The 65,128-nt window shown below is 44.3% G+C and overlaps 1 protein-coding gene and 1 pseudogene across 6 annotated transcripts; both read right to left on the reverse strand.

Moving 5' to 3' along the window:
- Positions 1 to 1,396: 1,396 nt before the first annotated feature.
- Positions 1,397 to 48,053, reverse strand: MAP7D3 (MAP7 domain containing 3). Of its 6 annotated transcripts, none has more exons than XM_066640058.1 (20): positions 47,829 to 48,053; positions 34,230 to 34,331; positions 33,365 to 33,445; positions 32,852 to 33,015; positions 31,143 to 31,254; positions 30,192 to 30,212; positions 25,926 to 26,024; positions 22,734 to 22,832; positions 20,988 to 21,113; positions 19,371 to 19,516; positions 16,659 to 16,789; positions 16,032 to 16,279; positions 8,901 to 9,036; positions 8,214 to 8,394; positions 7,130 to 7,234; positions 5,907 to 5,960; positions 5,358 to 5,430; positions 4,912 to 5,095; positions 3,453 to 3,748; positions 1,397 to 2,687 (listed from the first exon to the last, which is right to left on the reverse strand). In XM_066640058.1, exons 1-20 carry the CDS (start codon positions 47,893 to 47,895, stop codon positions 2,680 to 2,682), a joined length of 2,433 nt encoding a protein of 810 aa, XP_066496155.1. In that variant the 5' UTR covers positions 47,896 to 48,053; the 3' UTR covers positions 1,397 to 2,679. The 6 variants fall into 6 exon arrangements, with proteins under 6 accessions (XP_066496155.1, XP_066496156.1, XP_066496153.1 ...); XM_066640056.1 differs by lacking the exon at positions 1,397 to 2,687 and adding an exon at positions 2,703 to 3,342 and having other exon boundaries at positions 19,371 to 19,492; XM_066640055.1 differs by lacking the exon at positions 1,397 to 2,687 and adding an exon at positions 2,703 to 3,342.
- On the reverse strand, positions 19,129 to 19,248 carry LOC136663460 (5S ribosomal RNA; annotated as a pseudogene).
- Positions 48,054 to 65,128: the final 17,075 nt, after the last annotated feature.

A 65,128-nucleotide genomic window follows, 5' to 3' on the forward strand; every position in this document is an offset into this window, starting at 1 on the left:
ACTCTCAGCTGCATCAACATTCCAGGGGACACTCAGAACCAGGGGACATCCACTCAAATTGAGTGTTGGGAGAGTTAGACAAAAGAAAATATTTCTTTACTCAGCGTGTGGTTGGTCTGTGGAACTCCTTGCCACAGGATGTGGTGATGGCATCTAGCCTGGATGCCTTTAAAAGGGGATTGGACAAGTTTCTGGAGGAAAAATCCATTACGGGTTACAAGCCATGATGTGTATGCGCAACCTCCTGATTTTAGAAATGGGTTATGTCAGAATGCCAGATGCAGGGGAGGGCACCAGGATGCAGGTCTCTTGTTATCTGGTGTGCTCCCTGGGGCATTTGGTGGGCCGCTGTGAGATACAGGGAGCTGGACTAGATGGGCCTATGGTCTGATCCAGTGGGGCTGTTCTTATGTTCATGCGAAGGAGGAATACAGTCACGTACACATTGCTAAACCATTTCAGACTCACAATACATCTTCAGCAACAACCAGAAAGACTTGCACATCATTTACTATGTATTCTTTGTCTTTTCCTTAAACAGACACCTGAATATAAAAACAGTGGTACTATTTAGCTCCAGCTGAACACCAGAAAGTAGGGTACATGACTATCATGGGCTTCCTCATCTACCTGCATTTCTCTCAGGAAGTGGCATCAATTTCCTTACTAGCTACTTTCTTTTTTTAAGTGGGCAAACAGTTGTGGGATCTCTCAATAACCCACCACAACCAGGTACCTTTCAATTGCAAAATTTATTTAACAGTGCATATATATTTACATACAGCTGTAACAAAGCATCCAACAGGCCAAAGTTTGCACAGAAAAAAAATATCAGCATCATCCTGCTTGTTAGAATGATTGTCTCTGCCAGAATGAGAGCGATCATACAAAAATACATTTTGTTTGTTTGGTGAACCTAAGGCACTGCTCTAAATCTCTAACAGTTCTACAATATTTGGAAACAGCAAGGGGGTCGGGAGAAGGAGAACAAGGGAAGGAGCTTCTTACTAATTCATCCAGGGTATAAAAATAATGGTTCTGGCAAGAACATTTGCACGGGGGGAGGGGGGGAGGAGAGCACAATGGGGAGGAGTTGCCAGGTGTGGACCAGAAGTGGTTGGAAAGGGTAAAAGCAGTCATTGGGAGAATGCAGTTTTCTTTTTTAAGGGACACCTAGCTATTTAGCCAGAGTCATGGGCATATGACAGCTCTCTCCCTCTTAAGTACTTGCAAAAGCAGCCACTGAGTTCATTCCTTCATGCTGGAGAGTCAGGGGGGTAAATAAGTAGCTTAAACACAGACAGCAGCCTTGAGGGCCAAGGCAAGCAGCAAGAGAAAGCTAGCAGACAAACATCATGTAGAATAATTAACATGGACAAGAAAACAAACACACAACTTCAAGGGTCTAATACTGGTTTTATATGTACACACACAAAAAATACTTACATGTGTGAAGATCAACTTAAATACATGTAATTAAAAGATGGTTTTAAACACAACTGATGACAACTGCACAATGGGAGGATCTGCGAGGTGCTGCTCCTGGTTTCACTGGGGTTTGCACAGCAGCCCACACAGGCCCAGGCAAAATGAACAAAGCTGCACAGCAGCAAGGCCTGGTGGACCACGTGCAAGATCAACCCAGCAGGCTTCTCATTTTCTGAACACGTGCACTGGCTTAAAAACAGCAAAGACGTATCACCTAATAAAACATTATCACGGATGACACGCAACTAAAGGCCACCCTCGGAAAGGCTTATAGGACTTGAGGAATGGTTAAGGGAAATAAGGGAGGGAGACCCACTCATCCAGACAGCATCCTGGGCACCCTCCAGAACTTGTGGTGGCTGTTTTCACAAACTTTGCTCCATTTCTTTACACTGTGCAATGTTCGTGCATATTGTGTATGTCAAAACAGCATTTTCACTCCTTACGACACGGGCCACGGGCTGCAACAGAGTCACAGGATAAGTGCTGGAGGGGGGCTTGTGCAAGTCTGGCCCCCAGCTAGAGCTGTGCAGGGCAGCTGGCCTTTATGGCTTAATGGGTTCTTCAGCTCACTGCCTGCAAGGAGTGAGCACTTGTTTTCAAGTGCTGGGCGTGAGACTATCTTGAACCTATCCAGTTTTCTAGATGAGAAACAGACAAAGCTGTTCTTTGACACAGAGGGAGATCTGCCTCAGCCTGGCCCAATAAATTCAGCGCCCTTTCAACACTGCCTCCTGTTAACTAGCGTGCAAGGCTAATGCTAGTAACACATGGCAAAAATGGGTTTGGATTTAATACACATTAGATATATTGGTTTTATTTTGCTTACTCTGCTATGTGTGCAACAATAAGTTCATAAGTCTCCAGTACAAGCCACCTGAGGCCAACAGGAAAATTAAGGGCCCGAAAGCCAATTAGTGGAAATTTCATCAAAAGGAGAACAAAGTGACGTTTTAAAAGGAAACCTTGTTAGACAGATCCACTCAAGGAACCTGGGAAAGCAACAATGGCAAGAGTCTCTCCTTGAAAGGGTTTCAAGGTGCAAAGTTAGGCGGGGTAGACTTTTCTTTTTTGCACATAACTTGGAGGCGGACAACAGTTCACAAGCAGCTTTTTCAAACAAGGCCTTCATAACTTGACAAAACCTGGAATTCCTGAAGTGCGGGCAGGAGCTTTCCAGAGTCCTAGTGTTCACAGTTCTGTTTCAAAAGAGAGAGAGGTGTTTTTAGTGTCCACGCGCCAAGCAGTGTAAAAACTCTACATTAAGCTGTCAGGGATCAGCACCAGTTGGGCAGGTACTTTTGGGGTATAATTATCCCCCCCCACTGCCCCCATGCTGGAAAGTCACTTGCAAGCCTCCGCATGTCACAACTGCACACAAGTCTATTTCACTTTATGTACCAAGAGGAATGTGTATCAGAGACACACCATGTTTGAAGCAGCCTTTAGTATACTCTTGCATACACACCAAAACTGTGGACAGGGAAGACTCTCAGCAGGTGCTCTCCTAGAAAAGGGGTTATTTGCTGAAAAGAGTTGGAGTGTGCAGGAAAGAAGGAGAATGCACAGACAAACCACATCTTGCTTCTGGGCTGTAGCAGGAACAAGCACGGCTACCTTTAACTACATCAATTTCCTTCCTACCTTGGGCTGCAGGTGTCACTCTTCTCACTCTCCCAAATTTCAAATTCTCTGAAGACACAACTTGACTTTATGACATTTCTGTGCCATCTTTCTGTGATGGAACTCAAGATGCGACACATGAAGGTCCCTGGAAGTTTCCTGGCCAGATTCAGTCCTGCTGAGCTTTAGCAAAGCTGCTGCATAGTGTGCCCTCTGCCCATGATCTGGGAGCTGTTATTCAATGCCAAGTTTAAACTGAGAGAAGATATGGTTTGCTTGGCACAGCAGTGCCGCCAAAATAAAACTGACACGACAGAGACATAAAGATCAACATGCATTACCTGATGCCGTCTCGATCGGCTGGATCAAGTTGTTCACAGTGCTCTCCTCCTCAAAAGTCAGCTTGGGACTCATGGGTACTGCAGCAACATCTTTCAAGTTCTGGGTGGATCTCTCAGCAGCGAGGCTTTCTGAACTGAGCCTGGTTGTCTTGGGATGTACACCAAGATCAATGATTTCCTCAAAACTCCATGCGGTGGATTTTCCGTTCAGACTAGATATAAACCCAATCGGGCGATCGGCTTCATTGACATGCAAGATTTCAGAGTTCTCGATAACAGTTTCTTTTGCCACAGGGCTGGAAAGAGAGTGGGGCAGAAAAACAGGTTTTGAACCTATTTATAAAACTTTCTGAACTGAGGTGGTCAGAGAGACAGATCTGCTTACTCTAGTTATCTTGGTTTTGAAAAATTCTGTTTAGGGGGAAAAGACAGCACTGAGGGCAGGGACTCAATTATCGCCAGTTCTATCAGCCAACACACCATATAGAGTTGCTCCCTTGCAAGACTGTAGACTTCTGTCTTTGTAAGTAGAAGACTTCTGTGAAGTTCCTACATCCAAGTTACATTCTCGGGGGGGGGGGAGGGGGAAGGCAGGATTGAAATGTGTTAAGTAAATTAACTACTTCAGAATAATTACAGAGCTTCTGAACACTTGCAAATCAGTGATGTCAGTCACCCACTTGGACCAGTTCAGTACAAGACAAAATAACTACATCCCAGAAGAAATGCTGTTTTCTAGTCAAGAGCTGTTCAGCTAAGCTTCTGTAACGGAAAAGCCAAGAGCAGCAGTATGGGGCATAAGGTCCAAATCGCAACACCTCACTTTGAGCAGAGCTTGGTCCACGATGGGGTAGCGCTGGCTACATCCAAGGCAGACACTGGTCTGACGCTTCTTCCTATACGGAGGCCCTCCTTATCTATGGATTTGAATATCTGCAGGTGCCAGACTTGTGGCTGGAGGGCTTCAGAGGACCTTCTCGAGGAAGTGGCTTATGCACCTCAAAACTTCTCCCGGGCTTGACTGCAAGGCACTTCTGATTTGCTGGGGGCCTCCCTCCAGTGGGGAGGAGGGAATAGAATTTGGAATCCGTAGGGGGTCTTGGAATGGATCCCCACAGATACCAAGGGTCCACTGCAGTTCAGGGAACTTGGCACAGAAATGTACCAGCTTAACATATAGAATTCAATGTGACAAGAGGCAATGTGGGAGATTAGATAAATTAATGGGGGATTAGTCTATCAACAGCTACCAGCTACGACAGCCGATTTGAACCTACAGGGTCAGTGACTGTATCTCCGGACATCAAGTGGGAGCAACAAGAGGCGAGTGTCATTACGACCATAACCTCTTCCTTTTGGTCTTCCTGGACACATCTGGCTGACCACTGCGGAAGCAGGAGGCTAGACTGGTCTGATCCAGTGCAGCTTTCCTTATGCATCTGATGGACCCCAAGCTTACCTGGCATCTATTGTCTGAGTAAAACATACAGATTTCCCCTCGTTTCTTTGGTCAACCTCCTCTTGCTTGCCACCATTTATGAAGATGTCACTGGGATCCATTTTTGACTCTTCCTGATACAAAGCCAAGCTGTGGACCACCTCCGTACCGCCTTCCAGGGAGGAATCAATGTAGCTTGTCTTTTCTGAAAAATCAAGCATTAGTTAGGAGCTGAAATCTGGGGCACTGAATATGGCCAAAGGAGGCACTGCCAGTTATATTCAAAATGCCACCCATCATCTGAGACCTTGTGGGCAGCTTGTACAAGCTATTTCAGCAGATGGCACAGAGGCAACAGGCTTACTTCTGCTCATTTGGTATTTGACTGATAATGATCGTTTTTGACCTTCCTAATCCCAATGCCACCTGTGAATCTCTAGATAAAGACTGCACGGACTTCCTCTTACCAGGTTCATCTTGCTTTTCAAGGCCCAGCAGTTCATCCTCATCTTCATCCTCCTCATCTGGCTTGTCCTCATTCTATATGGAAAGAAAGCTGGAGTGACTTGCAAGGGGTCAGTAAACTTTAAGTGAGTCAAGGACACTAGCAGAGTCTTATGTCTAGTTTGCACCTGCTGAGCCCTGGGAGAGGTCAGAAGTGCCCCAGCTCAGAAGCAGGCCAAGAGTATCAAAGCCTGAGCATCTCTCTTGGTAAAAAGAGCGCATGAGGGTAGGTGCCACGTCACATCTGAAGCACCCCAACTTTTCTTGTTTATTACCCATTTATTAGCGCAGGTGACACAAAAGCACCCTGAAAAGTACACCTCTCCTTACAGAAGTTGTAACATCAGTTGTACAAAATGGCCTCCTGTCTCAGACCACGGCAAAAGCCTTTGGCCTCCCAGAGGAAGACATCCCCCCGACTGCATTTATTTATGTAAAAGGTCAGATGCCCACAAAAGCCCTTTCAGCAGCAATGGAAAGTAGATGCAGCCAATGCTGCCTCGGATCCTTACCTTAGCCTCGTTCTGTTCAGCCTTCCGAGTTCTCTTCATAATTTCTTCAATTCTCTGTTTGAATGACAGCAGTGACTTAGATTAGTGACTTAGTTCTGGTCCTTTCCCCACTTCCTTGTTTGCAGACGCCTGAGAACCAGTGTGGTGTAACAGTTGTTATGACGAGGCTGAATAAGCTGACTCAACATTTGAAAAGGAACGTGGGATAAAAATATAATAAAAGAAGCAAAAATGCCAAAAAGTTTTCATTAGATGTAAAATGTCACCCCCCTGCCTTCCTTGTTGTCCCAAATTTTGGATTGTACTGGGTAATTCCAGGGAACCCGGTGGGACCTTCCTGGGGTATTTAGATTAGTTTGAATCTGTGTGCTCATTCTATCACTTGCTTATGGTGGCCAGGTTGCCGACTGTTCACAACTGGAAGAAAAGCAGAAGTCCCACCTAGAGTACAGCAGAAAGGAAACTGCTGGACCAAAGTTATAAAACATGTCTATGCTGAAGGTAGGGAAAAGAGATGCTGGGGTAAAACAAATACAAAGGATATAGGCGTACCCCGGTAGCCATGGATTCAGCATTCCCAGTTCTGCAGATAACAGGGATGCCCTTTAAAAAGGTAGGGAAAGTAACACTCTGGAGTTACACTCTGGAGTGACACTGGAGTGAAGGGAGTGACACTGGAGTGAAGGGAGGAGCCTCACACAACCAGGAAGAGGTTGCAGGCAGCTTGGCAGGCTGCCTGCAAGCCCTCCAAATACAGTGGTTTCACTGTGCAAAGTTAGGCCAAGCTATTTTTGGTTTTCCTTTACTTTCTCTGCCTTTTTAAAGGGTGTCACAGAACCCAAAGGGGTGGGGCAGGGGTCCCTGCGGATATGGGGATGTGCCTGTAAGCATTTCAAAAGTGTAACAGGTACCAAGGGACCAAGCTGAACAGAGATGCTACTTTTGTAGAGGCCACGGACATGTTGATCTTCTTGTGACTCAGTTGCATCTCGGACGGCTGTGTGCATATTGCTTATGAATGCGATAATACAAAGCTGTCAGAGCTTTGGCAAATGTAGAAACAATTAAGAGCCCTTTTTGTATTTCTGAATTTTAAAAAAACTGTATGTTTTAAAGAAGACCTCAAGCTCCTGCCCTATTACTTCGCTGCATTAATATCCCCTCGGTTCACCAAGCTGCTTTTCTGGAAAGGTTAAGACCATGCTGGGATGGAAAGTGGATACCTTTCTTCTCTCCAGTCTCTCTTGCATATTCTGCTGCATAATTCGCTCTCGTTCCTGCCGTTGCCTTTCAGCTTCTTCTTGGGCTCTGGCCTCAGCTTCTTCTCGCTAACATTGGAGAAAAGAGAACAAGAAAATGCTATCGGGGAAATCATTTGCTAAAGCCTCTAGGACTGCAAACCTATACATGCTTACCAGAGAGTAGTTCCCATAGAACTCAATGGGACTTACTGCTAAGTAGACAGGAATAGGATTGGGCTGTAAATCCCATTGTTGAGCAGCAATAAAATTCAGCCCTCTACCCACCAGGCATCAAATTACCACTGTGACAGAAGCTGAAGGAAAGGACATGGAGAAATCAAGCCTTCATGTGAAAAACCTGCTTAGAGCAGTGATTTTCAACTGGTGTGCTGCAGAAGGTCTGCAGGTGTACTGCAGGAGTTTGGGGGAGGTTAATTTATTAGTAGGGCTTTTGGGGATGTGAGCTCCCTACCAGCAGCAGTGCATGCCTTGTCAATTGTCAAAAAAATGATGGTGCACCTTGAAAATTTTAGCACCTTGTCAGTGTGCAGGAAGAGAAAAAGGTTGAAAATTGCAGGCTTAGGGCACAATCCTAACCAACTTTCCAGCACTGAAATAGCTGTGCCAATGTGGCGTGTACTGCATTCTGTAGTGGGGAGGCAGTCAAGGAGCCCTCCTCAAGGTAATTACCTTACCTTGGGGCTGTATTGCAGCTAGGTCAGTGCTGGAAAGTTGGTCAGGACTGCGCCCTTAGAGTGTTACTGTGCTGTCGTGCCCAGAAAATTCAAGACACAGAAGTCCCTCAACGAACACTGCAGCAATAAGTACTATCACCGAATATAGCCACTGTAACAGGTTTGCTGAGTTTTGTATTAAAATGGAGTTTCATATTTGAAACTCATTGAAGGGTCAAACCCAGTTTAATATTAAGATGTTTTGAAGCAATAATCCAAGAGAAAATTGGCGGCTGAACCAGACCTCAAGAGAGCCTTCACTGGGACCTCAAGGGAGCCAATCACTAACCCCCCCCCCGTAGTTAGGCTACTACTACAACTAGAGATCAAACCTGCTGCAGCAGCTCCGCCAGCTTCTCCTGTTCTTCCTGCTCTCTTCGGACTCTCTCCTTCTCAGCCAGTCTCTGCTGTTCCTCCTCTTCCACCCTCCTCTCTTCTTCCAACTGCCGGAGCTTCTCTTCCATCAGGGTCTGCTCCTCCACTGCTTTCTTGGCCATTTCCTCTTTTCTAACCCTAAGAATAAAAAACTGACAGATCGAATCTTGTTCATCATACAGTAGCCCCTCAGTATTGGAGGGGATTTGATTCCCCCCCCCCATAGATACCAATATCTGTGGAAACTGGAGTCCCTTTAAAAAAGGTTTTTAAAAAGCAAAACTCAGTAACAAAAATAGGCTTTCCTACTTCATGTCACAACTATGTGCCGCTTGCACGGCTGCAGAGCACTCTTCCGCGTTCCTGTAATCCACTTCTGGGTCACGTGACCCCCAGCCCTGGCTCGCCCCAGAATGCATTGCACAACCCAGAAGTGGCCTACAGGTGCACAGAAGACTACCCTGCAAATGGCACAGTTTTGCAGTGCAAAGGTAGGAAAGGCTATTTTCTTACTGATTTTTACTTTAGTGTTTTTAAAAGGGGACCCCCACATCCACAGATAGTGAAATCTGCGGGTGCTGGACCTGCAGATGAGTTCACTGCATTAAAAATAATGGTGAAACATATATCCCTTAGTGATTTACCTTTCCTCCTCTTCTCTTTGAGCTCTTTCCTGGTCTTCGCGCTCCCTTTGCTCACGAGCAAGACGGCGCTTCTCTGCTAAGATTCTTGCTGCCTCTTCCGCTGTTGTGGTCCCTGGAACTGTTTTACTACTAGCATCTGCAAAGATGACAGCAGAAGGAGCATATGAATACATTCATGATGAAAACCATGAGTTACGTTGAGTGTCTTTCTTTTTACACCAAGAAAAAAAACGCCATGCTGTGACTGGGCCCAGTTGTACAGGATGTGGAACATGAAGAAAGCCCTGATCTGTGTAAACTTTCAGCCAACACAGTGTCACATTTAATGCACTGACCATGTGTAATGCAAACATACTGGCGGCATCCACCTGGTCATCTAACACTAAGTGAATGTGCAAAATGGGCCAATGTGTATAGAAAGTGCATTTAAATGTGACTAGGTGAGCAAAGCAAGCTTACACCACAGCCTGTTTTGTACACATTCTGTACAAAAATCAGGGTGCTCAATAACAAGAAGGACCTCCTGGCGAGCTTGATGATGCAATGGCAAGCAAAGGAACCAAGCAGCAAATTAATAATGCGTTTCAATTCTCTGTTCATTGCAGTACATTTGGCACATTCTTAACTCCATCCATCCACATTTGAGGAAGTGGATTTCAAAGCAAAACTGGAAAAATGCTGTTGACACCCAACATTTAGCCTCCACCATTTGAGAAAGTGATGCAAGTCAAGTTAGCTGCAACCTCTAGATTGTGGCTGAATTTTAAAGTGACAGCACAAGCTGTCCAGCTCTTGGCTAGGACTAGCTAAAAAAATGGCTTTAATGGTGCATTTGAAGTCTTAAACATTCACCACTAAAATGAAGAACATGTTTATAAGCAGGTTGCCTCAGAAATATGTCTTGTGGACCCCCTTCCCCATTGGAGGCTTTCAAGCAGAGCCTGGATGCCCACCTGCTAGGAATGCGGCAACGGAAGTTGGACTACATGATCTCCAAGCTCCCTTCCATTCTGCAAACACGTTTATTAGAAATGTAAGCCAGCAAGAAACAAAATATTTGGTGTGCAGATCTAAAACTATTGAAAATGTGATACCTGAATCACAAGCAAACATGTTTGTTACCATCCTTGCTGCCTGGGAGTGATACAGCTATCAGGGCTTTGCTTCTTTGCCAGGGTCACCACTGCCACCAGAGACAACAGCCATAACCAGAAGCATTGCCCCACGGCTAGGGCCTTGCTCTGCGCTCTCCTTCCCTAAAGATGCCAGACTTCTGAAGGGCCAGCCTGCTGCCCGGTTACATCTTACCCACTGGTGCACTATGGTAGTGGGGCCAAGTATCCCCCCCCGACATGTTATGAAGTATCAAAAAAGTGGTATTTGTACCATGCACTGATGTGCATACTCCAGTCTATGGTCTGGTACTTCATTTAAATTAAATTGTTGCATACCATCAGACTCTAAACAAAAGCAGAATTTGAAACATACAACACTTTGCCTAAACATCTAACATGTCATTCTTGAACACAAAAAACCCATGAAACTGACATGCATACACACACACAAGAACAAATAAAATAAGGTAGAATCTCAGAAGGAGGAATGCAGTCTGGGTGCAAATATCTCATTCCAGCAGTCGTGCCAATCTTCACAACCTTGGCAGAAGAGGATATTCTCTTGTCCCATAGAGCTCTAAATGCAACATGTCTCTTGAGAACACTCAGCAAAATCAGAAATATCTTAACTGTGTGCATCTTCCTCAATTCTTTTACATCTTAAATATTTTCTTCCATAGATCCTTCTGACATTTGAGAATTTTAATAACTCCCTCAACTACCTCCCCTATTTTTTACCCATTGGAGGTAAGAATGTTGGAGAATGTTCACTTGACTCTAACATTTTTTTCCTGGAATGTGTTTAAACAAGTACAGAGCCCGCAAAGACAAGAGAGACAAATTATAGTTGTCCTAGAGCAGTAGTATGCTCTTATGTCAGTATCCAAACCACTGGAATATCATTCCCGGTGCAGCGTGGTGGCAGCGAAGCCTTGCAAGGCCTCCCCACAGCCACTATCCATCATGCTTGATTTTTGCAGAGCCTCAAGCTGGGCAGCGGCTTCCACTGCATGTCGTCCCAGAAGGGTCTGAACCCCAATTTCCTGGGTAAAGCAGCTGCCCAGCGCAAGGTGCAATGAACACTGGGCTGTGCGGCAGAACGGCAAGATTTAACCACCGCCACACTGTGCCCATAATGAATATTTCAGAGAACTGAAGGCCCCTGTCCTAAAGCAGTGGTGGGCAAAGTGCTGACCACTGTGCACCAGGAAAGCATTCCCCGGCATGGCCTGTACTTTTTGTTCCAGAGTGCTGTGCGACTGCCTGTCCCAAGATCGAGATGATGGGATGCTCTAGCCCAGGGGTCTCCAAACCCCGGCCTGGGGGCCAGATGTGGCCTGCAGCAAGCCTCTTTCTGGCCCACGGCCAACCTCTTGTCCCCTGAGTCTCTGGCCCACTCAACTGAATATGACCAGAACTGCGCTCCGATTGTGTCTATAGGGTGTTCCAAGGGCTTAGAGAGGTTAAATGAATGAGCCCATTCATTCACTTATTCACTGATCTAAGTTCCATCTCTAATTTATTTAAATTTTATATTTAAATTTTTTTTTCGGCCCTCAACACCACACCAGATATCTGGCCAAAAAGTTTGGAGACCCCTGCTCTAGCCCATCGCATCTATGGTGACATCCGACTGCAATGCCCGCTGGGGCACTGAATCATAGATGCAACGGGCCAGAGCGTCACATCCTCCCGATCTCGAGACAGCCATTTGCACAGTGTCCCAGTCACTGGAGGGATGGATTCGACTGAATGCCAGATCCAGCCCTTGGACCAGGGTTTGCCCAAGCCTGTTCTAGAGAAAAGGCAAAGTACATAAGGTGGCTGGTTCTCATGCACAGACTTACAACTGCAAGTTTGTGGAATCTCGTATGAAATAAGGTACAAGAAAGTTCATGGAAAGGGGAGCTATAATGCCAGATATTGTCATTCTTATGGCACATGCCCACAGGCTGGTACGAAAATTAAAAAAAGACACCTTCATATATTTGTAAGGATGTTTTTATTGCCAAGCATTTTACAGACATTAAATAAAAAGGTGATGCGCACACATTCTCTGGTCTTCAAATGGTCTGGCGAGGTGAAGATTCAAGTGTATTTTTCCACATATTAACGTAACAGACCAGGCATTTTCCCTGCACATGGAATCTAAGTTGTGCTTCCAGAAGTTGGCAACGGCCGTGCCCTCCTCCTCCTCAACAGCTGGTTGTCTGCAGTGTTGATATACAAGTGTGCGTAGAGTACCTGTTCAACAGGTCAAGCAATTCTGCCTCCAGAGCAAACCTGTTGCTATGCCATGTACCAATGGAGTAAATCCAGCATTATCCGGTGGAACCGAGGTCATGAATCTGAGATCCTAAAGGGTTGTGCATCTTTTCAAGGGTAACTATACTGTCCACCAGGTTGTGGGAAAGTTACAGGATGTGCCAGGGTGCTGAAGTGGTGCGAGAGATCGGCTAGATGGGTATTTAGCACTCTGAGTTCCTGGCTTATGTTGTCAACGCTGCATCTCATGGTCTGGAAGGTATGAAGCAATTTATCCAGAACAAAAGGGTCAGCCATGACATTTGGAGACAGGGGATGTGACAACCTCCCACCTTGAGGGAAGTGGGAGGCAAAGACATAGCCAGAGCCAGTCCTCTGGTGGCCATACGGCAAGCCAAAGCACCTCAATGGACTCACATCCACCACATCTCCCTGCTTTGAAGCCTCCACTGCAATGTTAGGTGGAAAGCTGATCTTCCTCCTCTTCACAGACTGGCTGTTTCCAATATTCTGAGTGCTTGCAGTTGCGCGGTGCATGGAACTAGTGTGAGCCCCCAAGTCAAGGTGAGAAGGGACAGAAGAGCCAGCACCAGCAACAGATGGTGGATTGAATCCTAAAAGTATCTTTCTTACTGTAGAAGAGACTGGCTGGAAGTCTGGAGACCAGAACGGTGGAGAAGGATGATATGAGGGGCTCATCATGGTAGAAGGCAAGTTGGGTAGGACCGTGAAGGGCACCGGTGATCCTGCAAAGGAAAATATGTACTACTGAAGCCAATGGCACATAAACACAAGAACATGCTGCCAAACTAGAGCTAGCGGACGTTTAAACATTTAGCATGCATTACTTGAGATCAAGACGTACTAAGGGTGGGGATGGGGTCAGACGAACGATTAACCAAACACCGCGGGGACGACTCACACAACTTCCACTAAAGCACTGATGCAGAGGGGAGCCCTCAAGCTTTTGCCATGCTTCTTCATATGCATTTTACACACAGCGGACTAGCCAAAAAACCCACTTACCTATGGCTCTTTGCAGAATGGGATTCTTCCACCAGGTGTCTGGTCAAACGCCTTTTTCTGCTAATGCCTCCCCTAAGTCCTTCTCCAGAGAGAGGAGCGCCCAGGACATCTCCTCCGAAATTTCTCTTTTCAGGAGATGACAGAGGGTGTTCATCCTGCTTGGAGGGGTGGAGGACATGCCCACTTGTGCACAGCAGCAAGGAGGGGAGACGGCTGACGCATTTGTTCTGAATTAACTTATTGACCATGGTAACAAAAAGTGACTATTCAGTCCCTGCGCAATTGCAAGTGCAACAATCTTTTCAGGGGAACTCGTGTAATTCCGTTACCAAGCCTATGATAATCTGAAAAGTTGATTTTTTCTCTCCATGTAAAGAAAACCACAACCCTTTATTTCTACAGAAATATCAAATGGCACACAGTTCCACAGATATTAGGTATGGAAAACAAGCTTCCCGCAGTGCAGATTTGTTGGTTGATTGTTCTGAAAATCTATACCAACTACATAATGCAAAGTTAGAAAATTAGTTTTAGAAGTTAACAATCTGAAGATTAAAACTGACCAGTCATTCTTCATAGTTACTGGAAACATTGATAATATTTTTTATTGCCCAAAGGACTTTAGGACCACACCGTAACTTCTTCATCTTTCACACCAACCCTGCAATACATATTGTTATTCTGTTCTTTAGCAATGTCAATTTGCCCCAGTCAGGCAAGGCCCAGTTCCCCCCTGCTCTTGACCAAGAGTCTAGTCATAACAGCACAACAACTCACATACACCTGTGACTCACAACACCGTGAACTCACTCTCTTCCTGGTTAAGCTACACCTTTGAATACCTTTATCCAGTACAAGATATACTATGCTACATTTTTGTAAGCTACCATGCAGGCCTGACGAAGTCCAAAGTTCACTATTTGATTCCATCATTTTTCCTTCTATCAAAGTTCAAAACGGAGTAGTGTGTTAAGGATTCTACCTAATTAACACTTTTATCACTGTGGGAAAAGCAGATTTCTCAGAATAAGAACTTCATGACAGCAAATGTCCTGGATACGGCGTAACTGAAAAGTTATTGTGATGAAAGAGTTAACAGGTGTGATTTCTGTTAAAGATTTTCCTTCCCATTTCCCTCCAGTGTCTGAGGGGCTTGAGACTCAAAGGGGGAGCCAGACAACTGGAGGGCTGAGGAGCTGGGGTCAGAAGAAGGTATCTGGGCCTGAGGAAGACACTCTCTCTCTCTCTCTCTCTCTCTCTCTCTCTCTGCTGCTACATGCTTGAGAATCGGCAAGTCAGGGAGAGCTTAAAGTTGCTGGGGAGAGCCCTAGGGAAGTAGAGAAGGGAACAAAAAGAAACTAGATGCATTAGGTTTTGTTTTAGGTTTGTTTGTCCTTCCCATTCAGAAGTTGAGAGCTCTTGTCCCTCAGTTCAGGCTAGGCTGAGTAGGATCCAGTCTCTTGGCCTAGACCGGCAGGGCCTACACTACTCAGGAGACATTTATTTGTAAGAACTCAAGCCTGTTTAAATTGCGTTTTTCCTCACCTGTAAATAAAGCCTTTTTGCTTAAAACCTGGCATCAGTGGATTTGACAGCCTCCCTGCTCTGCAGCTATTCCTGGCAGAGTATGAGCATCTTAACAACCCTGCACAGCATTCCTAGGGAGAGGTTTTACCCAAGGAACCCCTGTGGGAACCAGATCTCTTGGGCTGGTAGCAGTGGACTAGATCTACCAAGTCTTGTCCCACCAAGCTGCAGGTTAAACTGATTGGAAGAGTGGAGGACAGGAAAAGAGCGAGTGCTTGGCACTAGGCATCACTGCCCTGATTAGCAGGTGATCGCTGGAAGTCACCCTCCTCTTTCATGACGGTCATGAAGCCATCAACCACTAGCACAATACATGCTAAGGCAAGCCATTATGGTCAGAATAGATTTGTGCTTTGATCATTCATTTTGTTGGAAGCAGAGCAACAATATGCATCATTTGTTACTCTTCTTACACAAAAGCGATTAAGAAATTGCATCAATTTTTGGCAATAGACTGGAGCTGACATTTACTAATAAGACACACGCAAGCTTAACAGTATTTTTAATACTGGATGTTTAAGCACTTTGACTCTACAACATCTCCCAAAGCCTAAATGCCACTAGCAGGGATAGTCTCCAGAGCCTCTAAAATTCAATAGCCACTTGGGTGGAATTCACCATCCATTGGATGGCAGGAGGTCTGGTCTAGAGGGTAGAGCCTCCATTTGCCTGAAGATAACATCTGAAAGTCGCCAGTTCGAGGCCATTGGCACTGTGTGACCTTGAAGCAGCTGACAAGCTGAGCCAAGTTATTCCATCTGCTCTGCACGTGGGAGGATGGAGGCCAGAATGTGAAACCAGATCCAAAAGAAACATCTGAAGGTTGTGGTTCTTGAAAGATAGAACCTTCTTTCAATTGTAAAAATCCCTACGGGGATTTAAATAGCCTGCCTATGTAAACCGCCTTGAATAAAGTCTTGAATAAAGACCAAGAAAGGCGGTATATAAATACCTGTATTATTATTATTGTTGTTGTTGTTGTTGTTGTTGTTTAAACTACTCTGGACAAGAGGAAAGCTTTGGGGGCTGCCTATCACATGCTCTCCATTCAGAAACAGGTTTCAGCTCAAAACAAGACAGAGAAAGGCAAGTGGTGCAACAAACAAACTGGTCACCATAGCTGTGAGTTCTCTCTTACCTTCTTTGGTCTTGGAAGCAGCTGCAGTGTTCTCTCTCTCTGAGGTTTGTGAGACAAGCCCAGGATCTTGTCCTCCGGTTTCATCTGCCTTCTCCTTTGGTTTGCACTCCACATCCATTTTTCTTTTGGTGATGCCGATGACACTTGGAGTGAGAGACGGGCGCTGGATCGGTGCTGGTTTGGAGGCTGTTACAGGGGATGGTGGCCGTTGCCTTAAGACATTTGGTGAAGGTGGAGGAGGCCTTTGTCTGCCGAGAAAGGGGTGTTCTGTCAGGACCACGCTATAGGGCTGAAGCATGGATCGGCCAACTAATGTGGACCGTTTGTTTTACACACTCTTGCTCTGGGCAAGTGTTTGCTACTTTCAAACAGGGAAGAGCCCACCTCCCAGAACTAGACAGCGTTTTGATTTCATAGTCTACTCTGGTCCAGAACTCAGGGATGTTTAACACTGTATCATGTTTATATTTGGGTAATATGAGAAAGTATATCTATGCATCCTCGTATTACTCAAAGATCCTTCAAAGGCCTTCAACATCATTCAACTGCAGTTGCCCTATGCAAAAGAATATTGATTTCCTTCTGATTTAAGATTTGAAGGAGAGAAGGGGTCAACTAGATAGAAACCTTGTTGCAGCTGGAGATGGAGGGCGTTTACCCGCATTTGCAGGTGAGAGAGATCGTCTGGGACCACAAAATGATGGCGATGGAGCACGCCTCCCAGAAGAAGATGGGGACTGCTTTGCTGCTTCAGATTTCTGGGGAAAAGATGAGACACACGTTGGCAAGTCAGCACTTTCTAACACACACAGGCAGGATGCCAGCAAAGGAAATAGATGGTTACAGTGACCAAGGCAAAATGCAATATCCTCTGAAAACCACATTCTGCTCTGGAACACAGGACAGATTAAGATGCTTCAGCGTTATGAGATACAGTAAATTAAGAGGAAGCTCCAGCCAAAGTCTCTATCTGGCTTTCCAACACAATGGAGTTGGATTGTAAGATCTGTCAGGTTAAAGTCTCAAATGCTTACAGGGATACAAATTCACATTCTGCAAATGACAAAGCAATTGCAGTTTAAGACAATCCAGAAGACACATTGTTCTTCATTTTCCAACTTTTAGGTAGTATGCCAGCTCTTCAACTTGAACCGGTATCAGTAAAGCAAAACATCAAGAGTTGTATCTCAAAGTTAATTTTAAGTTAGTCATAACCAACTTTGTTATTTGTTTATTAGTTTATATAGCTCCATCGGTGTACAGGCACCTACCCCTGTATCTGTGGGATCTGATGTTCGTGGCTCATCACAGCCCCCCACAACCATTACTTTCCATTTTCTCCTTCAACAATCAGGCATGTTTCTTGCTTTTACAGATGCTATAGGAGCAAAGCGACTGCACATTAGGGGGCTACAGGCTAGGGGGACGCAGAACATTAACAGGACCATTCCTGCTTCCTATTCAACATCCTGACTGTGTTCCCCTAGCATGTCACTTTGCTCTTATAGCATGTGTAAAAGCAAGAAACATGCCTGATTGTTAAAGAAGAAACAAAACAAAATGGGTGGGGGGAGCATTGTACTCATAGTGACCCCTTTTATTTCTGGTTTCTATACCTGTGGGGGGGGGGGGGGTTGGAATAGATCCCCCAAGAATACAGGGGGAGACCTGTACATAGCATCTTACAAAGAATGAGAGAAGAGGCTCCTGCTTTAGACAGACCAGTGGTTCTCAAACTGGTGGGTCACGACCCACCAGCTCGTGTAAAGCTCCACTGGTCCCTTTAAGGGGTAGGGAACGAGGCAAGGGCAGCGACACGATCCCTAGGATTGCTTCATTAACAGGAGTGGAAGGGGGGTGCTTTCACCTACTGATGTGTGCAGGATGTTGTAGGAGAAGTAGGGAGCCCTGTACAGTATGTCTCAGAACGTTGGAAAAATGTGAGTGCAAAGCACTTCCTCGTTAGGAACACAAAGAGGAAGTGCTTTGCGCTCACATTTTTCCAATGTTCTAAGACCTGGGGAGCCGTGTAGAGGGCTGTGCGGAGCTCCCCACTCCTGCAACGTCCTGCACACATCAGGAAGTAAAAGCACCCCCTTCCACCCGTTAGTGATGCGATTCTAGGGATCGTGTCGCTGCCCCGCCCCCTCCCCCACAAAGACTTACCCTGGGAGTAAAGCTCCCAAGAAGTTCAAGAACCACTGAGATAGACACAAGCAGAAGAACAGATGGAAAGAAGGCAGAGCCACCTGCTCACTTCAATGGTGATCAAACACGACCAACAACACAATCTTAGGCATGTCTACTCAGAAGCAAGTCCCACTGGGGCTCACGCCCAGGTAAGTATGTATAAAGCAGTGGTCCCCAAACTTTTTATAGTCCCTAGATGCTGTTGTCTGATTTATAAATGCCATGAGGTGTGGCTACAATGGTGACTGAGCAGCAGTGCTCCCCCTTCCAAGTAGCAGCTTGTTTTACCCTTGATGCACAGAGCCTAACCTGCCCTGTTAGTTTCACAAACCAAGAAAAAAAAAAGAAATTGGGTCATGGCCCTCTGGTGGGTCCCAGACCCACAGGCTGGGAACAGCCGGTCTATGGGACTATAGCCTAGCTTTCCTAGGACACAGCCTAATAGATAAAACAGAGGTTGGGAACATGCTTGCTGCTTTAATGAAAATATTTCAAACCATCCTTAAGCCCAGGATGGATGGGTGGGTGGCAACCTTCAGTCTTGAAAGACTATGGTATAAGCCTACAGCACCCGGTATTCCCAGGCGGTCTCCTGTACAAGTACTAACCAGGCCTGACCCTGCTTAGCTTCCCAGATCATGGTATAAGCCTACAGCACCCGGTATTCCCAGGTGGTCTCCCATCCAAGTACAAACCAGGCCTGACCCTGCTTAGCTTCCGAGATCATGGTATAAGTATACAGCACCCAGTATTCCCAGACGGTCTCCCATCCAAGTACTAACCAGGCCTGACCCTGCTTAGCTTCCGAGATCATGGTATAAGTATACAGCACCCAGTATTCCCAGACGGTCTCCCATCCAAGTACTAACCAGGCCTGACCCTGCTTAGCTTCCGAGATCATGGTATAAGTATACAGCACCCAGTATTCCCAGGCGGTCTCCCATCCAAGTACTAACCAGGCCTGACCCTGCTTAGCTTCCAAGATCAGACAAGATTGGGCATGTGCAGGGTAACAGTTGCTGCCCATTTGTGGAAGAAGGGAGGACTGCCCCTTGCAGACCTATCAGGACCGAGAGGTCTGGCTGCTCTAGAACCATCAGGACTTAATGGGATTTTACCCTTTCAGGACACAGGAGGAGGCTGACCCACCTGTGCCAATTCCTGAGAAACATTCTCTGACGAAGAGCCGGCCGCCTTCAGCCTGTCGATGCTGCGGCTGCGCACGGGCAGCTTGGGAACGTGGAGTGGGGAATTGACAGTGTTGCTGGAAGCTGAACGAGGACAGAGGGGAGATTCTATAAAGTTAGGAATTTGACAAGACAAACAGAACCACCAAAGACACAACGTTGGAAAAGGGAAGAGAAGGGCGTAAGGCAGGGGGGAGGAGACAGAGAGAGGAGGAAAGAAAAGACAGTGTTTGTTAGGAGCCGTACCAAGAACCACCACAGGAAGTTTACAGTACAGGAGACTGTGGAGACAGACAACACCACCTCTGCCACCATCTGTACCACACTTCACAAAAGTACCATCACAAGAATGAAGAGTGTGTGCGTGCGTGAAAGAAGCAGGCGTGCAAGGTTCCCAGGAAACTGTTCACCCACACAACCTAAGCTCAAGTGGCAACATAAGGACTTGACTCCTAACTTGGTCAAAGGTCATTTTTTATTCTAAGCTAGCTGCAAAAAAGGCTACATTTGTGCAGGACCCTATATAACTAAGGGCGCAATCCTAATCCCTTATGTCAGTGCTTTCCAGCACTGACAAAAGGACAATGCAGCTCTGAGGTAAGGGAACAAACATTCCCTTACTTTGAGGAGGCCTTCATGCGTGCCACCCAACTGCAGGATGCAGCACATGTCCCATTGGCTGGAAAGCACTGACATAAGGGGTTAGGATTGCACCCTAATTCAACAACTACCATACTTTAGTAAAAGCAGGTTTATTTTTACACTCTCATATGAGAAAACATGTTGTGTGATGAGCTCCAAGGACTGTGAGCCTGAGTCTGTCTTTAATGTACTGCCTAGTGCTTAGTACTGAAAAGGTCTCTGAAATAATACTTCAGTTTCACTCCGAGAGGATTCAGATGACCAGAAGGCCACTGTGCAAACATGCCACCATGCACTGTGATTAAGCAATGAAGAATTGCTGTTGCTGCCCAATTGACTTGTAAGACTTTGTAGAAAATAAAATAATGAGAGGTAGGTGTGGCAGGCAAACTGAGATAAGGAAATCCTAAGCTCCTCAAAGACAATTCAATGAAAGCAGAAAGTTCTGTAGCGCCATATACATACAGCAAGCTGCATGTACAGTATCTCATCCAGAAATGGCACACATTCAGAAATCTGTGACAGCATGGTTCAACAAGTGATCTCCCTAGACAAGGTGTTCCAGAGAGGATTTAGCACCCTGGATAACTGCAACAAAATACCTGCAATATCCTGACAATGGCCTGCTAAATGCGACTGCTAATAATGGAACTAGGGTTACCCAGCTCAATCAATTCGGTGATGCAAGGAGTCTTGGAACCAGACTGTTATGTGTAGAGCTGTTATGTGTAGAGCCAAACCTTTGCTTTGCATCAGCTTCTAAATCCTTGTTGGACAAACTGGAGCAGATCTTGCAACACTGAGAGTTGATTTGGTTACTCATGTCAGTACTAAAAAGTCCACTATCCTGCCTATACTAGAACTTTGCTTAGTGCTCCAGTTCTACCTGGAAAAGGAAATACTGGAGATATCTGGACTTCTACTGCATGCCTGTTACCTGAGGGATCTTTGCCATCAGTCGATAGTGTGGCAGCACTTTTACTCCTAGCTAGGGAGGCTTGGGTGGGGGCGAGCAGGCGACTGACCACGTTGCTATCCAGAGGGATGAACTGGGAACGACGAGCTGAATGATGAGAACAAACCAAAGAGGATTCAACATGAAGTTTGATAATGAAGCAAGAAGCATAAAGGAAAGATGGGAGGGGGAGAAAAGGAACTAGAGTCAGTCACAATGTCTTCACAAGGAAAGAACATCAGGGAACCAGGAAGGTCATAGTACAAGCTCACACCATTTGCAATGCACATGCTCCTGCTTATGCCAGACACACATTCATAGACTTTGCCATGTGTGTGTCCCACCCTTCCTCAGAGGAGCTCAAAGTGGCCCACATGAGGCTGTAAAGTTCAGGCAAGACGTTTAGATCACCCAAAACTAATTTTCCACCGCACCGTCTGGCATAAGAGGAGAGTGCTGGAACAACACAGCCAGGTTAAAATAATGCAATCTGATGGAATGGCATCGTTTGCTTTTTAATCTGTTGTACAGACAGCAAGTGATATGTGAACAGAAAACATGAACGAGGCGGAAACAGAGGCTGAAACATGAACATGACAGCTGGAACAGAGATTCAAGTTAGTTTTGTAGCAGCTCTCTCCTGGAAATGCAAGTCTAATATATGCAAGTTGTGAGGCACAAGGCAGAGAAAACCTGCCACTCCAAAAGAACCACGAATTGCAAATCAAGCCTTTCTTGTCCACATCAATTAACGTGCAAACTTCATTATGAATAACCTAACATGTAAAGGGGCTGTTAAGCAGTGCAAAGCTTTATAGTACAGGAGAATAGCTTCATCCACAAAATGCATGGTGTTATCAAAAGTGAAGCCTTGCCCTTTTAAGTAGTAGAAGAGAGACAAGTCTAGGTAATTAATGTAATAGAGAATAGAGTATAGAATAGAAAAGTTTTAGATACATGAATTAAACTACTACACAACAGGGTGAAATAATACTGAAGTGAATGATAAACTCTGAAATGGCTTTTACCAACCACCTAAATCCCCCCCCCCAAATCTTGTCACCAGCAAAAATCAACTATAGATTGATTTATCTATAATAAATAAATGGATAATGGATAAATGGAAAATGGATAATGGAGTCCTCATTGTCCACTGGGACTCCATTCTGGAACCCTCAGTTGTTAAAAAAAAATCAGCGGATACCAAATCAGTGGAAAAATAGCTTTAAAGACCCACTTTCAGGTTTCTCGCTCCTCCACTCTCACCCCAGAATGAATTGCTACAGAAGCTATACTACATTCAGCCACTAGATGGGGTAAACAATGGAATCTAATGGAATGAAATTATGGCTGAATGCAGTATGGCATCTATACTGATGCATTCTGCGGTGACAATGCAGGAACAAGAAACCCAGAGGTGGGTATGTAAAGCTATCTTTAAATCCAAGAAGCTTGCAACCAGTGTGGTTTAACAGCATGAAGGAAAGAAATTAGATTTCAGCACTTTTTTCCTTGTTACAAGGCATGTAAACGTGGATCCTGGTATCAGTGGTAAGTCAAATCAGTGGATAACAAGGCACGACCTACAGCGAGATGCAAGTATATGTTTTAACTAACAAATCCATGCATTTCCCCCCCCCCGATGTTAAAAGGGGCCTAGTGTACTATCTTTTCCTGAAGATTACTTGAGGGCACTGGTGGGAACAACCTGCACAAACAGTTATCCACCTGCTTTTTCTTCTTTTTGCACATTTTCTAATTCGGGAGAAGTATGATGTTTACTACTCATTCTGTTCAGAGATGAGCTCCTCTTCTTTTCCATTCCTCCTAGATACCAAATACAGGGGTTATTTTCAAAACACGTTTACAACTCAGAATCAGAGCTGCAAAAAGCTGCATGAAGTCAAAAGCACCTTTAATTGGGAATACTTAATCAGAACAAGATTCCTGTCTTGCAAGATACCTGCTTTACTTCCTAAATGGGAGCTTTAAAAGAAAACAGATGTGCATATTGAAACAAAGGACTGTTTTATTTAGGTGCAGATCAGACTAATTTAAAATTTAGGCAATTTTAATTGCCAAGGAAAAAAAGTCCATTTTAAATCACTGATTTAAACTGTTTCAACTTGCTAGGTCTTATTCCCAGGGTAAGAATGAATACTAATTGGTTGCCATAGCAATTAAAACATATGTCTGCAACTAAACAAAGCTTTCATACTAATCAAGAGAATAATCCAAAACCTCTGGTTGTGTAGTACACAGGCTTTTCACACTGCAAAAAGCATTATCCGCTTAGGTGAAGAACTGTGAAATTTGTGGTTTTAGTTTGGCATGAGCAAAGATACAATGTAAAATTTACTTTTTTAAAAAAGGGAACCCAGAACTTTCCAAGAGACAGGAAAGGCAACATAAGGGTTCTCTATATCATGGTAGGCATGCCTTTATGTTGTTTGACAGACTCTACATGTTCATTAACAAGAAAAACAGTGATCGTATAACAAAGCTACGTAGATCCCAGAAGTCAAACATATTTGTTCCCACTTCATTCCGTTACAGAGAAAACCAGGTTTTAACTCAGGGCCCAATCCTTTCAAATTTCCAACACCCATGTGGCCGCAGTGCAGCCCCAAAATAAGGAAATAAATGTTCCCTTATCTTGAGGGGGCCTCTGTGACCACCACCCCCCTGCAAGATGCAACACACACACTGTTGGAACAACTGCACCAACACTAGAAAGTTGGATAGGATTGGGCTTTAGTGTGTTTGACAGAGGATTCAAGTTTAACACATGGTAGACATCAATATGTATGAACGTGTCACATTCAGATATCAAAATTGATTGTTTTCATGCGCCACTCAGCACATCCGAACCCTAAGATTTAAATCCAAATCAGATTTCAACAGAGCTTGTGCAGGACAGCTTGGCAAGTTGTGCTCTCTACAGCAGTTAACACTGTTCAGACTGAAAATTCCCACCAATGGAACCTTAGGGGAAAACAATCTGTTTTCATTAGCAAACATCCCAGGTCTTGCTTTAAGTCTGTTTGCTGCTCCACCTGTACGCCTTGGGACAAGGGTTGCTCAGAATTCAGAGGGACTTTGTTATTCAGTCTATTTAATGAAGCACATCTTTTAGCGGTGCCTGCAAAGGAAAATTCAAGCCATGATCAAGTCTGCATACATGAATGCATACATCAATCAAGCTCAGTTTTATGATTTGCTGAACAAGATAATCACTCTGCCTGATTTGAGTGACAATCTACACAAAACCCAGTGTAGGTAGAAGCAGAAAGCAGATCCTTGATTAATTTAGAGAGCAATTTATTTCTGGACTCAGAAGTCTCAACTGTGTTATTTTCCTCAAAATCAACAGTGCTTATGAACTGTGCTTTATAACACTATATGCTAATAGCTTTGTAAATCATCTCATAAATACAGCCACCTTGCCTGCTAAAGAGAAGCTGATTTTCAAGATCATTCTCAATATTGTCAGATTCAAGACAGTTACTATAAGTATAGAAAGAACTGTGCGTGTAAACACCCATACATCCTGTATGATACTTTAAATTAAATTCACCACTAACTTTAATGAACAAAATGATGTGAAACTAGAGATATGAAAGCAGTTTTGACACTTCAGGTTAAAAAAAACACACACACCAGGGGAAAAAAATGCAGCTTTACCTGATCTGAAATCTGTGCACAAACACTGAAAAACACAATCCTGAATGAGGTTTACCATCTCATTCACTATGTTTGGGCTGTTCCACTTCAGATTATGGCTGATATGAATGCTCCCCACAAAAGCATGTCAACTCCCACACATAATATGAAATGATGCAGCCCAGGAATGAGTTTTCATCTCATTTGCTGTGAGAGAACTAGCCCAGAATCAGGGCAGGCAAAGGACATAATCCCCTCATTTCCAACACCGAAGTTGCTACCCTGTGCTCATTTACTGGGAGTGAGCCCTGCTGCACAACAAGACATTTCTGAGTAAGCATGCATAAGGCTGCTCTGTGAGTTGGTCTCCCAAATGCTGATAGCAAATTTTGCTGGAGTGACTGAGGGAATCTGTCTCTGACAGAAAAACCTGCATCATTTGCAGGTGAGCTATTTGCAATTCTGCCACACACTGTAGCTTGAGCGGGAGAGACTGCAGCTAAGTAGCAGAGCATATGCCTGCGGAAGGCTCCAGGTTCAGTCCCTGGCAGCATCTCAAGGAGGGCAGAGAAAAATTCTTGCCTGAAACCCTGGAGAGCTGCCATCACTCACTGTCAACAATTCTGGCCTAGATAGACCAACCGTCTGATTTAGTATGAGGCAACTTCCAATGTAGTTCTATTAAATGGGCATGTTGTGAGTATATGCCCTGGTCAAACAGCTCCCTGTGGCACCTCACTTTCACACTGTTAAACACTTAAGCACCAAATTAAAGCAGGAGAGAAAATAATTCAAACCTTTAGCTCAAACTGCAATGACACTTTCCTTAGCGCCCCCCTCCCCCCCAAATAGGTTATAAGAACTTAGGTACCACTTGGGGAAGAAAATTGGTCTGCATGTTCCAAAATGCTGATTTTTTAAAGCTGTGGATCGAAGTGAAGCACTTGTGATTGAAAGCATGCAAATCCCAAAGAGTGAGGGTGAGAAGGGTAAGCAAAGAAAAGCATCTGCCATTGATTTGGCTCTCTGAATTCCAAAAACGAGTTGGGGACGACAACTGTGAAATGTTTTACCGTAACTCTCCGGTTCTAAGAGACATCATGTCCAGCAACCACTGGATTGGAGACATGACCAGCCCACTGGATTAACAAAATGGGTAAAACATGTTTTTTGTTTTTTTTAAAAGACCAAGCTTCAGGGTGGAAATCATAGAGGAGGAAAATCAGTCCTAAAACCAGACTTCAGGCACACACTTACTCTTGGTTGGAGAATTAAGACGCGCTGCTGAAGATGAAAGGCGCTTACTGATGACAGCTTCTTGCTTGAGGTTTGCTGCAGAAGTGGATCGCTTGCTGGCTGAAGAAAGAAATTATTATTTCAGCATTTGGCTCTGCTTGTGACCAGGCATTTTCTCTGTTTCTACAGGTTCCTTTGGAAGCTTCAGAACTATAGTCTGAAAGTTATTCTTCCACAGATGTTTGATTAACATTTGTGTGTGTGTTAGTTACTGGGATGGTTCAGAAAACAAGTAAGCCATAGTAATCTACTGGAACTGTGAACCTAGCCCAAACACTCCCCACTCCCTTTTACTTTGAGTGCTGCTGGACATCCTGGCTTGTTAAGCCATGGATCAGTTGCCTGTGCAAAGCTAAGAACTGTGGCTTATTGCCAGGATGCAAAACCACTGTTTGAAGCTAAGTTCCCAGCCTGCAATGAGTTTACCAAGCTAGGACTGAAATGTCACAGTTCAGGACAGAGTGCATGGGCTTGGCTCACATTCCCAATCCAAAGCAGAGTTTCTTCAGTCTTGTGAACTGAGTCACTGTGTAGTCAGCTTTTAATAGGGCTCTGAAAATATGATACAAATTGCAACATGAAATAGTTTGATGTGGCAGTCACAGTTGTACTTGTTGGGTTCTCCCCTCTTATATTAAATCAAAGCCTGCTACTCGAAAGACCTCACTATACATATTCTAACAAGTTTAGCATATTACAAAAACATTTGGGGAGGGATGGTATTAATTTTTACAGGATGATAAACTGACACATGGGTTAAATGGTACCATTGCTAGATAGGATGTTCGCAGTAGAAGTGCAAATGGAATAGTCTTCTGTTTTCCAGGCCTAGTAATCAATTGTTGGCTCGAGACCAAAAAAGTAACACACACACACACACACAAGGGCAGTTAGATTTCTCCACTGGCTGAAATGTCAGAAAAAAATAGATTTGCCTACCTTTTCACCCCCAAGCTTGACCAGTCAAGGTAAGTGACCCAAGACTAGAGTAAATCTAGATGTGAATTTTTCATTCTGGAAGATGTGTATCTTGGAGGATGGATTTAAACTGCTGCCCACATATAACATCACACAGTGCTTGAACAACATGACCATTCTAAAAACACTTTTGGATCAGAAGTAAATAGCTAGGCACGAAGGAGACACTGCAACACAACAGAAGCCTGGAATTCTGTACAACCACTTAAAAACACATTGCTAGCGTTGTAAAGTATTGATAACAAAGCTGCTTAATGACTGGTAAACAAAGTCACACACAAGAGGCCAAGGGACACTTTGCTATAAAAGCACTCTCTGAATGCAGCTATGGCAAAAATCTTGTCACAAATGTGAGAAACTGAGTACAGGACATGAGGACTGCAGCAGAGCTATCAAGCTGGTTCCATCTGTTTAAGGAAGTACTAGACAGGGAACAGACTGACAAAGGTGAGCAGGAGCAGCAGATCTGGTTGCAAGTCTGCCTTTAACGAACTGTTCAAAAATTTCCACCTCGACAGCCAAATGAAGATGGATTTGAATGGAGCTACTGCGATTTTACAAGGGGAAATGCTTCTGGTCCTGGAGAGCTTGCATGCCATTTCCAATTTGTGCATAGATTATTCTAATACAAGTGTATGAAAAGAGAGGACATCTTCTGAAACAGTTCTGCATTAGGCAGGCTGATACATTCAGTGCAGCAGGGATCAATTTGTTCTGTCCACCTGGGCAAGATTTAATTAATCATTGTCTCCTCTCATAGCAGGCATATTAAGTCTAAAGGAAACAATTCACAAGACCTTTCAGTATTAGAGATGGAGGAAAACTAAGGAAAATGATAGATCAGTTCTACCAGACACTGTAGCATGTGAATAGTACATAAGTTAGTCTGGGCTAACTCTAGTTAGCCCTGTAGTAAACTGGATGCGCAAACACGTTTTTAAAAGCTCATTCAAGCACAAGAACATGGAAAATGATATTTCATTGTAGTTCTTACTAGAACTGACTACCAGAGCTGGGATCATTACAACTGCAACCACTGGATAAATTCATTCAGCAAATACTCATCCTTCCTAAAAGGAAGACTTATGGGATCTTCAGTAAACTGCCTTAGTATTTCTTCCAAGGAAGAAATAATGCCCCCTGGTGGATGTTCCATTTTACACATATCCATATGACTGAGAATACAGTAATTTCCTCCCTAAAACCCAGGCAAGATTTTCTAAAGGCAGCGTTCAGAGCTAACAAGGCAAAGGACAGAAGTGATCAAGAAATCAAGTGACAAGCAAAGGCACTACTCTGAGAACTGGTGATGGGCCTAAGAGCAAGATTTTCACAATTGCACTTTAAGCTCAGGAAAATTCGTTTCCGGGCCCAATTCAAGGTGCTGGTTTTGACCTTTAAAGCCCTATACTGCTCTGGGCCAGGTTATCTTAGAGATCGCCTACTCCCATACAATCCGGCTCGTCCTCTCAGGTCATCAGAGAAGGCCTTTTTACAAGTGCCGCCGCCTAAGGAGGTACGTGGGGCGGCGGCAAGAAATAGGGCCTTCTCAGTAGTGGCACCAACGTTGTGGAACTCCCTTCCCCTTGACTTGAGAATGGCTCCCTCTCTTGAGTCCTTTCGGCGAGGCCTGAAGACCTTGTTGTTTAACCAAGCCTTCTGACGTTCTGGCCTTTTTAAAATCTTTTATATATCTTTTAGTTGCTTTTTTACAGGCCCGATTCCTCTAAGAACTGCTGTTTTATGCTCTTTTATTCTGACTCTTCTGACTACTGTTTTTATGGGTTCTGCTAATGTGTTTTTTAATATGTTTTTATCTGTGAAATTATGTTTTAATTTGTTTTATATGTTGTTAGCCGCCCTGGGTCCCTTTTTGGGAGAAGGGCGGGATAAAAATAAAGTTTTATTATTATTATTATTAAAATCCTGGGCACATAAGGGGAATACATGCACTACCGTTGGTGAAAACAGAAGAGTCATTTTTTTAAGGTCCAGAAGGGTGGTTTTATTTGCGGACAGCAGTGGTAGGAAGAATTAGGCTCAAGGGCTGTATACAGCCAGCCAAAGCTCTCCTCCCTGTCCCACTTTGCCCTTGGTTTAAGCTGCTGCACAGAGAATCACTGCCCAGTGGGGAAGTAACCACAGAGCGGGAGCGCCAAGATATGGCTCAAAGGCCACACAGTGCCAACACTTGGGATAGACATTGCTTAGATGCTGCAATTTAATGGCAAAAAAAAGTATGAAGACATGGTCTCTACGAGAACATCCAACCTGGGCGCTACATGGACTGAATTTACCATGTGCTTCAGGGAGGCTTCCAATACGGGGGGGGGGGCCCTGTATCCGTGGATTCACTTATCTGTGGAATGGGTCCACGCCCCCCTAAGCATGCCCTCTGGAGGTCCCCGCTAGGCTTTATAATGCCTTATAAGGCATTAAAAACATCTCTTCCACTTAAAAAAACAAAAACAAAACAACAGAAGTCACATGCTGGACTCTAAGAGTCAGTCTGAGCCCAGCAGAGGCTGCGGAAAGGTGTGCGTGGCCTCTGCTGGGCTCAGAAGACCCTCCGGAGGTTGGTCTTCTTGGCTCTGGAGGGTGTTCACTTGTATCTGCTGGTTCACTTAACCATGGGGGTTCTGGAATGGAACCCCTGCGGATACAAGGGCATGCCTGTACTTTTGAAAAGTACTGGTGTGCTAGGAAACTTATGCAAACAGTTTCAGAATTATCTGTGTGATATACAGAAACTCCCAAACATGCAAAAAACTTGCAGGTCCCCTTAATTCTCAAGCCCTTTTGAAAAAAGAAAAGAGGACAACCTGTCAAATGTATGTACCAATTTGCTGGTTAATAGGGTCAGGACTCTGAAGAGATTGAAGCAGGCACTTAAGCAACACAATCCTTCGCAAAGAGTAATATCAATGGCGTAGCTACAGGGGGGTACAGCAGGTACTGAAAGTGCCACAAAGTGCTGTGTAAGCAGCCCGTCTCACTCACTGTCAGAGCCATTCTGGGCAGCAATGAAGCCATCCCTGTGTGTTAATGTCATTGCCTAGAATGGCTCTGATAGCGAGAGGGAGGGGCTGCTTACATGGGTGAGATGCAGTACCTGCAGTGCTTACTGAGCCTCCCCATAGCTACACCACTGGGTAGCATAGCTTAGATCCACCAGTGAACGTGAGAATGCAAGCACAGGCGGTTAGTGAAAATAAGAGCAAGCAGTCAGGCCAATTCCACTGGACCCACCTTCAGCTGTAGTTGGTGGCTCTGTGGAAGGAAGTTTAGACCAAAATCACTATGATGAAAGAAAGCGGATGAATGCAGAAGGAAGAACAACATTAAGAAATGTACAAGATGTCACAGGATGGATGTTCAATCTTATTTAATCACCGACAACTGTATCCTGCTGTCTTTACTGTTTTTAATTCTCTGTGCAAATATGCTGCATGATTTGTCCAAACCCCTTTGCCACTACTGGGCCCTTTACAAATATACTGCTTCAGCCTGAAACGGAATCTGAATCAAAGGGCAGAATAAGGAAGTTTATGCCCCTTTTGCTGTGAATACAAGATAATCGTTCTGAGTCAGCCACCAAGAAACATTCATAAAAAATCCTCACTTGCTCCAAGCCTAATAATTATCATCATCATCATCATCTGGTCTTTCTGGTCATCTGATTACTCCTCTGACTTTATTCAAGGCAGTTTATATAGGCAGGCGTTTCTAAATCCCTTGAGGGGATTTTTACAATCACAGAAAGGTTCTCTCTTTCAAAAACCAACAACATTTCAGATGGATCTCTCTGGTCTGGTCTCACTTCTCGCCTCCAGTTGCCTCCCACACAGGCTGACAAGCAGCTCCTTCATCTCTCACATGAAGGGCAGCCAAGACGCTTGTCATAAACAGACACTGTCAAGAGTCTTGTGTCATCCTACAGGCTGAAGCTTAATAGGTTAATAAGGTATACAGTCCAGGTCACATGACAAGTCTCTTTCTAAATTAAGAGTTCCAACTCAGTGAATATTTTGGAGGAAGAAAGCAAATTAAAAAATCTTTTTCCTTCTTAATAATCTTCGATTACTGAATACAAAAACTGTATTTCTTGAACACTTTTGACTACCTTTGTTTGTAAATCAAAATGCACGACAGTGCTGAAGAGTGCTCCATTTTTCACAGAATAGGCCCAGGGACACTTACCCGTCTTGCCTTCAGAATCTGTCACAGAGCCACCCCAGGACCATCTCTTCTGCCTGGTTTCCAACCGCTGGCTCCTCTCCAAAGTGCGATGAACCACAGCTTCATAGTGCTCCTGTTAAACAAGCAATCACTGGAATTAAGCTGCACCCATTTCCAGACTGCTGCTACACACACTGTTCTGCTGAAAGCAAGAGGAGAATCCATTCCCTGAGGAGCTTACCATTAACAAAAGGTCTGTTTCTACATTATGCAACTAATTAGAATTCAAAAGACAACACATGAAGACTGCAGGGCTGATTAGTCACAATCTTGTTAATAAATGGCATTAAGCCTAATTTGCACTTGTACAGCTATTGTGAGGCAGGAGGCCTTATGGATTAGCAAACCTATTCCTGCTGTTTGTGACTTCCAGCACTGCTTCATCCTCTTTCAATGGGGAAGTGGGGAGAATTTAACTGGCCAGTGCATTTGGAAATTAAAAATTAAAATGCACAACTAAGAAGCACTCAGAACCAGCAAACAGTTATGAATGGATTCTACAAACAGTAACAATGAACCCAAACAGCCTTAAAACTAAAGCATGAAAAAACTGTGAGGGGAGAGCAAAGAGTGATTAAAGCATCTAACATTTCAAGAACAAGGTAGCAGAGTTTACAGTAAGCTGTAAGGAATATACAGTAAGGAATATGGCACAAGGAATGTGTGCAGCCAAGGATTCCTACAGGTGACTGCCAAATGCAAACAGATTAGGAAGAATAGCCAGATTTGGGGGGGGGGGGGTGTTATGGTTTTAACAGATGTGCCAGATTCTCCCTTTGATACACAGGGCATAAGAGAATTATCTCACAATTTGAATATGGCATGATTTCAGTGATCTGAACATAGCACCCCTTTAACTGATTTCTCCACTCTGCTTTGACTAGCCTTCTCTTATAACAAAATGGGTCAAACCAGCATAATCCTTTACCAAGTCGACAGTCAGCCTAAACGTTAAAATGAAGCCATCCAACAGACCTAAGTAGTTCTTGTTTTCTAATGCAAGGCATCCTACAGTTTATTCACCAACTAAACAAATCTAGGATCTAATTACATTCCCCCAGTAGAACTTTCACACTTCACATGGAAAGAGGTTCAACTAAACAAGAAAACAACAAAAGCACACCTTCACTGCTTAACAGAAAAGCAGCATGTACACAAACTGAACAGGATGAAGCCTACATAAGTGAAAAATGCACAGGGAGGGGCTGATAAAAAAAAGACAGTGCTGGGAAAGGCCATCTATGACAGAACAAATCTCCAGGGACTAGAGATGGAAGAGATTTTTAGTGATCCAAACAAAAAAAAATAGTGGAAAATTCCAAAGGAAGTAGACCTGTGAGGGGAGGACAGGGCAAAGGTTTAGCTCAGCAGCCCAGAAAATAATGTTTGTAGAACCAAACAATCATGTTGTGTTGTAGAAAACCAAGAAGTTTTCCCATATTTGAGATCTGTACCCATCACAATGAGAATCCACCGATTATGGTCCAAATCAAGATGTGATGGAGAGTGGGACTTGTGGGTATTGAAGAACATCTGCAGTTCGACCACAACTGAAATGCTGTCGCATATCATTTAGCTATTCTCAAATTTAAATCTCAATAAAAAGCTGGAAAGAAATATAACTGGCACCGCTAGAGCAAACAGCATGACAGCATCAAACTCCACACTACCTTTTCCTCCTCAATCTTCTGTTTTCTCTTTTCCTCGACTGCTGCTCTTCTCTGTTGATCCTTCAGTTTCTGCTCCTTCAGTTTTTTCTGCTTCTCCTCCATTTGCTTTTCATACTGGAGTTTGGCCTTCTTCTCCTTTTCGAGCAGTTGAGATTCTTTGAAAGCTATACAGTTCAACAACATTATGTTATGCAACTGTACAATACCCCCCAAAGAGTGCCGCTTGTCTTAGAGGTGGAAAGTTTTGTGCTGGCGCCTGCAAATATCAAAGATTCTCTTTAATTTAAGCCTGAGGTTTAACATGTTATGGATATACTTCATCCATGTTCTTAAGGGTTATCTCTGCACTGGTGTTGGCCAGAAGCTTGCTCATTTTCAATGTGAATGCTTCTGAGTTTGCACTAAATTTTTGCTCACGTACCACAACCACACACATGTATAACAGAACACATTCAGCCCTTGTCTCATGTCACAGCATTCATACACTTTTCACATTATTAAATATTGCCGTACCATGCTGCTTCTCTCGCTCTTCTCTACGTTCCCTGGCTTGCCTTTGCCTCTCTTCTGATTTCAGGATGGAACCATCTATCACTGCAAGGACAGAAAATTCAAACTACAAACCTAAGACATTCAAAGAAACACAGTAACCAATTTCATATATGGAAGTCCACATTCATGCATAAGGATGTTTTGTTGCATAGAAATGACTGTGCCAGCGTACTCTGCCATCCTCATACATGATGGTAGGCCTTCTCTACTCCTGATAGGTACACATATGCCCTGTGCAAGCCATCATGCAAATACTTTTCATTGAAGGGCAGTATATAAATTATTAAAATAAAACCAACATATATAGAACACACATATCTGATGTGGCTATTACCCAAATTATACAGTGTCTTCCCCAACTTGCCCTCTATAAAGAATAAACCAATCCTCACTAATTTCAGAAAGATGACAAAATAGAGCCCCTTTGAGAATATGTATTTAAAAGCTCTAAAGACAGACTGAGTAGGTTAAGTTCTCTAACCCCTACAGCAGCAATTTTTAACCTTTTTTAATCTCACAGCACACTGACAAGGTGCTAAAATTGCCAAGGCACATCTTTTTTTTTTTTTTTTTACAATTGGCAAGGCAACCATGCTGCTAGCAGGGTGCTCACATACCCCTACTAATAAATGACCTTCCCCTAAACTCCCATGACACACCTGCGGATCACTTGCAGCACACCAATGTGCTGCAGTGTGCCATGGCACAGTGGCTGAAACATGAGAACACAGATGGATGAACTGAAGACAGAACAAGTGCATGAGAGCACCGCCATTAAAAAAAAATCACAGGAATGAACATTTTATATTATAAGCAAATATTTCACCTGGCTTAGTTGTTGCTTTTATGCTTATTGGAGACTGGATTGGACCAGGGCTTCCACCACTTTGGTTTCGTCTTTCATCTGCTAGGGCTTGTGCAGCAGCAACTGAAAGAAAAATATCCCAACACAGTTATACAACTAAAATCCATTATCCATCCCACACTACTGGTTAAGATAACATGCATTATGGAAGATTTGCTAGCAGTGCATTATTTAATCTGCTCTCAGTACAGACACCTCCAAACACTTAGAGACATTAATTCCAGAACTGTTCTTCTAGAACACGGGGTCTCTAAACCTTTTGGCCAGAGGGCCACATGAAATCTCGCGCAATGCTGACGGCCGGAAAAAAATTTAAATATAAAATTTAAATAAATAAATTAGAGATGGAACTTAGATGAATGAATAAATGAATGAGTGGGTTCATTCATTCAGCCTCTCCGGCCCTCAGAACACCCTCCAGATGCAATCAGAGCACAGCTCTGACATGTTCAGTCAAGTGGGCCAGAGGCTTTCAGGGGACAAGAGGCTGGCCGAGGGTCAGATAGAGGCTTGCTGTGGACCACATCTGGCCCTCAGGCCGGGGTTTGGAGACCCCTGTTCTAGAGGCCTGCAAAGGCCATCCAAATGACTCCAAACGCATGAAGATATTTTTATCAGGACTGGTTTATTGTAGCCAGATTAGTGTTTTCAATCTCATTGTACTTAAAGTTATGAGTTACCCACTGTGACTCCATGTGGCCCCATCTCCACTGATCAGCTTGTTTTTATAGCTGGAATGATGGCCAAAACTGGCAGTACAGACCCTGAAATCTTCCAAGTGGAACTAAATAAAAGGAACAGACTGCCCAGTGCTTGACCAGGCTAAGCTTTAAAAATCCCAAAGTTTGGCCAACAAAATAAGATCAGCAACTTTACAAGACAACACTTTGACCCAATCTACCTGCCTGCTATGGAGAGCCAATCCTTTTCACTGATTTACACATCCTCATTGCCTTAGCTCATGCTCATGATCTCTCAGCTCATGATCTTTCAGATGTACCTTTCATCTCTTTGCTCACCCTTCCCGAATCCAGTCATTCTCTTCTCTCACTCTCCAAAAGAAGCATTTGCTTTTTCTCAAACTCAAAGTCACTTGCCTCAACTTCTGACCTTATCTGCTCAACTCTTGCATGATTTTCTCATCACTAAATATTGCCTTTCCCCATTAGACTCAGGGAAAACAGTCTTTTCTTCTTATTCAGTCTTGCAACTATCAGTTGGGGGAGGAGGGTCACCAAAACCTCATTAAAAAAATAAGGAACTGTGGCAAAGATGGTTGCTGGATCCATCTGTTTCATGGGACCAACTGTTCTGTCAAAATGCTTCCTGAAGATGATTTGAGAGATGGGGGCTAGACAAAAATAAGAGCTTTCAGAGAGAGACAAGGCTGAGAAAAACTGAAGTTCTGGATGGTTATGTACAATGGTACTGGCTTTAATTTTGAAACACACTGCAATTGTAAAATTTTCAAGATTTTATCCAAATTTCTGTTAGAGACAGCTCAGAGTTTCATGTCCTGGGTCTCTGAGCAAATCTTGGTTATACAGAGCAACCAGGTTAACAAAGAGCTTGCCAAAACTACACTGAACTCTTCAAGAATAAGAACTAAGAATTCAGAACAGCAGTAAGACAGCAAATAATAGAAGTAAGAATTAAAGAACAGCAAACATGTTCTAAATGACCTTTGATTTGAGAGGAACAAAGGACTCTTCCATCAGTTGATCAAATGGATTACATTTTATGACCAGCAGAGCATTCTGCAAACAAAATAAGGCATCAGTGATTTAAGTTAGTCCTCTAATTGAACACTGCAGAGTGCAAGGGAGGAATGAAGAGCGTTTTCTCCTCTCCATGACAACTGTTCTGTCATGGCAATAATCCTCCCTAAGGCTGCATCCAAGAACAATCACCTCCAAGTGCCTAATCCTGTCTGAAGTCAATGATAAATGCTGGTTACAGCACTCATTCAGCAACTTTAAACTGTCACCCACAGCTGTCACCTTGTCTTGAATTAATTCCCTGCTGCAGCTCTAGAGAAAAGTCTTCCCGAATTCTATCTAGGTGCGGAGCTGTGGCTCATTTTGGACAATAGGAGCTGTTTGGGATATTGCAACAGAGCTTATTCTGACAATGGAAAAATACAGTATTGTGGTTGCCACAAGGAAAATGTCATTCTCTTTGAACCCGACACAAACATGCTTCCTTATTACTAGCCATACAAAGCATTCAAAACCAGGAAGCTTATTTTATACATGGCTGAATATTTGGCAGACAAAACACGAACTCCCTGCAAAGCAGCCAACTGAGCTGCCACTAAAGGAAGTGGCAACAGGCTATGGGTACCTTGTTGTCTTGAGTGCTCATTGAGGAATCTGGTGGGCCACTGTGAACTTTAGGAAGCTGGGCCAGGTGGGTTTTTGGCCTGATCCAGCAGGGTGTATCTTATGGGTACAAGCTCACATCAAAAGAGGGCATAGAAAGCCCTCACACTTTGTTGCAATACACATACCCAAATAAGAAATGAGTGCTGCCCAAAGAAGATACTTGACTGAACACAAGCCCAGATAAGTTTTTGGTAACTGACAGAGGTCATAACCTCTTTTCAAAACAGGCACAAGAGATGTAGGTAGTTGCAAGAATGTGAAGAAATTAAAATTAGCAGCAACTGCTAATCTGAAAATGCACATCAGAGACCAAAAGCAACCTCCACACAAACTGTGACTTGCTTCCTATTACACATTTATTCCTATGCAAGTGTGCTCCCTGGTGTGCTCCCTGGGGCATTTGGTGGGCCGCTGTGAGATACAGGAAGCTGGACTAGATGGGCCTATGGCCTGATCCAGTGGGGCTGTTCTTATGTTCTTAAGTCTCAGAATTTCAATGTGCATAAAATGCTGATAAAACTAATGTAAAGAAAGGCATAATTAACTGATGGGAATGTATAAGTCATTTTTTTTAAAGAAGCACAATTAAAACTTCATGCTTATTGCTTAAGGTCACAGAAAATACTAAGCATGTTTCATGTGTGGGTTAAGTTTTGCCTTTTTCTTTTACACAAAAAACTCAGAGAAAATCAAACAGCTTTAAGATAATTGTGGTTTATTTTGTTAAGTGTACTTCTTCAGAAGACCTGTTTCTCAGGCACCTATATGATTTGGTTTCCATGTTGCCATCTGAAACTTTTCTAGCAATTAAGGAGCTTGCCAATACATTAATAATTTGTATAGCAGTTTGAGCATTCAAAGCATATGCATTTTTTTGTAATCCCTAGCATAATCCTGTGAAGTAGACCAGTATTATACTCATACTGCACATGGGGCAATGCTTGCCTAAGGTCACCTTGTGAGTCACAGCAGAGACAAGAATCTGAGCTCTCTACAGAACAATCAAATCATGAATACAGGGATGTATTATCCATGCTGCCTTCAATCTCCCTGGCTCAGGGAAACCTTAGCTGGGGCAGGGAGGAAGCAAAGCTGTGGATGCCATAAGGAAATGGTTAGGGTAAGCTGAATAAAAAGAGCAAGGCAGCTCTGCCAGAAAGTGCCTTTTTTTGCAGTTTATATATTAAGTTTATAGTATTTTGTAAACATGTGAGCAAAAGAGTGGAGTGGGGGAAAAAAGTGTGTTAAGAATGAGTGTAAGTCTAGGATTCAGAGTTCTTCCCAGAGTGGATTAAGCACAGGATGAAATGAATGAGGACCTCCAGAGGTTTTGTAAGCTAAGGATATACTGTCCCTTTGACCAGGGAGAGAAGATTCAGAAGAGAGCTGTGAAAAGTGAGATTTAAAAAAGGCTTATTGTCAGGCTTTAGAAGCAACATCATCTTTCAGAACTACTGCTGGAGCACTTGCAGGTTCTAAACAAGTGTAGCAGCCTTCGGTTAATAGAACACAGATCTGGTATGTGTGGTTACACAGTGGAAACCGGAAGGGCATGTCCCTGACAAAGAACCATTATGGTATTGGCAAGGAAAAACTGTGTTTGTGGATCACGTTTCATTTTCATGATCTTAAATGCCCCACTGATTTTGCAGCATTGCGATAGGACATTTACAAGAAGATAAACTAGATTTCTAAAAATCAAGAAAGAAAATACAACAGATGAATGTGAACTACAAAATAAGAATGACAACTCAATTGAGGAAAATATTGATTAAAATGGCTTAAAATCAAAGTCTGGGTGATGGAAAGTATACAAAACCAAAAGACTAGCAGAGATGTTCTTTCATTCCACTGGAAGCTTATTTACACCTGTGTTACTAACAAACCAAACAATACAAATTGGTCAGCATTTGGGCTAATAAAGGTGAAAGGAAATTCTAGAAATTAGACATCCTTAATTAAACAATCTGAGAAAAAATAACGGTCACCAAGAAGCACAATTCTCCACCAACATTCTCCCTACGAACCAACTGTGGAACTGCTGCACAGATACAGCATTGATTGTGCGATTTGCACCTAGTTCACTGTCAGCCCCACTCACAGTCTAGAAAACTGCAGCACAATGAGTATTCATATGACCTCACTACAAGACAACAAGTGTTTTGTTCTAAACCAGAAAATGCGTTCAGTTGAAAGGAAATGGCACCACAGGGAAGAACAGCACAGCGGGCAAAAGACTCCCTTGCTTTACCCTTTATTTATTTAAAAAGATTTATACCCCACCTCTTTCCTGAAGGACCCAAGGCAACTAATAACATAATACAAAAACCAAAATTAAAAACAGCAACACATTATTTGCACTGCACTGCAACCAAACACATTTTCCCCCACTTATTTCCCAACATTACTAAGTGGCTTGCACAGACGGGCTTTTTAATAGGACAATATTTTCCCCAAATGTCTTTGATGTGTTTGTGACAGTTACAAAAACTGTCTGTTTACAGGGGTACCAGCTCTTCTACCCACCCACTGTCTTAAAACTTGTCAAAGGTTTCATTCTGTTTTCCCTCAGAGAATTTTGTGCCAAGGCATTTAGTGGCTTCTGTTTGTATTCTTCCAATACATTAACTGACAATACATTAACATTAACAATTGATTGAGACAACTTGCAAAAGAAAATGTAACCCCCCAAGGCTAACTGTGCTACTAACACCCATAACTCCCTTCAGTGCTTTGCCTTTGTTTAGAGGAGGGACAATTAACTAAGTACAGTTAAAACTGAGAGAACAATGGAGGCATACTGCAGATGCTCACTAGTCCTTTTGTGAAGTGGCAGTGTACTGTAAGATAACAAAACATCATGAGAGGCATCACTGAAACATCACCAGTGTGAAGACAGGCCATGGCATACCCAAACAACATTGCTCAGTAAGGCTTCCACTGAGATTTTGGAAAGTTTTTCCAAAGGTCATGGGTCTTCTCCCAATGAGTTATTCTTATTATTATGAATATCACACATGGTGCTTTGGGGTCTAATGTAAGCAAGAAACAGATCCCTATCCTGTGGAGCTTACTATGCTCTCACCAGATTTGTACTGTAAGTTTTCTAATCAACCAGGTACTGATTTATTGTGCAAGATACCTAATATCTGCAGACGTTTTTAAAACTATGATCCAAAGAAGCAACACTAAAAGGCCACATTTTAGCCATGTGCACCCCCCAACAAGCTGGTTTCTCTATGCTGGCTTGAAGCGGGAATGATAATGCATGGTAATGGTAATGCTGCTACTCAGTGCCTTCCAGTATACATCTCTCACTGATCCAGCCTAACCAAGCGTGTTTTCAAGGGCAACTATTTAAATCAATTCAAGAATGCAACGATATACACATTTTACGATAATAAGATCTGGTGTGCTTGGTGTCATGTACTCCACTACTTTATGTTAAAACCAACAGATGTTTATTCTTTCCCGTTTTCATGGCCTCACCTCACTACATTTAGACATGATGCCCTCCTTTCATATTTCTTTGTTTTTTCCTTCCCTGACTTCGGCACAGAGAAGTGGACTAACTTCCTTTTTCCATCCCCACCCCCCCTTCATGTGAGGAAAGTTCTTCCCTCTTGGTGAAAGCTTTTCTTCTATATGTTGTTTGTCTTCAAGCTTGCAAGCATACCATTGTTGAATACCCCCACCCTTCAAAAATGTTAACAATAGAGCCTAGCACTGCAAATCACAACAGACTCCAGTGGATCTCTGAAATCACAACTTCAAGTCCTTCTCTAAAGAGACAATAATGCTTCTATTATGTGGTATGCAAGTAGAAAAACTACAGCTATTAGAGGGAATCAGGGATTAAAATGTTTCTTCATGAGTAAGGTTAAATTACTTCTATCAAGCATGATAGCCAATGGCACTCATGCTGGTATGTATGCAGTCCCTGCTCTTCTGCTGGTTGGCAGCAGAACCATTAGCAGCTTCTTTCTCTCCATAAGGTTGACAGTTTTCTGCAAAGATCCAGCAGTTGTTCCAAGCATACCAGGGCACCTAGCATCCATGTAATTATTAGAGAGTTCAGAGTGAGAATAAACCATTTCTGCACATTCAAAGAAAAATTGTGGGGCACCCTTTTCTTTTGGACACAAAACCCAAAATGTGCATGTAATGGAGCAGTCTGATGCATTAGCTAAGAGGATTGTTAACGCAATACACCAATGCTGCCAGATACAGGTGAACCGAGGACGACAGTACAAAACATGAGCATGAACTATTACTAAATAATAATCAATTTCTATATTACACAATATAATCTTCTCCTCCAGAGCTTCAGCTCTAGCGCAAGGTAAAACGCAATCTAAGATCACTGGAATCTAGCAGCAACAGTATTCTAATACTGACACAGAAAGACACAGGATTGTTTTCTATCAGAGCAATTACCTTTCCGTATACAATTTCTACAAGCCAAAAGCAAAGAGGTGGCCAGCAGTAAAGCTCAGGGCAATACCTGCAGCTTAAAAAACAAAGTCAAATCTTCCACTCTCTCATCTTCATTTGGCGTTTTCAGGAATTCTAATGAGACACACCTACCCATGAAGAATTTTCTGGCTTGTAAGCATTTAATCTATTGGAACCTCATTCGTGCATCAATACTGCACTTACAAGCAAAACTGTACGAAAATATGTTCTTCCCAAGTCTTTCACAAGAGCTCATGAGTCTAGATAGGACTGCTTGATTTAAACGAACATGAAATTCTAGTGATGGCATATTAGTGATGGTATTGCATGAGGTCTTTGATGCCACATTTGCCACCACAAGGTATTCCTGGCCATATGGGTGTTTCCAAACATATCAGAATGCACTGTAGAAGCAGTGGAGATTGTTAAGCTGCAAATGGCATGACTTGGTCAGGAACATGTAAATAGCTCTACCTTCTAGGTATATCTTCCCATGATTACCTAATGCAGACATAACAAAACAAAATTGTTCCTGTAATGAACACCACCATCACTATAACATGTTCACAATGGCATGAATGACAAATCTGGAGAGGAGCAACTGTGCTGCTTTTAACCAAATTCACTGTTAATAATAATTAAAACAATAGCTCAACAGACAGTATGCTGCGCATATTTAATGAAAACCATTGTAATTTTCCATTTAGATACTTTCTTTAAATAAGCAAATGGTAATTCATTTGCAACTCCATAATGTCTCAACTGCAAGAACAGCACATCTGCTACAGGCCTCACTCACATCCCAATATTCTGCTGTCAAATCCAACTATATAACACAGCTATATAACACAACTATATAACACTATATAACACAGTTCATATTAATAATGCTATATCAATGCAGGTAAATCAGTTATACAATAGACTATTACAAATGTCAGCAATACTAAAATTATGTCAAAGCACACAGTTACACAAAACAAGTAGGATAACTAGTAGTCTCCTGGCATAATCTGCAGTTAAACAACTCCAGAGACTTAGGCTGAGTCTACAGGCTGTAGTGAATGAGATGGTATTGAGGTACTAGAATGGATTGTACCAGTTTAGACTACAGGGTAGGGGACAGAATACAACTTCTGAATGCTTCCCGATGTAAATAAATACTTGTAAAGAGAGCACATCAAGGAGAGAATTTTCCTTTGCCTGTTTTTTTTGTGTGTGTGTGTGTGTGTGTGTGTGTGTGTGTGTGTGTGTGTGTGTGTGTGTGTGTGTTAAACCTGCAGGCAAATTTTAATTTAGGAGAGCATCCCTAAATGTGATCTCGGACTTTCAGCTTTGGTACTGTCCATTCTACATCTCATTCAGTCTCATGTGAAGGTCAGGCCTCATTGTTGGGTAGTGGTAGTAAGCACCTACCAAGAAAATATGAATAACTAGCCCATTTGTACCCACTACAAGTGAACAAGGCTCTTTCCCAGTTGTCAATGAAGGCAACTATACTCCCCACTTGAAAACACAGCACATTGGACTAGCTGCCAGGGATGGATAAGAACCAGACAGACAAACCTTTGCCATGGTAAATTAAAGAGTTTGCCCTTTTCAAACTTCAAAATGCTAATACCACCTAATCATTTTCATGGTTATATGTGGGTGGAATGGCAGGCTCTTGTTGGCATCCTTCAGTCTCGGAAGACTATGGTATCGCACTCTGAATAGTGTTCTGGAACAGAGTGTCCTCTCCAGTGCGCGAAGCCTGGGTAAAGTAGATATGGAGGATAGACTGTTACCCATGCAGCAAATCCCCCCTCTCCACGTCACTGAAATGGTCCAATGGAAAGGCAGAAGCCAATACAGTTGGTTCCAGCAACGTCGCAGGAGTTGCCAGAACGTGACTGTGTTCAGCCATGAACCGCCTCAGGGACTCCGGCTCCGGATTTTGCCTCCAGGTTGACTCCTGAAGCCTTTTCCATAACTGGATGTAGCCACAAGGCAGTGGAGGTTTGGGATCAGAGTTTTCCTTCTCTCAGATGAGCTGCCTTCCTAGGCTGATGAGTCCCATCTACCCGGTGGCTGTTTAGTCGCCTCTTAGGACAAGTACAGCCAAACTGAGGGCCTATTCTTATCCCCAGCCCTCAGAGGAAGGCTAGTAATGGCAGGCTAGTAACTTTGTAAACATGCAGTGCAATCACATGCATGTTTACTCACAAGCAGATTCCACTATGTTTGATGGGTATAACTCTGAGTGTTTAAGTCTGCAGTCTTAATTTCAAAGCTGAGGTAACAAATGCTCTTGATTTAGTACCAACATTTCCTAGAAAAATTCTCAAACTTGTTTTTTTTCTTCTGCAAAATTTTCTATCCCATGGCTATATCAACAGCAGAATTCTTGTCAGTTTTTGTGCTGCTGACAGAATTGAGGATGTTAGCCACAGAACATACCAGCAATTTTATCATGTTGCAGATTCTGGGGAAGAGAAAGGAGCAGACAATGATTGTTTCTGGAAACATCTGTGCATTCAAAACCACGCACCATAAATCTACCAACATGTACCAATCTGCTAACATGAACCAAAGTTGGCTGTGAAACCAACTGGCCTACTGGTTAGACACTGTAATAATTAGTTGGCCATGCTGATGGCTAGCTGGAGTTAATTTTTAAACCAAGCTTGCAGACTTGAAACCTCAAATTCTCTTTTGCTCTAATCCACTCATTCTGCTAAACTAGAACAATTAAAGCTATTCTACTGTACTAGACACACCCACGAACCAAAAGGCATGGATTTGTAGTTCTATTTTTGTTTATATTCACACAATCCCTTTCAAGTAATTCAAAATACTTCCACCATTTGCTCAGACATCCTGAGCAAATCAAGCAATTCATTTAAAACAGGAGAAGAAATATCACAGTGTGATTTACCAAGATATTATTGTCATGTCTTTTTAAGCCATTTCTGCACAACGTTGTATATACACAATAGGGACCAAACATATACACCGGTGGGATGAGCAAAAATGGGTCAATGACATATTCAGAAAGCAGAGCACCAAGATTTGAATCTGGGAGACATGGATGATAAAAGCACACACACACACACACACACACACACTACAGAGCTGAGGGTCCCAGCTTTACTCCCTTGACAACTCCAGTTGAAAGATCACAAACACAAGGCTGGAAAAGACCTCCTCTGCTTCAGCAATGGCTTCTTTATCTTTTTACTGCCCCGACCCACCACTGCCAGCTGTGGTGAGCCACATCACACCCCAGAAAGCCTTGTGGCTTTCAGGTAGCGCCAGCACATGGCCCATGACATTGGCTGCATTGCATCTCTGAATGCCTTGTGACCCACAGTTTGAGAACTGCTGCCCTAGGATACTGCTGGCAGAGCAGACAATGCCAGGCTAGATAGTTTGACTCTCAGAATAAGGCTGCTTCTTGGGTTCATTTGCTCTCAGCCTGAGTGGTAAAATTGAAACAGAGTTAGCTCAATACTGTGGAGGATGAATGCAACTGCAAACCAACCAGAACATGAAATATAATATTAAATACTGCAGCTTTTCCTCTTACACCATGTCAGCAAAGTGCTACAGAAACGTGAATAAGCCAATCAGAAAGCAAATATCCATGGTTCACATAGACATCTGTTTTCCTTAAATGATACGAATGAGCTCTAAGTGAGATGACACATCAACAAAATAAAAACTGAGCTAAGACACAAGGAAACCAATAAGGAGATATGAACTGTCAAGTAGTCATAACAGCAAGAGGAAAAACACAACAAAGAGTCTGATGCACTCTACATTTCTACACAGCAGGCAGACTGGTTTAAAAAAAGCAAATCTGTTTCTACATCCTAGCATAATGATGCAGTTTTCTACGGAAACCGAACACTGAAGCAAGGAATCAGAGATCTGCAGAGTGGAGGATATTGAAGGGAGGGGAGGCAGAGATGTGTGTGGTCACTGTCAATTAGCCCCTCTAACAGCAGCAGAGAAGGAAATTAGTAGGAAACTCAACCTGCCATTTCATGTGCAGACACAAATTTTCAGATTTCTTTGTTAAGCCTGGGGTTATAGGCAGAAAAAAAACCTCTACTTGGCCAACAGAATTTAAAAAGTGGTTTATGTTTTTAATCTATTCCAAAGTAGATAAGATATTGGAGTGTTTTGAGGGGGAGGTGAATAGGCTGAATTGATGAATCTCGAGTTGGAAAGCTCTCAAAATAGGAAAAACACAAAATGGGAAGATTCAAATTTTAATATAAGGAATGAAGGCAATGATATGCATCAACTCAGAGAATATGGACAAATTTAGAATTGGGGGAGCACCTGAGAAAGGAAACCTGACAAAATGGAGGGGGTTGGAAGAATAAGGAGCATATTCGTTAGCAGAACACTTCTGCCCAGAAACAGAATATGGGGGTGGCAGAAGCAGCAATGCGTTCAAGTGTGGGGAGGAGCACTTGAGACTGGGAACAATGATGGGGAGTGGAGATAAAGAAAGGAGACCCCTAACATTGAAATCAACCCAGTGGTTCCCAACCTGGGGTATGTGTACCCCCAGGGATACTTACCAGGACTTTTAGGGGTACTCAAAAAAGAACTGAATGATAGCAGGAAAAGGCAGGTTTGTATTAGAATGTCTTGTAGGACTGGCAAGACAGGAAGGAAGGCAGTTAGCTGGCTGTGAAAGCCCTGCTAACTGCTAGTTTTTGGTCGTCAAATCATGTCTTAACAGATATGGATCAGTAGCTGAAAACATAAATTGGAAATAATAGTAAATATATTACAAACATTTTTCCAATATGAGGGGTACAATTTATGGAAACGGGCTGCCATGGGGTACACAAGTGAAAAAAATGTTGGGAACCACTGAGATAAGAGGCAAGCAAGCAGGCTAAAGAGTCTGTGTGTAGAACTAGTGAATATAACAGTGCTGAGAAAAAGGGCAATGTGGGGGTGTTAATTAAGATGTTAAGGGGGGGATTAGGATGTTAAGTCAGAAGTAGTGCAGAGCCCAATCCTATGTGTGTATATTCATAAGTCAATCAATTTTTTTATTACAATCACAGAACCAATGAATCAAAACCAAATACAGCCAGCATGAGGAGTATAAAAGGACCCAAATACTTTAAATACTACTGAACGTTTTAGAACTGCTACCCATTTTTCAGAAAGACAATCTGTTAGGATCCACCAGAACTGATGTCATTAACCTGGAAGCAATGTCATGGCTGGAAGTGACATCATCAAGTAGGAAAATTTTAAACACCCCGTATGACAAAATCAATGAATTAAAGTAAGTAAACGAAAAATTTCAAAATGCATTTAAAATAAAGAACCCTCTGAACCCTCCCAACCAGTGGCTGATCAGTTTAAAAAAAATTCCCCAAACATCCCAAAGGTTGCAGTCCTATCCACACTTACCCAGGAGTAAGCCCCACTGACTATCAGTGTTAAAAGCATATACCTGTTAAAAGTACAGATCTGTACCACTTCCCCAAATGCAGTCACCTACAGTACTATGGTAGCATCAAGTCTCACAGATTACAATGAAATGAATGGGGACCCATCACTCCAAAAACATCACAACCCACAACAGGAGGGACCCACAATCGATTTTCTTCCTCCAAATGCCCACCACAGCCACCTGGAACTCAGGGGCATCATTATAATGTTAGTGGTTCCCAACCTGGGGTACATGTAACCCCAGGGGTACTTGCCAGGACCTTTGGGGGCACTTGAAAGAAGTGAATAATGGTGGGAAAAGGCAGGTCAGTATTAGGATGCCTTGCAGGGCTGGCAAGAAAGGCAGTTATCTGCAAAAGCCTCAGCAACTGCTAGTTTCTGGTGATTGATTAGTGTATTTTCAGATAAGGCTCAGTAGTTGAAATAATATAAATTTGGAATAACAGCAACTACATTTTGCTAATATGAAGGGTACAATTAATGTAAATGGGCTGCCAAAGGAGTATGCAAGTGAAAAAGCTTGGAACTTTTGGAAAAAGCTTGCTGGCATATGTGACAGCAGGACTGGAACTGGATACCTGCATGTGGGTGTCAATATTGTCCTGTGGGGGGGGGGGGCTGCCCAGCAATGGAGAAATGATAGTGGCATGAAGAATACCTACTCAAAAGTAAACCCCATTACAGTCAATGGAGCTTACTCCCAGGAAAGTGTGACTAAGATTACAGCCTTGGAGTCCAATTCTATGCATGTACTTATTCAGAGGTAAACTCCTCAATGGAGTTTACTCCCAGGTAAGTGTGGCCATGATTGCAGCCTCAGAGCCCAATCCCATTCATGTGTCTACTCAGAAGTAACCCCATTACAGCCAATGGAGCTCACTCCCAAGGCAGTGTGGGTAGGACTGCAGCCTAAGTGGGGGGGGGGCTGGAGGGAGAGGGGGTGGGATGAGGCTCCAGCCAGCCCTGCAGTGAAGGCCACTGGGGGGCGGGAGAGACCAAGTGCAGGGGCGGGGGGCTGTTCCACTGGTGGGGGAGGGTTCCCGCCAGCCCTGCTGTGAAGGCCACTCGGGGGGGCGGGGACTGTTCCATTGGTGGGGAAGGGGCCGTGCTGGGGGGCAGGGGGGAGGCTCCAGCCAGCCCTGCAGTGAAGGCCACTCGGGGGAGAGACCAAATTCAGGGGGCGGGGGGGCTGTTCCACTTGGGGGGGAGGGGCCCTGCTGGGGGGGAAGGGGGCCCCGCGCGCTGCGCTCACCCATCTGCTCCCGCAGTCCCTTCAGGGACGACGCGAGGGCGGCCCCGGCCCCGCCGCCTTCCGCCATCTTCGCCCGCCCGGCGGGCCCAGGGGTCGAGGGCGCGCGCACAGCCGCCTCGGGCCTCCGCAGCAGCGCCGCTCCCCTCACCCGGCTGGCTGGCTGGCGGGTAGGCGCGAGCGAAGCGCTCTGACTGGAGCAAGCGCACTGCGCATGCGTGGCAGGCACCTACACGCGCTCCCTCAGGGCGCAGCCCGCCTCACGCATGCGCACTCCTCCCCCTCGCTCTTCTTTTTCTCCTCTCCCCTAGCCGTCAGTCAAGACAGACCATCGGAGCGCGCGGGGCGGGCTCAACGTAATCCCCACCTTCTCCCCTCTCGCAGCGTCGCTCTGAGGGGAAAGGAGAGCGCGCCGCCTAAGGGAGGGAGAAAGGGAGGGAGGGGCGCGCGCGCTCCCGTCCGAAGGAAGGGCGCCGTCGGAGCCGCACGCGCCTTTCGTCTGAGCCAGGCCCCGCCTTCCGTCGCCTGCGCGCCCTTGCGCCCCTCGCTCTCCCGCCGCTGCGACCACGACCCGCCCCTCGCGAGGCCCCGCCCACAACATTATTAAGTAGCGTTAATTATTAATAAAGTAGTAGTTAAAATTGTATTGTTTTTAAAACTATGTTTTATTTAATTATATTATATAATATTTTTATTTATTAATAATTAGCAATTAATAATATATACATTAATTATATATAATTAATTAATTGCTATTCTTAATTATTTGTAAATAATAATAATTATTAATAATCCCACCAACAATGTTTATTTATAAGTATTAATAATTATTAATAACACAATAAAGAAAACAATATTGTTATTTTATAAACTGTTAATAAATTGAACAGTAATTTTTTAATTAACAATTTATATAATAACAATATTGTTATTGTTACCCCAGCAGTGTCTTTTCTAGTGGCTGTCTGCTGGTGTTCTTTTTGCATCTTTTTAGATTGTGAGCCCTTTTGGGACAGGGAGCCATTAGTTATTTGATTTTTCTCTGTAAACCGCTTTGTGAACTTTTAGTCGAAAAGCGGTATATAAATACTGTTAATAATAATAATAATAATATTGTTTTATTAATTATTGTATTAATTATTAAAATCATTAAAATCATTAAAACTTATGAATTAATAATCATTAATACTTATAAATAATTAATATAATCACCGGCACCGTGCAACCTTGAAGCAGCTGACAAGCTGAGCCGAGTTATTCATCTGCTCTGAGTGTGGGAGGATGGAGGCCAGAATGTTTGGACCAGATCAAGAAAGAAACATCTGAATGTTGTGGTTTCTTGAAAGACAGAACCTTTCAAATTGTAAAAATCCCTACGGGGATTTAAATTGCCTGCCTATGTAAACCGCCTTGAATAAAGTCCAAGGAGAAATCTGAGGACCAAGAAAGGCGGTATAGAAATATTATTATTATTATTATTATTATTATTATTATTATTATTATTATTATTATTAAATGTAGTAATAATATTAATATAATTAATTTCATAATACTATTATTTATTAATGACACCCTGGACCGTGCCAAATGGCGTGCAGCTTGCAGAACGCCTGTTTTCCAAGTTCAAAAATATTATTATTATCATCATCAAAATGACAACACAGCTGATAATGATTGTTTACACACAAAAACGCATCAGCTGGTAAATTGTCATTATTATTATTATTTATTATTTGCTAGTTACAGCTGACCAATTGTTTATGCACAAAATGAACAGTATATCTTTAATCAGAAGTTATAATTATCATTAGTTATAAAATAATAATTTTATTATTTAGGGCCTGATCCTATCCAACTTTCCAGCACAGGTGCAACTGCAATTCAGTCCGGACGTAAGGGAACATTTGTTCCCTTGCCTTGAGGAGGCCTCTTTGACTGCCTCCCCACCTTAGGATGCAGCGCACGACCCATTAGCACAGCTGCACCGGCACTGGAAACTTGGACCGGATTGGGCCCTTTGTTGGCAAGAGTCAATAGAAGGAAATTATCCCTCCAAACCAGATTTTTCTTGTTCTTTACAGCTGACAAATTGTTTATGCACAAAATGAACAGTAAATCTTTCATATCAATAATCATAATAATTAATTTTAATTATTACTTACTAATTATTAGTAGTAATAAAATAATAATTTTATTACTTAGTTGGCGAGAGTCAATAGAAGGAAATTATTATCCTTCAAAACACCAGATGGTTCTCATGCTTTTAATAATCCTTTAATTAAAAGCAGCAGCATCTTTGAATTGTAACATCTTGAGAACAGAACCTGGGGGAAGGAAGCGATGGGTGGATGTGCACCAGACCAGCCCCTGGAAAAGCAGTCATGTGGAACTGACAAGTGTACAGTACCCTTGATAGTCATTGTTGTGGTGATTGCGTAACCAAAAAAAGGGAAGATCTTGGAACGAGGTTGGAACTGCTGCGTGTTCTGCAGACGGTTTTAGCCAAGTTCCAAGGACGGTAATTCTTGAAACACGTGGTTACATCAAGACAGAGCACTGCGCTTGGTTCTGTCAAGCTCATTGCCTTCCCAGCCTACCACAGGTCTCCTACTTCAGTTAACGTTGGAAAATTGTAATACTGTAATGACACTTTAAAAATATGGTTTAGAATCTGAAGACTATAGGGCAGTGTTTCTCAAACTGTGAGTCGGGACCCACTAGGTGGGTCACAAGCCAATTTCAGGTGGGTCTCCATTCATTTCAATATTTTATTTTTAATATATTAGGTTTGATGTTACCATGGTATGTGACTGCATCTGGGGAAATGTGACAGCTCTGTACTTTTAACAGGCCACTTCTTGTTGGCATCCTTCAGTCCCGGAAGACTATGGTGTCACGCTCTGAATGGTGGTTCTGGAACAGAGTGTCCTCTCCAGTGCGCGAAGCCTGGGTAAAGTAGGTATGGAGGATAGGCTGTTACCCATGCAGCAAATCCCCCCTCTCCACGTCGCTGAAATGGTCCAATGGAAAGGCAGAGGCCAATACGGTTGGTTCCAGCGGCGTCGCAGGAGTTGCCAGAACGTGACTGTGTTCAGCCATGAACTGCCTCAGGGACTCCGGCTCCGGATTTTGCCTCCAGGTTGACTCCTGAAGCCTTTTCCATAACTGGATGTAGCCACAAGGCAGTGGAGGTTTGGGATCAGAGTTTTCCTTCTCTCAGATGAGCTGCCTTCCCAGGCTGACGAGTCCCATCTACCCGGTGGCTGTTTAGTCGCCTCTTACGACAAGTACAGCCAAACTGCGGGCCTATTCTTATCCCCAGCCCCCAGGGGAATACAGGCCACTATGTATATGCTTTTAACAGTGATAGTAAATGGGACTAACTCCTGGGTAGGATTGCAGCCTAGAATTGTGAAAAATGTTCCTGCTTGATGATGTCACTTCTGGTCATTACATCACTTCCAATGGGTCCTGACAGATTCTCATTCTGAAAAGTGGGTCCTCGTGCTAAAAGTTTGAGAACCACTGCTATAGGGTATTGATTTTGTTCAGCTGCATTTGGAGAAAAAGTTATTAAAACAGCCCTTGAGACAAAGTGTCAGAGGTTGAAAAGCAGTGGGCTGGCCTGAGACTCCCTGAAGCTGTGCACTGAATGCTACCCCCTTCTTACTTGGGGGAACTCACTGCTGGCCCCACCTGTTCTCCCTCCTGCTCCCTAAATTCAAAAAGAGGAGAATTATGTGAAAGTGTGGGGCAGAGGATAACAGTGAAGAGACACTCTGGCCCACCACTTTCTTCTGCTCCACGATCCTGCTCTGCACTCCTCTTCCTTTTCTAATTGAAGGAGTGGTGGAGGCAGTTGCCCTCCCACCACTTGAGGCAACCACCTCATTTGGCCTTATGGTTGGGTCGGCCCTCAAAAGCAAATGTAAGCTTGAAAAAAATATAAATGATAGACTTCAAAAGGGCCCAGTCCTGTCCAGCTTCCCAGCACTGATGCAGCTGCAATGCAACCCTGAGATAAGGGAACAAATGTTCTCTTAGCTTGACAAGCCCTCTGTGACATAAGAACATAACATAAGAACAGCCCCACTGGATCAGGCCATAGGCCCATCTAGTCCAGCTTCCTGTATCTCACAGCAGCCCACCAAATGCCCCAGGGAGCACACCAGATAACAAGAGACCTGCAAGGCTTCCTGGGAATTGTAGTAAAGAACATAAGAACAGCCCCACTGGATCAGGCCATAGGCCCATCTAGTCCAGCTTCCTGTATCTCACAGCGGCCCACCAAATGCCCCAGGGAGCACACCAGATAACAAGAGACCAGCAAGGCCTCCTGGGAATTGTAGTTTAAGAACATAAGAACAGCCCCACTGGATCAGGCCATAGGCCCATCTAGTCCAACTTCCTGTATCTCACAGTGGCCCACCAAATGCCCCAGGGAGCACACCAGATAACAAGAGACCTCATCCTGGTGCCCTCCCTTGCATCTGGCCTTCTGACATAGCCCATTTCTAAAATCAGGAGGTTGCGCATACACATCATGGCTTGTACCCCATAATGGATTTTTCCTCCAGAAACTTGTCCAATCCCCTTTTAAAGGCGTCTAGGCTAGACGCCAGCACCACAACCTGTGGCAAGGAGTTCCACAGACCAACCACACGCTGAGTAAAGAAATATTTTCTCTTGTCTGTCCTAACTCTCCCAGCACTCAATTTTAGCGGATGTCCCCTGGTTCTGGTGTTATGTGAGAGTGTAAAGAGCATCTCCCTATCCACTCTGTCCATCCCGTGCATAATTTTGACACCTCCCTCCCCCCACTGCAGGACACAGCACACACCCCATTGGCATGGCTGCATTGGCGCTGGAAAGTTGGATAAGATTGGGCTCTTTGCTTGTTTTGTTCAGGATTTACCAGGGACGTGCAGTGGGTGGGGAGGCAGGTGAGGCAGAGCCTCCCCACTGGAGTCCTTTGAAAAGCACCACTACATGAGGTGTGCAAGCACACACAACCCACATACATAGCAACAGTGGTGCTTTTAGAAGTGGAGGGGAGGCTCTGCCTCACCTTCCTCCCCACCCACTGCAGGTCCCTGGTATTTACTGGTATTGCATATGTAAAGTGGCATCTAAAAGGACCGGCAAATGTCCATTGTAGGAAATTTGTTGTGTCTCAAATTCTGCCTTGATTTGGAACTACGTTTTTGCTCAGGTTAATGAATGCATTCAGACTTAATTGGTTTTCTGCATGTAAATTGCACACAGAGTGACTGTGATACTAGTTTAGGATGCTCACATTCCCTGGCCATTTTCCTTGGATTGATTCTTTGCAGTGCACCATTATTACCATAATGCAATCACAGCTAAATTAGACATTTTGATGTTGTAATAACCCGCATGAACTGTGAGAAAGGAGGCGGTGGGACAATCAGCATAAATCTCATTACCTTTTGATGAAATAATTCAGAGAGTGACATTTCATGAGTATCTGTGAGCTGTGAAACAGAGTTGTGATTGTAGTTGGTGAAAAAGGCTGTTTCATGTGCAGAAACCATAAAGAGGGCTTAATTTTTTGTTTTTTGCAAAACTAATTCCTTGAGAACAAAACGAACCAATTATGTCACTATCCCCCCATAACTACATCCCACTATGACTACACAATATCAACAAAAAAAATCAACTTTAAATTTCTTCACTTGACTGTTTTTTTGAACTGCCACTTCCTTCTACGTATTATGCTTCATTTAAAGATTTAGCTCACTGTATCCCACTGTAGAGTAGTAGTTGGCAACCTTCAGTCTCGAGAGACTCTGGTATCGCGCTCTGAAAGGTGGTTCTGGAACAGCGTCTAGTGTGGCTGAAAAGGCCGATTCGAGAGTGACAATCCCTTCCACACTGGGAGCAAGTGCAGTCTGTCCCTGGCCTGTCTCCCTGGCTATGGGCCTTCCTTCTTTGCCTCTTCGCCTCAGTCTGTTGGCCAAGTGTCTCTTCAAACTGGGAAAGGCCATGCTGCACAGCCTGCCTCCAAGCGGGCCGCTCAGAGGCCAGGTTTTCCCACCTGTTGAGGTCCACTCCTAATGCCTTCAGATCCCTCTTGCAGATGTCCTTGTATCGCAGCTGTGGTCTACCTGTAGGGCGCTTTCCTTGCACAAGTTCTCCATAGAGGAGATCCTTTGGGATCCGGCCATCATCCATTCTCACAACATGACCGAGCTAACGCAGGCGTCTCTGTTTCAGCAGTGCATATATGCTAGGGATTCCAGCACGTTCCAGGACTGTGTTGTTTGGAACTTTGTCCTGCCAGGTGATGCCGAGAATACGTCGGAGGCAGCGCATGTGGAAAGCATTCAGTTTCCTCTCCTGTTGTGAGTGAAGAGTCCATGACTCACTGCAGTACAGAAGTGTACTCAGGACGCAAGCTCTGTAGACCTGGATCTTGGTATGTAGAAGATTAAAACAAATGTAGAAGATTAAAACAAATGTGTACAAACTGAAAAATATCCCTAGTAAATATGAAAGGAGTGCTAGACTTTGCGTGTTGCTCGGAAGCTCCACCGCATTCAACAGGACTTACTCCTAGGTACGTTTGCATATGATTTTAGCCACAATGTAACATCATGAGCTATGCACTATCAGGTAGCCCCAGGGAAAGACGATGGTCTGGACCTGTGGTTCTCAAACTTTTTAGAGGCCCAGAGGATGCTGCCTGATTTATAAACACCTAGGGGTTTAGGCTATAGTGGTGATTGGGCAGCTGTGCTTCCCCCAAATAGCAGCTTGTTTAACCCTTGATGCATATAGCGTAATCTGCCCTGTTAGTTTTGTGAAAAATTGGATCACAACCCGGACCCACAGTTTGAGAACCACTGGCCTAGACCAATGGTTCCCAAAGTTTTTAGCACTGGGATTCACTTTTTAAAAACAACACTGTATTGGAATCCACCTGTGTTTACCTAGGAGATCTAGAAAGAAATATTTGTTTGTTTGTTTATAATAACCAGGAAAGACCCTCAAACATTTTTTCTCTCCCTATATTTACACGTGCTTGCAAGCTGCAGGAGCTTGCAGAATCCTGATTTTTGAATAGCTTCAGGGCTTCAGGCAATTAGTTATCTGATCTTTCCATCACCCTTTGGCAACCCACCAAAAATCAGGTCCTGACCCTGTCTGAGAACCACTGGCCTAGACATTCACATATGCCCCTAGGCAAATGACTCAGTATGCCTTCTGCTTGAACCTGACTATTCTCAACTCTGAAAACGAGTCTCCCAGGAAGCCCCTGAGGGCTCCTGCCAATGATGTCATCACTCCGGCTGTGGAAGACATCCTGGTGTTGTGCTCCAACCCTGGTTTATTCAGACATACGACCCATTCATTTCAGCAGGGCTTACCGCCAAGTCAGCATGCTTAGAATTGCAGCCATAAGAGCGGAGTCAACTCTGATTCCCATGCTGGCTTCAGGGCATTTTGATCACTCTTGCAGGTATAAGAAATTCTTAGTGCAAGGGCTGCCTTTCCATAGACCTGAACTTGCTTTAACATAAAATTAAATAAAATAAGCACTCAGCTTTGCAGCAGCAGCACCAGTAAAAGGATGTGCAACCAGTGAGGACTCAGTGGGAACCTCTCCCAGGCATTAGTACTGTGGGACTGTGTCTGCCCTGTCTTCTTGTTTAAGAAGACAGCGCAGCGCTAAAAGGCTCCAGTGTTGGGTGCTTTCAGGGCTTCTTGCTTGCTTCAAAGGAGGGTCTTTGTCAGCCGGCTCCACAGAATTATTCATCCTTCTACTGGCAAAAAGACCCCCTTGTGTCTCCTTCCAAGATGCAACATGCAAGGACTGAAGCAAACATTCAGATAAAAGGCAGAGGCTTCTAGCTTCAGCAAAATACTTGTCCTCCAGCTTCTTGCTTCCATCTCCTCCTCCCACATCAATGCATTATATTAGATTTACAGCTGCAGGGCCTGTTCCTTGCTCAATGCTATTTCACGTCAGCTTAGCAAGGGAGGTAAATGTTTTGCAAGGGAGGACATCAGTGTGCAGGGGTGCTGCAGCAAAAATGGCGGAGGGTCTTTCTGCACCTTAGAGTTCTTGGCTTTAAGGTGCCACATGGATGCAAACCTTATGGTTTCTAAGAAATTCCCTTGCAGATTGGAATAAGGAAGTCCACAGCTTGCAAAGATGTGCTGACTTTCAAGTCTTATTTCTGCTTCAACCAGTTTAGAACTCTTGTCTGCCCTGCTTCTAAACATAAGAAGAGCCCTGCTGGATCAGGCCAAAGGCTATCCAGTCCAGCTTCCTGCATCTCACAGCAGTCCATCAGATGCCTCCTGGCACACACAACATAACAAGAGACCTGCATCCTGGTAGGACATCAGGACACCTCCCTTGCACCTGGCGTTCTGAGGTAGTCTACTAATAAAATCAGGAGGTTGCACATACCCATCATGGATTGTAATCCATGATGGACTTTTTTTTCTAAATCTCCTTTTACAGGCGTCTAGGCCTTCAGACACTATCACCGCATCCTGTGGCAAGGAGTTTCACAGACTAATTACATAGGAAAAGCCCCACTGGATCAGGCCAAGGACCCATCTAGTCCAGCTTCCCGTATTTCACAGTGGCCCACCAAATGTTCCAGGGAGCACACAAGACAACAAGAGACCTGCATCCTGGTGCCCTCCCTTGCACCTGGCATTCTGAGGTAGTCTACCTCTAAAACCAGGAGGTTGCACATACCCATCCAGGCTCATAACCTCTGATGGACTTTTCCTCCAGAAATCTGTCCAATCTCCTTTTAAAAGCGTCTAGGTCAGATGCCATCACCACATCCTGTGGCAAGGAATTCCACAGACTGGCTAAAGTAATATTTTATTTTGTCTGTCCTAACTTTCCCAACACTCAGTTTTAGCAGATGTTCCCTGGTTCTGGTGTTGTGTGAGAGGGAAAAGAACATTTCTCTATCCACTCTATCCATCTCCTGCATATTTTGTATGTCTCAGTCATGCCCCCCCTCAGGCACCTTTTTTCTAGTCTAAAGAGCCCCAAACGCTGTAGCCTTTCTTTGTAAGGGAGGTGTCCCAGCCCAGTAATTATTTTGGTTACTCTCTGCTGCACCTTTTCCATTTCCACTGTATTCTTTTTGGGATGTGGCAACCAGAACTGGATTCAGTTCAGTGGCCTTACCATTGTTTTGTACAATGGCATCATAATATTAGCCGTTTTATTCCTTATTTTTTCATTTATCCTGATGTGCAAAGGCTGCACCAATAAAACTCTTAATAACCTGGAAATTTAATTGAGGGCAACTGATTTGTCCTGAGACCAAAAATAACAGGGAGGTGGCAAACTTGGAGTTTAGAAGGTAGGAGAATGCTGGACAGCCCCAGATCTTGAAGGAATAGTTCATTGCCTTTTATATCTGTCTTGGCATTGGAGCTCAGTAATTAAAGCCTTTTGAAGCTTGGTCCTCAACAGGCTCTGAATCTGAATGTGCCAATGTTCAAATGTAAATATGTTTTAATTTGTCTGTTTCCTTCTTCCCAGCACGATCTCCTATTTCTGGTTCCTTCCGAACACTGACGAAATGTACATGTTTGCACTTTGGTGTCATGGCCCTCATGCATAAGAAATTGGCACTCTTACTGGTTCTGCACATCTCTTCCATCAAATATTCCCGAGAGGGAGGGCTTAACGAGAGAGAGAGGGATCTCCAGGGCTTAGCCCCAGAACCGGTTTTTTACACTTGGGAATCCGCTTTAGCAATGCTACTTAAGGCAAGCGTTTCTGAACAGGTACAAAATAAAGTGTTGCTCGCTCCCCACTGAATACTCAGATTCATTCTCCATGCATTTGGAACCAGAGTAAGGAGGTAACCACTAGGTGAGGGTGCCCTAGCTTTCAAGAAGGCTTGAACGCCATCATCTCTCTTTTTCAAAAATGAAAGTGCATAGGAAGAGCCCCCCTGGAGCAGCGATAGGAAGGGCCAGCCCTGGAACCTGAGTATGATAGAATCTCCATGAAGGAGAGCCTCTTGAACACCCCAGGACATACTGCAGGGGTTTCCAAACTGTTTGTTGCAACATCCTGGGGCTTCACAAGGCATTCCCTGGGGCGTTGCGCACTGCTCTGGCTAGCAGCAAAACTGTGTGGGATGCTATGTAAGGGGGTAAGAGGCTCAGCCCAGTGGGCTGAGCTCCTGTGTGCAGTTTTTGCTTGCTAGAAAGGCTCTCCTGCCCACTCTGTGCCTTTTGCCTCCATGTGAAGCATCCTGTACAGTCTCCAAACTCAGGTGGAGTCATTGCAGTCACTTCTGGGAGTCTCATGCTGTGTTTGCAGCATGTGGGCGCGTCACAGGGTGCCAAAGATTGGGAAGCACTGACATACTGGTTTGGTTCCCTCTGGTGGGGACTTTGAGCAGTGATGAAGGACACCCCCCCCCAGTCCTGCTGAATCCAGGGTCTCAAATGTAAAATTTACCCCTTGCCAGGGATGTGCTGGAGTCACAGCACTGCGTCCCGAGTTGAGTCCTGAGTCTCTGCACCCCTTAACATAAGAACATAAGAACAGCCCCACTGGATCAGGCCATAGGCCCATCTAGTCCAGCTTCCTGTATCTCACAGCGGCCCACCAAATGCCCCAGGGAGCACACCAGATAACAAGCCCTGCAAGGCCTCCTGGGAATTGTAGTTTAAGAACATAAGATGAACCCCACTGGATCAGGCCATAGGCCCATCTAGTCCAGCTTCCTGTATCTCACAGCGGCCCACCAAATGCCCCAGGGAGCACACCAGATAACAAGAGACCTGCAAGGCTTCCTGGGAGTTGTAGTTAAGAACATAAGAACAGCCCCACTGGATCAGGACATAAGCCCATCTAGTCCAGCTTCCTGTATCTCACAGCGGCCCACCAAATGCCCCAGGGAGCACACCAGATCACAAGAGACCTCATCCTGGTGCCCTCCCTTGCATCTGGCATTCTGACATAGCCCATTTCTAAAATCAGGAGGTTGCGCATACACATCATGGCTTCTACCCCGTAATGGATTTTTCCTCCAGAAACTTGTCCAATCCGCTTGTCCGCAAGTAATCATGGGCAGCTGCTGCAACTCACCCAGAGCTGTTTTTTGAGTCATTTTGACTCAATCTGAGCCTTGTCGAGAAACGAGTCAAGTCACAGAATTGGTGGAAAAAAGCAAGTAAGTGCAAACAAAACAGAGTCATAAGTACACACAAAGAGAGTCTTGATTTGAGTCTTTTCATTTTTAGGGTAAACCCCCCCCCCCCGAGGCCTGAATCAGTGCCTGAGTTTTTGACACTCGTGAATTGAGTTGCCACAAGTCACGAAAAACACGTGTTTTGGCAAGTAGAGTCCACTAATCATGTGTGCCCATCCTTGCCCCTTGCCATGTTCCTGGGCTCCACTAGGCTACAGGGTGCCCCCAATCAAGTTCTGGACTCCAAGCTCAAAGATGCCAGAAGGGAAGACATTATAAGGGAAACATTAGCAAGTGGCACATTCAATTCACATCCAGAGACCTCCCCTTCCCAAGCTTTGCGTCTGAGGGTGAGACCCTAAGGAAGGGTGAGGCCGCAGGATGTCCCATAAGAACCCCCAACTGCTGCCTGGGAGACGCTGGTGCAACTCCTGTCCCCAGCCCCTTGTTCTGTGTTTCAGCTGCTTTGGGGGCAGCTCCCCTGCTATTTCCATAGCTGTCTTGGCTCACCCTTCCTCCGAGCTGGACAGTTTTGAACCCACTTGCCAGCACCTGACTCCAGGCCATCAGCCCCTAATTTGGTGGGAAAGGGGCAATCAGACAAACGGGCCCACTTACTCCAACATCCCATCTCCCACAGTGGTCTTCACACTGTCAAGAGGCTCGTTCTCATGACAGAAGACGTATCTCCACCTCCCCCATATCACATAATTCGATACATGAGTGGACAGCTTTGGAAAACCTGGATAGATATACTGGTACTTGCTGGAATAACTCAAGAGTGACTGCCTGCTCAGAAAACAGGTTGCAAAGCAACAAGTGATATCAGTATGATAGCAACTGTTAGCTTGCACATGCCCAATCTTGTCTGATCTCGGAAGCTAAGCAGGGTCAGGCCTGGTTAGTACTTGGATGGGAGACCGCCTGGGAATACCGGGTGCTGTAGTCTTATACCATAGTCTTTCGAGACTGAAGATTGTCAACCATCTCCCTATACTGAACACTATCTCCCGATCTTGTCTGATCTTGGAAGCTAAGCAGGGTCAGGCCTGGTTAGTACTTGGATGGGAGACCACCTGGGAATACCAGGTGCTGTAGGCTTATACCATGATCTTGGAAGCTAAGCAGAGTCAGAATTGCCAATCAATTACGTATTTAAAAAGTATTATTTTCGCAACAAGCTTGTGCAGGAAGCAGCATTTGGGTGACATCTGCTGGAATAACAGCGACACAGTATTGCACTTCTGCTTTCTTGATCTTCTGATTCATGTATCAAACACCCAACCTTTTGCTCATGCTTAAAGCACTAGATTAATTAATTAATTAGGTATTTATTCATCGGATTACTGACTTTATTCAAGGCGGTTTACATAGGCAGGCATTTCTAAATCCCTCAAGGGGATTTTTACAAACATAAAGAACCAACAACATTTCAGATGGATCTTCCTGGTTTGGTCTCACTTCTGGCCTCCAGTTCTCCCAGATAGGCTGACAAGCAGCTCCATCTCTCACATGGAGGGCAGCCAAGAAGCCCTCCTCACTCTCCTCACCCCACCCTTGCCCGATATATCAGGATCTCCTGCCCGCAGGCTAGCCCATTCTCCATGCCAGGAGTAGCAAAAGTAGGTCTGGTGCCAGGCTTGAAGCTTGCCCGAAGTGTCTTGTCATAGGGTCTCATTCCTTAGACCAGGGGTGTCAAACATAAGGCCCAGATGAGGCCCCCAGAAGCTCTTTATTCAGCCCTCAACACCTCCCAGTCCAACCATCAGCTGCTAAGCTGTGCTATGGTGTCATTGCAGAAAGAGCAGTCTGCATGATAATTGGGATCCCTCATATCTTGAAAATGTGATTAAGATTTGTGTATTTTCTATCATTTGCTGCTAAGTTCCTAAGTGAGAGAAAAATGCTTATTTTTAGGGTAAAACCTAAACCTAATGACCTGCTTAATGACATCACTTCTTGCTGAATGACATCGTAGCCGGCACTCAGCAGGCATCATGAATGCTATTCAGCCCTCTGTATTAAACAAGTTTGACACCCCTGACCTAGAGGGTGGCCTTACCCCAGATACGAATTCCTCAGGCAGAGGAGCAATTTCCAAGGCTGAGATTTAACAGGCCCAAGTGGGCTGGGATTGACTGCTGGAGGTCAGCTCTCTGCAGGCTGGTCCTGCAGCCTAGAGATGGCAGACTCCAGGTGGGGCCAGCCAGGCTGACCACGGTGGTGCATGAGTGACGGCGGTGCCGAATCTCAACTTCCGTTGCCTCATCATCTCAAAACTTGCACCACCTGCACAGCAAGCCATTGCAGGCTGCAAATCAGAGCAGCTGCTCCACAGAGCCTACGTGGCAGGTGTCACATGCAGGCCAGCTCTCACACAATGTGACTATGCCGAGTCTTTCAAAGCTGGAAGTTATAAAGCAATTAGAGTGGCACCGAACAAGCAACAGATAGGTATAAAAGCAGGGGTTGTTTTGAGTCAGCTTCCCCTTTTTTGAGTGCCGTTCTTGCCGTTTCTCAGGTCGCTGTGTCAAAATGTCTCCAGAAAGATCTCAAGAGGATTAAAGGGTTTTTTATTCCAGTTCAGTGGCTAGGGAAACAGCTAAAGGCTGTGGGTGCACAAGACAAGACAGTCATATTGTATGGGAAAGACAAATTTCTTTGATGGTCAAAGTAGAGGCAGTGAGTAAACTGTCAGATTTTCCTTTTTTCTTTCTCCGGGGTGCCCCCAAATCGGGATCAGGGTTGCTTCATGGGGGAGGGGGTTTTCTCTTCCCCGCCTCAGTTTCCCCACAAAAATTGCTTCCTCAAGTTGCTCTTTGCCCTGAGAGAAGCTGCTGTGTGCACCCATGTAAATCCTAGGGACAAACAGTGGTTTTGCAGGGAGGGGGGTGTTCAGATGCAAGGGAGGGGCACCACGATGCAGGTCTTTTGTTGTCTTGGGTGTTCCCTGAGGCATCTGGTGGGACTCTGTGAGATACAGGAAGCCAGACTAGATGGATCCTGGGCCTGATGTTCTTATGTTCATCCAGAAAATGGCACACAGGATAACCCATCACTTCCCTGTAGAGCTGTCCTGGTCAGTATTGGCCCCCTTTCCCTCATGGTAAAAAGAATTAAAAACGAATTTCTTGTCCTCTACAGCTGGGACTTAAGGAAACCAAACCAGAACTGCTGAAGAGCATTAATGGAACAACACCCAGTATGACCGAAGAGGCTATTTTTAACCATCTGCCTATCTCTTTACCTCCAAAAGGGAGCTGGGGACAGAGGTGTAGCTACTATGAAGGGGAAGTAGCACAGCATGACCACAAGGGACGGTTGAGAATGGAAATGAGTCACAGAGTTGGCATGGAAAGGAAACTGTCTTTGCAAAAAAAGTAGAGTAGTGAGAAGAGGCTGAGAACACAGCCTGAGAAATTCAGGCAGCAGAAAAGGAAACCCACAGAAGGGATCAAACATTTATCTTAATGGTCGTGCAACGCAAGCAACCCAGCAGCTGAGTGGTCCAGTGTGGTCTGCCCGACTGGCAGCACCTTTCCAGAATCCCAAAGCTCTGCGCTTGATTGCTGGAGCTGTGAGTTTTTCACACAGCTGTGAGTTAGTGGTAGATTCCGTGTCCCTCACAGCAGTATAGTCCCTTGGGGCAGCTAAAACTTACTGCTTCTAGAGCACTGGTATTCTCGAGGGAATCATAAGCCAATGTGCTATATTTAATGGCTAAAATACTGGACTTGGAGAGGAAACCGAACGCTTTCCACATGCACTGCCTCTGACGCATCCTCGGCATCACCTGGCAGGACAAAGTTCCAAACAACACAGTCCTGGAACGAACTGGAATCCCTAGCATGTATGCACTGCTGAAACAGAGACGCCTGCGTTGGCTCGGTCATGTCGTGAGAATGGATGATGGCCGGATCCCAAAGGATCTCCTCTATGGAGAACTCGTGCAGGGAAAGCACCCTACAGGTAGACCACAGCTGCGATACAAGGACATCTGCAAGAGGGATCTGAAGGCCTTAGGAGTGGACCTCAACAAGTGGGAAACCCTGGCCTCTGAACGGCCCGCTTGGAGGCAGGCTGTGCAGCATGGCCTTTCCCAGTTTGAAGAGACACTTGGCCAACAGACTGAGGTGAAGAGGCAAGGAAGGAAGCCCCATAGCCAGGGAGACAGACCAGGGACAGACTGCACTTGCTCCTGGTGTGGAAGGGATTGTCACTCCCGAATCGGCCTTTTCAGCCACACTAGACACTGTTCTAGAACCACCATTCAGAGCGCGATACCAGAGTCTTTCGAGACTGAAGGTTACCAACTAGGAGGAGTGGAAATAAAACTAGACCTGGCTGGAACTCCAAGCATCGTTCTCTTTTTCTTAAAGCAGCAGGGACGTGCGGTGGGTGGGGAGGGAGGTGAGGCAGAGTTGAATTCCATGTACAGATTTGAATGAATCAATTTCTACTTTGGCTGCAAGCTTCTACTCCTCGTTACTGTATTTTATTTTAATTGATTATTTAAAAAATATACCAGAATTGCATACTGCTTCTACGACCATTCAAAATGACATTAAATAACACCCAAGAGTCTTGTGGACACTAAGGCAGCAATCCTCTACACAGTCCTACACACAGTGGGAGTATGTTCCACTGAAAATGCATTCCCTTTCACTCATTGTGTCACTGAAGGTTCGTGTGTTACAGCAAATCGCAAGACGTTTGGAAATAAGAACGTAAGAAGAGCCCCACTGGATCAGGCCAAAGGCCCATCTAATCCAGCTTCCTGTATCTCACAGCGGCCCACCAAATGCCCCAGGGAGCACACCAGATAACAAGAGACCTGCAAGGCTTCCTGGGAATTGTAGTTAAGAACCTAAGAACAGCCCCACTGGATCAGGCCAAAGGCCCATCTAGTCCCACTTCCTGTATCTCACAGTGGCCCACCAGATGCCTCAGGGAGCACACAAGGAAAAAGATATCTGCATCCTGGTGTCCTCCTTTGCATCTGGCATTCTGAGGTAGCCTATTTCTAAAACCAGGAGGTTGCACAAACCCACCATGACATGTAACCTGTGATGAACTTTTCCTCCTTAAATCTGTCCAAACCTTTTTAAAGGCATCTAGGCCAGATACCATCACCACATCCTGTGGCAGGGCATTCCACAGACTAATTACCCACTGGGTAAACTGACTGTCGTAACTCTCCCAACACTCAATTTCAATGGATGTTTTCTGGTTCTAGTGTTGTATGAGAAGGAAAACATCCCTCTACCCACTGCCTGCATAATTTTGTATGTCTCAATCACATCCCCCTCAGGCACCTCTTTTCTAGACTGAAGAGCCCCAAACGCTGTAGCCTTTCCTCATAAGGGAGGTGCCCCAGCTCAGGAATCCTTTTGGTTGCACTCTACTGCACCTTTTCCATTTCCACTGTATCCTTTTTGATATAAACTGTGTGCTGAAATTATTTTATGATTCTATTCACATATGCATGACTGTTCCCCCCCTCCTCCTAGGATATGCGCATGACCCAGACATCTGCTTTATATAGGCTTCTGCCTGCTACTCAATCCAACATGTGGCCAGTGGACAGATGTTACATTTTAAAGTGCACCCTAGCTGAATTTTAATGCAGCGAAAATCCTTCAAGCAAGGCTGCTGAGTTTCTCCTAAACATACACTATAAGTAGTACACGAGTAGTACAACACACACAATAGCTAAGTCAGGGCCCAATCCTATCCAACATTTCAGCACCAGTGCAGCCGAAATGCAGCCCTGAGGTAAGGGAAGAGATGTTACTATACCTTGAGGAGGCCTCCTTGACTGCCTCCTCACCACACCCCATTGGCATGGCTGCACTGGCACTGGAAAATTGAATAAGATTGGGCCGTCAGTCCTTGAGGACAGTGCAGGACAAACCTTTAGGGATCTTGGACCTTTTACAATTGTATAGAAGAGGGAATTTCAGTGGATGCAGCTTGTCATCCAACAGGTGACAAACTGCACCTGCTGAAATTCCCCCCTCTACACAATTGTTAAAGGTCCAGGATCCCTAAAGCTTAAGGTTTGCCCATCCCTGTTTTAGGACAAAATCT

This window comes from Tiliqua scincoides, chromosome 12, assembly GCF_035046505.1.
Source record: "Tiliqua scincoides isolate rTilSci1 chromosome 12, rTilSci1.hap2, whole genome shotgun sequence".
Lineage (NCBI taxonomy): Eukaryota > Metazoa > Chordata > Lepidosauria > Squamata > Scincidae > Tiliqua > Tiliqua scincoides.

Bases quoted from the DNA above. Each gene is read 5' to 3' on its own strand.
- MAP7D3 (XM_066640055.1), bottom strand. From the start codon at position 47,895: ATGGCGGAAGGCGGCGGGGCCGGGGCCGCCCTCGCGTCGTCCCTGAAG. The intron at 34,332-47,828 runs GTGAGCGCAGCG...TTTTTCTTTCAG, and splicing joins GGGACTGCGGGAGCAGATGG to TTGCTGCTGCACAAGCCCTA. The intron at 5,096-5,357 runs GTAAGAGGAAGT...TTGATTTTTCAG, and splicing joins TGAAAAGCAAGATGAACCTG to AAAAGACAAGCTACATTGAT.